Genomic DNA, 72,089 nt, shown 5'->3' on the forward strand with positions numbered 1-72,089 from the left:
TTATGTAAAGAACTTTGATGACTCCTACATCATACTACTATTATATGTTGATGACATGTTGATAGCAGGTGCTTGCAAACAGGAAATAGATAAGTCGAAAAGAGAGTTGTCCAAGAAGTTTGCAATGAAGGATTTGGGTATTGCAAAAAAAAAATCCTTGGGAAGAGGATTACTAGAGATATCGATGTCTTGAAATTGTCACAAGAAGAATATGTGAAAAAGGTGTTGAGCAAGTTCAACGTGAACGATGCAAAACTAGTGAGTACTCCTTTAGCTACTTTAGGCTATCTAAGGAGCATCTACCTTTTACAGAGCAGGAGTGAACCTACATGGCCAATGTGCCTTATGCTTCTGCGATTAGCAGTCCCATGTATGTCATGGTGTGCACTAGACCAGACATAGCTCATGCAGTGGGAGTTGTGAGCAGATATATGAGTAATTTGGGTAAACAACATTGGGAAGCAGTGAAGTAGATTCTTAAGAGGCATTGTAGACTCAACCTTATGTTTCAGAAAGTCAGACTTGGATTACATGGTTATGTAGATCCTGACATGGCCAAAGACATTGATGGCAGGATGAGTACCAGTGGATATGTATACACATTGGGTGGTATAGCAGTTACTTGGGTCTCTAAGTTACAGAAGATAGTTGTTCCTTCCACTACTGAGGCAGAATATGTCGTCGTGACTGAAGCTAGCAAAGAGATGATATTCTTGCAGTCTTTCTAGGAAGAATTAGGTTTGAAGCATGGGAAGAATGTGTTATTGTTACAAGATGGGACCCACCTTGACCACACGAGTTGGCATGATGAGTCACCGTGTGAGGTGGCACGATGAGTCATCACACAAGCTGGAATCCTTATCACATGAGTTGGAAGATTTGGCAATCTTCCTTGATTAATGTAATTGATTTATCTTCCCTTGATTTATGTATATTTGGATAACCATGATAGATGTAATTAGGGATCCTAACTTATCTCTGAAGTTTCCCTAAATATGTAATGGAAATCGTATAAATAGGGGTCTTGGTTGAAGGGTTCAATCAAGCTTTCCACTTCTCAACTCGTGGAAGAATTTCTCTCTAGCCTAAAGTCTTTTTCTCTCTTTTCTCTTCTCTCATCTCTACTTGAGCTCTCTCTCTCTCTCTCTCTCTTGACTCTTTTTTCTCCCTCTCTCATCTTGCTCGAGGTTTCAATCATGGGGTCCTAAATTCAACATGGTATCATAGCATCGAATTTAGGATCTCCACGTCAAAAGAATGCTCTAAGAAGTTATGATCAAAGCTACTCATAGAAGGCTATTTGTGAAGCAAGATTGAAGCTTATGAGATAAAATTTTCATTCTTGTTATTATTACTTCATACTCTTAGTTTTCGGATCTTTAGAAGATGGTTCAGAGATAATCATTTGTTTGTCTTCATCTTATGAAATTATTTAGATTTATGAATCTCGGATTAGAAGAAAAGTTATAATTTAATGGGAACAAAATTTTCCTGATGAAGAAAAATGTTCTTGAGCCTATTATGAGTGGTTTTTTATCCATTGGATTTCAGAAATCTAACTACTTAGCTTCTATGCTAAGGTTCTCAATTAAATGAGTTGTATGAAGAACTCTACTCAGTTTTGTGATTTTTTAGAGAATTTTTTGAGAGCCACGAGTTGGCTGATTGTTTTTGGAAAATCAAGTATATAATATTATGTTTTACATACAAGGAATCAAGCACAAAATATGAAAGAAAGTGGTCCTTTGAAAGTCTAGTTGAGGCCAATCCATTTGAAGAAAGATTACAATATCTTCTTGATTAGGCCTGATTTTGTTTGATTTTTTATCATTCATATCTTGCCTAATTCATGAGGAACTGAATCTAGACAGGTTTATCCCAAGTTGGAGTCAAATATATTTTTGGAATGATCTTGGAAAGATCTAATTCGGAATTGCTACCTTACCTTTCTTGATCTCATGCTTTTTGATTCATTTTTGTTATTCTCTATAAGGAAGACTAGAGAATTAATTATAGAAATTTTTGGCCAGAAAATTGACTGGCCTAAGAGGGTTCCCTCCTTGCCTAAAGACTCGATAAGCTTGGGTTCTCCTCCCATCTACCCGACCAGCCTTGGCTGCTCTTGATTCTCTAAGCCGCTTACTTAGGCTACTTCAAATTTGAGTACATTATTATCCTTGAACTATCTCTTATGGCTGAAGAATACATGGGTAAAAAAAATGATATTCTCAAGATCATTACCATACCCTTGCAAGTGATATCAAATTTCTTGAGCTGGTCCACATCGGTTCGACGGTTCCTTATAACAAGGGACCTACTTGGTCACCTCACCAAACTTGGGCCACACATTGATGAAGAAGATGTTCTAAGTGGTTAAAAAATGACACTTTGGTAATTAGTTGGCTCATCAACAACATGGAAGAACCTATCTCCAATAATGTTATTCATCTCGACACCACCAAACAAATTTGGGAGACATGTGCTAAGTTGTACTCTAGCTCCGAAAACTTACACAGGCCATATGATATTCTCCAAAGAATGTTAAACACTAAACAAAGAGAAAATATCCATGAATATTTGGCTAATTTTAGAGGTCTTCTTCAAGAATGAAAGCTAGCTCAGCCTACCTCCACCGATGTCTTTGTCCAAGACAAGCTGAAGGAAGCCTTGGCCATTGCAATTTTCCTAGAAAACATTAAGCCATATCATGAAGTTGGTAAAAGTCAACTCCTTAGCGCCTCTGCTATTCCCACCTTTGATGATGTATGCTACATTACGCCGCATTCCAGATTCTCCTTCTCCTTCTCCTTCTGAAGTGTCATCCGCTATGTACTCTTGGCATAGGGGAACATCAACCAACCGCGGTCAAGGCCGTGGAAGAAATTATAGAGGAGGACGAGGAAGAGGTGGAAGGAATGGTTTTGGTAGAACAGACAGCAGGGAATGCACCCATTGTGGGAAATATGGCCAGATTATAGATCAATGTTTTAAAATCTATGGCATACTGAATTTGGTTAAGGCTAATCAAGCCTCAGTAAGTGATACAAAGGAGGACTAGTCTACCCCACCAATAGAAAAGAAAACCCTTACCGATATTGAGTATGACTTATTCTAAAAAATGAAAACTCTAACGGTCTCTCCTCCAAGTTCCTCCTCAACTGCTGCCACCACTACTTCAGATATGCTCTCTGCCACTTCCTCTTCTTCATCCTGGATAATTGACTCAGGGGCCTCCGAGCATCTCACAAGTAACAAAAATCTACTCCACTCAGTTTCTCCTTGTCTCTTAAATAAATTTGTTACCGTAGCTAACAGCTCCCAAACTAAAGTTCTTGGGAAAGGATCCACCTCTATTACACCATCACTTTCGCTTACAGATATCCTTTTTGTTACTACCTTTCCCTTGAATCTTTTATCTATTAGTCAGCTAACACAACATTTCAATTGCTCAATTACCTTCTCACCCACTTCATGTGTGCTTCAGAATTTTATAACGAAGCAGGTGATTGGTGGAGGTCGTGAACAAGGGGGTCTCTACTACCTGGGCGTGCCTCAAATAAATGTCATCTCAACCAAGGAAATTGAGACAAGTCTATGGCACAATCGGTTGGGACATCCATCCACACAATCTCTTCATCTTCTTTTTCCTACCTTTAAGGATAGGTCAAATTTAAATTGTGAAGTGTGTCAACTGAGCAAACACCAGAGGACCACATACTCACCTCGTTCATAACTTAAAAGTTTTTCTCTTTTTCATTGATCTACACAGATGTATGGGGACCCTTGAGCATCTCAAACATTTCCTGAGTCAAGTACTTTATTACCTTTATTGATGATTTTACTCGTACCACATGGCTATTTCTTTTTAAAGAGTGATCTGAAATACCATCCATATTTAAATCCTTTCATGCTATGGTTGTCACTCAATTTAGTAAAAAAATCAAAGTACTTAGGTCTGATAATGCCAAAGAATATACTTTCATAGATCTTGTCTATTTTTTTTTTAGAGAATGACATTATCCATCAAACATCTCGGGCCTACACCCCACAACAGAATGGTGTAGCAGAATGGAAGAATCGTCACCTTCTTGAGGTAGCTAGCGGCTTATTGTATACCATAAAAGTCCAATACTTGCATTGGCCTCATGCCATCCTTACTGCATTCTTTCTTATAATAGGTTACCCTCTTTCTTATAGATCCCATATTCCTTATTGTTTCTACATGGTGATCCTTTTTCGCTTCTCTTGAAAGTCTTCGATTGTACATGCTTTGTTCATATTACCTCTCCACAGCATAATAAACTTGATCCAAAATCTATCAAGTGTATCTTCTTAGGATACTCTCGCATGCATAAAGGTTATATTTGCTACTATCTCACTCTGCAAAGGTTACTTGTGTCCAGGGATGCAACGTTTTTAGAAAACTCTTCATACTACTCTAACAATGCTCTTCTACGTCTCTCTTCTGTACTAGCCTCTCCTCGACCGATTATGCCCTGTGCTATAGAAATTGTTCAACCCCCTGAAGCATTGGCTGACACCACACATGTGGAGTTTGCGGATCCCATCAAGGTAAGTTCATCTTCTCCTATTCCTTTTGGACCATAATATGGTACTCGACCCATTTCCTTAATAAAAGAACCCAAAACTTGCACTAGGCCCTCTTCTTCTCACCCCATATCCAATTTTGTATCTCATCATCATTTATCCTCTTCATATTGTCAATTTCTTGTGTTTATCTTCTCCATCTCAATCCCACAGTCCTATCAGGAGGCTCTGAAACATCCAAGGTGGAATGCGGCAATGGACGAAGAAATGCAGGCACTCTATGAGAATCGGACATGAGCTCTAGTTCCTCTTCCATCAGGAAAAAAACTTGTCAACTATAAATGGGTCTTTACAATTAAACACAATCTAGATTGCTCACCTTAAGGCATGCCTCATTGCCAAAGGCTATATGCAATGTTATGGGATCGATTATGAGGAAACATTCTCACCGGTGGCCAAGATGAACTCAATATGTATTTTATTATCTCTTGCTGCTAATTCTTCTTGGCTGATCTATTAGCTTGATGTGAAAAATTCTTTTCTCAATAGGGATATAAAGAAAAAAAATTATATGCAACAACCACCTGGATTTGTGGTTGAAGAAATCCTTTTATGGTCTAAAACAGTCTCCTCGTACATAGTTTGATAAATTTAGCCAATCACTCATACGGGTTGGATTTTACAGATGTTTTGTAGTTCACTCTGTGTTTCCTAAAGACACACCTAAAGGGAAAGTGATGTTAGTTGTATATGTTGATGATATTGTCTTAATCAGCAGTGATCCTAAGGGCATTCAGGAATCCAAAGAAAAGATATGTGAAGAATTTAAGACAAAAGATCTTGGACTACCTGAATACTTTTTAGGTATTGAAGTACTATAGTCCAAACATGGGATTATACTATCTCAAAGGAAGTATGTCTTTGATCTACTGGAGGAGACAAGAATGATGGGGTGTAGACTAGTAGAAACCCCTATGGATTCTAATACAAAATTGTTTGCATGCTCTGAAGAAGATGTGGATATCGAAAAATATCAAAGACTTGTGGGGAAACTTATTTATCTTTGTGTGACAAGGCAGGATATATGATATACAATAAGTATTGTGAGTCAATACATACACAAACCACAACTTACTCACTGGCAAACACTAGAAAGAATATTGCAATATTTGAAAGGAGCTCTAAGAAGAGGGCTTCTCTATAAGAACCATGGTCCCTTCAACATTGAAGGGTTCTCAGATGCAGACTGGGTTGGATCCCCGAATGATAGAAAATCTACTTTGGGATATTGTACAATGGTTGGAGGAAACATGGTAACATAGAGAAGCAAGAAGCAAAATGTAGTTACAAAGTTCAGTGCAAAAGTAGAATACAAGGCCATGACACACACAGTTAATGAGGTTCTATAGACCAGATCCCTTCTAACTGAATTGGGATTCTATAAATAATCCCTTATGGATCTACATTGTGATAATCAGATGGCAATACATATCACCTCAAATTCGGTCTTCCATGAGAGAACAAAACACGTTTAGGTAGACTATCATTTCATACAAGAGAAATTCCAAGTCATCATATTATCTCTCAAACCTATCTCTTCATAAGGGCAAGTTGCAGACATTCTTACCAAATCAGTCACTCATAAGATTTTGTCCACCATCTGCAGTATGTTGCGCATTTATAATATTTTCTCACCCCCAGCTTTAGGGAGGAATGTTTCAAGGTGGGACCCACCATGACCACACGGGTTAGCATGATGAGTCACCATGTGAGGTGGCGTGATGAGTCACCACACGAGCTGGAATCCTTATCACATGAGTTGGAAGATTTGGCAATCTTCCTTGATTAATGTAATTGGTTTATCTTGCCTTGATTTATGTAGATTTGGATAATCATTATTGATGTAATGAGCGATATTAGGAATCTTAACTTATCTCTGAAATTTCTCTAAATATGTAATGAAAATAGTATAAATAGGGGTCTTAGTTGAAGGGTTCATTCAAACTCTCCACTTCTCAACTCGTGGAAGAATCTCTCTCTAGCCTAAAGTTTTTTTTTTTCTCTTTTCTCTTCTCTCCTCTCTCCTCTCTACCAGAGTTCTCTCTCTCTCTCTCTCTCTCTCTTTACTCTTTTTTCTTCCTCTCTCATCTTGCTCAAGGTTTCAATCATGGGGTCCTAAATTCAACAGTTGTATTTTGACAGTCAGAATGTCATTCATTTAGCAAAGAACCTTGTTGAACATGCCTAAACAAAACACATGCTGGTGCATTATCACTTCATAAGGTCGGCATTTGAGGATGGATTATTAGCACTTGAGAAGATTCAAGGGAGTCAAAATTCAACTGATATATTGACAAAGACTGTTACGATTGAGAAACTGAAGTTGTGTGCAACTTCAGTTGGACTTCTCTCTGAGGATTGAAAGTTGTTGCCGCTGTAGAGGAGATATTGATGATGGATTAGTCTCCAAGTGGGAGATTGTTAAGTTGTAGAGCTTAATCAACACCCTATGTTGATTCAATAGTTTGGGGATTTCACATTTGTAATCCGGTTGCCCTAACTTTTTCTTTAAATTTTAGGGCGCCGTTGTTAGGGTTTTATCACCTGGAGTATTATCATCGAAGCAACATCATCACCAGTTGCGGTCGAGAGAGGTTAGAGAAACGGTTTCTCTTGTAAACTATTTCATCTTTATAGTAGATTACTGCAGCGGTGAAAGACAGGACGTAGTCTCACCTTGAGGCGAACTTGTATAAATATTGTTGTGTTTTTTTTCATGCTTGTTTTTTCTTCTTCTGTGATTATTATTATTGTTCTCATTAGTTTGGAATTAGGGTATCTAATTCCTAACAAGGCTGAAAACAGAGCTATGACATATGCAATAAGTGAGTTATTATGTTACTTCACTGTGATAATCAGACAATCGTCCATATTACAACTAACCTAGTGTTTCATGAAAGAACTAAACACATCGAGATAGATTATCACTTGATTCGAGAAAAAATACAAGTTGGTGTTATATCAATGCAATGCCCTCCAAGAACCAACTAGAAGATGTCTTTACAAAGGCTATTACTGCAAAGTCCCTCTCTAATATGTGTTTCAAACTGAGAATATTTGATAGTTTTCACCAACTTGAGGGAGAGTATTAAAAGGGTTCACAAGCTTGAGGGGGAGTGTTAAAAGGGTATTAGTGAAATTCTTTGTAATTAAGTGAAAGAGTGACATAGAGTATAATTATGTTAAGTTTAAGTTATTTTTTATCTTCACATGTATTAGGACTTCAACTCACTTATCTATACATAATGAAGTGAGGGGGAGAACCATGGACCTTACATGGCTCTTTCCCTCATCATCAAGACCTTGTTTCTACCAACAAGAGAAGAACTCTCTTGTTGATGAGTGGAAGGTGGAGTGTGATCAGGGGTGGGCACGAGTCGGGTTTACCAAAAATCAAATTTGAAAAAAACCCCAAGAATACCTGAATCCTCAAACCTGACCCCCAACCCGATCACCATCCTTATGACCCCATCCTTGCCCCATTACCATACACCCAACTTAAACCCAACCTGTCCCTATCCCATCCCTATAAACCAAACCCGTCTCAACCTCGTTGTATATCTCTATCTCATATGTGCGTCAGGTTTTGGAAAATCCGCCCTTGATCTGAAATCCAACAAATTTTTTTCCCACTCCGTTCCCGACCCGTGGGGTGAAATTAGAAACCCAAACCCGGGTTTTTGGGTCAAGTCGGGTCGGGTTCCCTGTAAAACCCGATCCAATGCCCATCCCTAAGTGTGATGAATGTATTTAAATAATAATTTAAATTAATAAGATGTTCTTTTACTAACATATGGAGTAATAAAATGTTAATATAATTTCTATAGTAGGTTAAATAAATTAAAAATATTTTACTTTATTTAAGGTGACACACTTATTTAATTTAATATAATCGAATAATAATAAATTTGAATTTTAGTTTTTTATATTTAATTATTTCGCTTAAATAATCATCTTAATATATTATTACTTTAAATTATTTAAATAATAAAACTTCTTCATAAGTTTAAATAACAATAACTTCTTTATCACTATAAATGATTCAATAATATTAAAATATTAATATGATAAGTGAAAACTACACCAAAAATTATTTATTTTAATAAATAATATTTATATCAATTATTTTAGTAGGTCCAATTAATTATACTAAACTATTTTTATATTGTTTAGAATTGCATATAAGAATTTTAACTCAAATTCTGAAATTCTATATTTTGAAAATATTAATTTTAGAATGTCATATATATTCAACATATTCAAATAAAAATTGTAAACACGGACGTGGCTTATATATTCAACGTGGGCCTTTGATGAGCTGGGCAAATCTTCCGGTCGTTCAATCGTACTGTTGAGATTGAGAATCTTGAGATGATTTGGATGAGGTGGCATAATCCCACGAGCAGGATATAATTATATATGATATATCCAGCTATCCGGGCAGTTTCTGAAGCTCCCGTGAATAGAAAATATAATTATAAATCACCGACGGGGACGTTCACTAGCAAACAAATTACTCCAACTAGATCACACACGCATTCGCCATCGCCGCATACCTAACTCCGTCCTCCATGAATTGCCCTCGGCAAAACCAATCCTCCCAACTCTGAACCACCAAACCGCACCGACTAAAAGATTTTCCCAGGGGCAAAGCCTGTTGCTTTCTTATTTTTACTGCTAATATGGACAAACAAATAATGGATCATAATAATCCGATTGTTTTCCTCGTTTACTTCTGCAAAGCCTCTGGCTCTACTGCTGCCGCTTCTTTCCTCTCAGTCCGTGCTCGGGAACAACGTCCCCGAAAATGGCCGCGATAGGGAAGACGGTCCTCGACTCTGGGTGGCTCGCGGCGCGATCCTCCGAAGTTGGACTCAACGGCGTTCAGCTTACCACCACTCGCCCTCCCCTGGGGCCTTCTGCTCCCTGGATGGAAGCTGTCGTTCCCGGAACGTCAGTGCGCATACAGCCCATTCCTTTGATATGTGTATTAGTCTCTGATTATGAGCGGGTTTTGATTAAATGTTGATAAAGCGATGGCCTTTTTCAAATGTATCAGTGTATTGAGTGTAATCTGTCGTCAATTGGTTGTTGAAAATGCACTTGGGATTAACCTCTTGTAATTTTTTAATTCCAGTGTTTTAGGAACTCTGGTGAAGAATAAGTTAGTTCCGGATCCTTTCTACGGTTTGAATAATGAGGCGATCTTGGACATTGCTGATTCCGGACGGGAGTTTTACACTTTCTGGTTTTTCACGACTTTCCAGTGTAAGCTGGTAGGTCCCTGTGCTTGATGCTTTTCTTGGGTCACGCAAGCTAATGCAAAGGAATTGGCTATTCCTCATTTTAGTGGGTTTTATCTTGGCATAATGAAGTTGTCCCTCCTATCTGGAACCCTTTTCCTTCTATGTATGTCTAATGTTGGTCTCTGGATCCTACTTGGAGTTGGTACCACTTGACATATTTAAGCTGAAAGACTGGAAGTCTAACAGAAAGTGATTCTGCTTGCTCAAAATCATTTTGGAAGTATTTTTGCTATCGGTAAATTCGACCTGGAGAAATTGAATGTGAATCAAGAAGTAAAAAAGGATGTGGCTTGTACTCCGTGGCTACCCTTGTCGTGAAATTTGTGAAACATCATTTGCTGAACTCTGTTATTACCAAATTCAATCTCTTTATGTACAAATACATTCGTTTATTTGTAACCTTTTTTCCCTTTCAGTCTGGAAATCAACATGTTGATCTGAATTTCCGAGCAATCAATTATTCAGGAGAGGTTTATGTAAATGGGCACAAGAAGATTCTGCCCAAGGGAATGTTTCGGAGACATACTTTTGATATCACTGACATTTTGCACCCAGATGGAAAGAACCTGCTGGCTGTCCTGATTTATCCTCCCGATCATCCAGGGAGGATTCCTCCTGAGGGAGGTCAAGGTGGTGATCATGCGGTACACATTTTCTTGCCCAACATTTAGTTGTTATACGTTCTCTGATTCACAGCAGAGAATGACTTTATGCATGATATACAATAGAGGAGATTGTGAACACAAACATGAAGTTTACCACCTTTGCATGTTATAGGTGGCTATGCAGCATTGACATAAAATTTGAGGCATAAAGAGCATATACATTGACATGACAGTTGTCTTTCTAATGCTAGATTGGACAAGATGTTGCTGCTCAGTATGTGGAAGGCTGGGATTGGATGACTCCAATAAGGTTAGCCATTCTGCTATCATCATCGGACACTGGACTGTATTTACTTTCTTTTCCCTCCCTTGCAGTTTTCTGTACTTCTGTCAGTCTTCTTTTAGACATGAAGGCTGAAGGCTGAGGGCTAACAACCATCATCATAAATCTTTTGGAAGAGGACTCAGCCTATGACATATTGATTCATCTAAGATTGTCATCTTCTGATCCTTTGCAAATCCCTTTATAAATCTTATGATTGTCATCAGATTATGTTGTTTTTTAGACAAGGCTTTCACATTAATTCGTTGGGCTGAACGTGATAGAGGAATGTTGAGTGGCAAACATACTGTCATTTCTTGGGACCTTATGGTAGTTCATGTGCCACGATGGGTTCCATAGTATGTGCTTGAAACATGGTTTGGTAAGGTTGTATATATATTTGGCCCACAGCATTAGTGCATCCTATACTGTGGCTTGTATATGTTGCAGCAAACTTGAGAAACTAAAAAGACACGAAAGAAGCAAGAGTAAAAATCAGAAGCTAATGGTCTTGGGTTTATGAAATTCCAACTTTGGTCCTTTATATTTCATTCAACTTCTTTCAGCTGTCAACATCTTTTGCTCCTCTATATTTCATTTACTGCACTTATGTGGGTGGCATATGTTGTTGATATTTGCTAGTCAACCCATCCCTAAAGTGCATGACCTGGTTAGTGTTTTTCATATTTTCCATTCTTTGTTTGATTCAATTTGCTTATGCTGTCAAATTAGACGCTTCTGTCTTTCTTCCTTTTGCCTCTTTTATTCAGTTTAAGTATCAAATGAAAGAAAATAATAATCTGGAATTCCAGTCATTTGAATTTCACTGTATTGCAGGGATAGAAACACTGGGATCTGGGATGAGGTGTCTATTACTGTTACAGGGGTAAGTTTTTGCCAGACATTTCATTTTTGTAGTAGTGGTTGATTTGATTCTTCGTAGATAGTGTTGGTTTGTACAAAGCCTATCCATTTTATGGCTGTACATGTGCTATACGTCTTAAATTAGTTATACATGTGCTATACGTCTTAAATTAGTTATACATGTGCTCTAAGTCTTAAGTTAGTTATCTAAGAGCTAGATGTGAAAGGGGAGAATTGAGAAGAAATAGAAACAAGAAGAGAGAAAAGAGAACACGAGAGAGAGGAAAAGAGCGCAAATTTCAGCTCTCATTGAAATGTCTGCCTCGTTATTAGCCCTCAGTTAAGTTAATGTCCCTTAATAACGACCATAAAAATCAGAACGAAAACAAATGTCAGTCGAGCCACAGTTGAGAAAGTTTCAAAATATCCGCACCATATGTTTGGGTATACCTCTTAGCTACAAGTCTAGCTTTATACCACTCTATGGACTGATTAGCCTTTTATTTCATAATGCAGATCCAATCACAACCCACAATTGTAGTATCTAGGTGGATCACACTATGTCTAGGTATCCTTATCAAGCAATACTTCTATCTCCACATCAATGGCCCGCTTCCATTGGGGAGACGATAGAGCATCATCCATTGAAGAAAGAATAGTACAAGAAGATAAATGCAAGGAAAACATTTTTAATGGACCAGATAAAGAGTTAAAGGACATAAATTTGGATATGAGATGGTGAGTACAAGCAATAGGAATATCTAAATCACTTACCTCAGGAGCTATTGTCGAAGAGGAAATTGGCAAGGATAAAGAAGAGAGAACCTTTGTTGGTGGTTTCCGTCATTGCTAACTTGCAGTGGCTTCGATTGGACAATACTAGGTGTGGTGCTAAGAACATCCTTCACCGAAGTAGGGGCTTCAACATCAAAATCGACATCAAGTGGTATAGAAGTAGTAGAGTCATCAGACTTTTAAAAATATGGAATATTTACCCTTTTTTAGTAGAATCCTGCACTGATGAGCTTTCCAAGCGGTAGAGAACCTTAGTCTGACACCCTGAACCAATTGTCTTCCTTATCTAAAAGTCTTGAAATGCACAATGAGTAGGAAAGAAGGTTATCGAACTATTCAAAGGTTACAAAAAATAAATTATCATGAAATTTAGGAAAAAATAAAACAAATTCTAAAGGTAAGGATATAACCTGAACTTTGCCCACTTCACTAATTGGTGAGAAAGAGCCATCAACAACATGACATGTCTAAACATGGATGACTGACTAAGAGAAGTAAATATGGAAGACATACCTAACATATGTGAAGATGCACGGGAATCAATCATCCATGATGTTGTAGGATATGTGTGGAAAGCAGACATACCTAAACTAGCCATGTTGATTGTGGCTATGGACGTCAAATCACTAAGCTTCATGGATGTGGTGGAAGAGGTCAATTGTGCCATCCTTTGAGCCAATTGCTGAAGTTAATATGGAGCCCCAGGAATAATACCTATCATACGGCTCGTTGAAGTCTCATCACCTTTTGGAACACTATAATTTGCCCAAAATGGTTTTCTAAACTTGTCTACTTATGTAAGAAGTGATTACCTACACCCATAATAAACACATCTCCTATCACTTCTACCATCACTATGGCCTCTACTACAACTAGAACTATTCCAACCTCATCCCCTACTACCTCCTTCACGTCCATGGGGTGCTTCTGAACAATCGGTGTAGACTGAACCTATAGTCAATTTCACTTGCTACCTTGTGAACTCACAACTGTCTCTTCTCGAACTACTCTATTAAAAGCCTTCTTCTAAGCAATTGGGCCTGAATTGTATCACATTTGGGACCTTACCCATCAAGAAACTTGGCCACATGAGTTTGCCCGAGCTTCTGAAGCTCTTTCTCATCTGTTGGAAAAGGATGGTATACACTAATCCGGTAGGAAACTTTGCAATCCACAGATAATCAATTACAGTTTAAGTCCTTTGTTTTAGACTAAAGATCTTCACATAGAGTTCATAAACCCTTGCCAAATTACTTTCTTGATCATGGAGATTCTTTTTTTTTTTTTTTTTTGATAAAGATGTATTTATAAAACAGAAGAAAATTACAAAGTTTGAGGGAGCATTTCCCTTACAACCAGAGATTGTAGGGTAGCTCCCTGCCTAGCAAGTACATCTGCCACTGAATTTGCGGATCTCGGAATGTGGGTCCAACAACAAGAAACAATCGAGGTAATATCTAAAATTTCCTTAAATGTATCCCAATGTCTCCACGGAGGGCAAGACACTCTCTCACACCATCCAATCACCACTTTAGAATCCCCTTCAACTTGGAGGGGCCCACTACATCTTTTTTTGAAAACACGAAGACCGAAGAGGAGAGCCTGTAACTCTGCATTCATAGAATCAGAAATTCCAAGGGGGCCCGCATACGTGAAGAGCTGATTACCGGAGTGATCTGAAATTACTCCACCATAACCGGAAATACCAGGGTTGCCAAGAGTTGAACCATCAAAATTTAGCTTGAGATTCTTAAGAGACATCCAAATCTCCTTTTGCTGCCTCACAGTTCATTACTTGACTTTGTAATCTGGATTCCATGTTATTAACAAGCCATGTCACTTGCGTTAAGATGTATTTGAATAGATATGAACCAACTAAGATAATTGAGTCAATTCAACTTTTCATAATAATTACTATGGTATCCATACCATTAGAATTTCCAAACGCTTGGCAGGAATAACAACTTCACCTGAATCAACCACAATTTACCACAAAAAAGTGCTCAATCCACACAGCAAACAATCTGAAACAGGCTAGCATTCCAACCGACACCAAAAGCATAATAAATTGATTGCATAGGCAAGGTGGGCCCTCAATGGATATGATTAGGACACCCAAACTTCAGACCAAATCGCTAGTAATTCAAACTGCTATATCTAAACATTTGAGTCAGTGTCACTCATGGAGTCAAATGTTCTCATAAAGCTGTTGGTGGGAAGAGAGTCAGTGCCATTCATGGGGTCAAATGTTCTCATGATTGTTTTGTGCTTCTTTTGTTTTCTTGATGGATTAATACACGCTTTAAAACCTTAAAGTAAGTTCTGATTATTCATGATGAATCCAGCCTGTCAAGGTGATTGATCCTCACCTGGTTTCGTCATTCTTCGACAATTTAAAAAGGGTATATCTTCATACCACACTTGACTTAGAAAATAAGAGCTCTTGGATTGCTGAATGTTCCTTGAATCTCCAAGTCTCGACTGAGCTTGAAGGAAGTGTTTGCATGGTTGAGCATCTTCAAACTCAGAAGGTGTTAGTCCCTCCTGGAAAACGTGTGCAGTATACTTTTCTTCCTGTGAGTTTCACTATCTTTCCCTGTTAACTTTATTGTCTTGTCACATATTCTATGCACATCACTATTACAATCTTTTGTCTAGCTGTAATAGAATAAGAGTCCTGCAGGCTTTCTTTTATAAACCCAATTTGTGGTGGCCAAATGGCATGGGTGAGCAATCATTATACAACATTGGGATCACTGTAGATGTTAAAGGATATGGCGAATCTGATTCTTGGACACATCATTTTGGATTCCGGAAGATTGAGAGCACCATTGACAAAGGCACTGGTGGAAGGTACTGCTTTTTGGTCTAAATGCCTGTACAAAATTATCTTTATTATATTGATGATCATAACAGTACCTTGCAGATTGTTCAAGGTGAATGGGGAACCAATTTTCATACGCGGAGGTAACTGGATACTGTCTGATGGTTTATTACGGCTTTCAAAGAAACGCTACGAGACGGATATCAAGTTTCATGCAGATATGAACTTTAACATGATCCGATGTTGGGGTGGAGGATTGGCTGAGAGGCCAGATTTCTACCACTATTGTGACGTATATGGGTTGTTGGTAAGTTCTGGTGCTCTTATTTATGTTGGTGGTAGACAAACAAATGAAACAGTTCTTCTTGATTTCTAAACAGTTATAGTATATCAAACGAGCAATCATTAATAAGTTATCAGCATGTAGAGAAACCACAGAGACCTTTCTTTTATGGGAATTATTTCTTTATTGGACCTCGCTTGAGATGGGGTGCACATGTGTTGCAGGTTTGGCAAGAGTTCTGGATCACAGGTGATTGTGATGGAAGAGGGATACCAGTTTCAAATCCTGATGGGCCTTTGGATCACGATCTTTTTCTGTTTTGTGCCAAGGATACAATTATTCTCCTTAGAAATCATCCCAGTCTTGCTTTATGGGTTGGTGGCAATGAACAAACACCGCCTGATGATATTAATAAAGCTCTTAGAAGTTACCTGAAACTCCATCCACTTTTCCAAAGTTCAAATGGATTAAGTAACTCATCTGAAGATCTAACCCTGGGATCTGATGATCCCAGTCAGTATCTGGATGGGACCCGTGTTTACATTCAAGGGTCTATGTGGGAGGGATTTGCAAATGGGAAGGGGGATTTTACAGACGGTCCCTATGAAATCCAAAATCCTGAAGACTTCTTCAAGGACAATTTCTATAATTATGGATTCAACCCAGAGGTTGGTTCAGTTGGTGTGCCAGTTGCTGCTACCATTAGAGCAACCATGCCTCCTGAAGGGTGGCAGATTCCACTATTTAAGAAGCTATCTAATGGATATATGCAAGAAATTCCAAATCCCATATGGGACTACCATAAATATATTCCATACTCAAAGCCAGGAAAGGTTCATGACCAGATTGAGCTCTATGGCTCTGCAAAGGACCTCAATGACTTCTGTGAAAAGGTAAACCTTGTTTCAGCTAGTGATTGATGGTTCTGTTATTCTGTTACTCTTGAACCTAACTATCATGCGTTCATATATATATATTGCAGGCACAACTTGTTAACTATATTCAGTATAGAGCTCTCTTAGAAGGATGGACTTCACGTATGTGGACTAAATACACAGGTGTTTTAATTTGGAAAACTCAAAATCCTTGGACAGGTCTCCGTGGTCAGTTTTATGATCATCTACATGATCAAACTGGTGGTTTCTATGGATGTCGTTGTGCTGCTGAGCCAGTTCATGTGCAGCTAAATCTTGCAACATATTTTATTGAGGTTGTAATGGCTAATCAGACATTGTAGAAGAGCTTAAGCCTATGTTTTCAAATGGCTAATGGTGCTATTTTCTGTTATCTGCAGGTAGTGAATACCAGTTCGAGTAAACTATCTGATGTTGCAGTGGAAGCATCAGTATGGGACCTAGATGGCCAATGCCCATACTACAAGGTTTTTGAAACATTGTTGCTACTTCCTAAAACGGTTACACAAATAACAGAGATAAAGTATCCAAAGTCCAAGACTGCTAAGCCAGTCTATTTTCTGCTCCTTAAACTCTTCAATAAATCAGACTCGCATGTTATCTCAAGGAACTTTTACTGGTTGCACCTGCCTGGTGGTGACTATGAGCTGTTGGAGTCATATCGCACAAAGAGAGTACCTCTCAAAATAACATCTCAAGTCATGATCAGGGGGTCCACATACAAAGTCCAGATGCATGTCAAGAACATGTCCACTGAACCACAGCCCAAAATCCTTAGCTTAGAGAATCAAGTAGCAGATACATGTGACAGTAAAGACTTCAATAGAAATTTGACAGGTGAAGCTGAAGTGAGTCTGAACAATCAACAGGTTGGTCTGTTCAGAAGGATCTGTAGAGGTTTCTCTAGGGGTGAGAACGGTCTGCAGATTGTGGAAACAAATGGGAATGATCCAGGAGTCGCATTTTTCATGTATTTTTCTGTTCATGCGGCAAAAAAAGACCATGAAGTTGGGGAAGACACTAGAATTCTTCCAGTGCATTACTCTGATAATTTTTTTTCGTTGGTTCCAGGAGAAGCAATGGTTATTGATATCTCTTTCCAAGTGCCTCAGGGAGTAACTCCACGGGTCACCCTTCATGGTTGGAATCACCATGCTGCCCATTCTGTCTTGTAAGGCTGCCAGTTTAGATTTTGTTTCATATGTTTACCTGTATACATTATTAATCTTTTTGAGTAGAATTTTGCGAAACTGGTTGGGGAAGCATCTGCCACATCGTAATTGATGATTCTGTTTTGGTCTTGTTTTCCTATAATCGGAAAAGCCAAAGTGGTGTGTATTGGCACACAGATACTTTTGAATGTATTGGGCCTATTGGCCAATACAGAGAGATAGTCTTGAATGTACTAGCCAATACCAATAGATAATGTTTTGCACCTGTTGATACATAAATCCAATTAAAATAGACGCAATTGTCTCATCCCTGGAAATTTTCGTGGGAGCCAAATATTTTGCAGTAAGGCCGGGTAAAATTGGGCTCCAGTTTCACAAATTATACTGGTTATTCGTTGGTGCTGGTGATATATTTTTCCTTCTCTTTAAACTTTATGCTCAGGATACTAGCATTAATACCTAAGATCATAGTATTGTGATTCAAACTTGTTGATTGTCGAATGTAGAAATGGTTAATAACATCAACAACTGATCAAGTCCACGCACATCTTTCAGTTTGCAGCAACCTGGTGTTGTCTCTTTTGGTATCATTGTGCAATTCAAGTTGTTAACTTGATAGTCTGAAAGGTCGTACCTATTGAAAACTGTTAAGTGGTGGTCTGGAATAGTGCTATATAGATAGTTGTTGTTGAGTCTTAGATTCTATTGATCCACTTTAAGAAATCTTTGGAGGTAGGAGAAGTGGAAAGGAAGAAGAGATGAGTATTAGACTCATGAAAAAAATCAGGTTGGTCTCCAGTATTTTAATGATAACAAAATGAGTAATTTGAAATTGTCTGCTAATGGTGTTAACAGTGTGATTAGACACAAAATCTTCTAAGACCTACATTATGCGGTCTATACCAAATCTCAAGCAAAGAGAGTGATAAATCAGGTCACCAAGTCAAGACCCGAAGCAAAACAACCTTACAGATTGTTGTTGAGAAGAAGAACTTAGAAAAATTGAAGACTTAGAGTCAAGTTCAAATTAGATATCTCAAGAACTCTATTCATGTAAGCTGATAACCATCCAATTTTTTTATATTTAAGCACATATATAGATTGGAGCTTTAAGACACCTCATATTTTCAAAACCATGCTCAAAATCATCACATACAAAGGTTTTGAAATCATAACACAAGCTTTAGCTTTTTTCCAAAACTAAAATATCATTTGAACTCATGAAAGGCTTTAGGATGTACTTTGCATTCATACATGTTTTAAATTATCATACACATCTTTCAAACATGTTAAAATACTTAGATTCAATTATTCCCAAGCTTTAATAGTCAACTTAGTTGAATTAGCACTGGAATGATCGATCAAACTCTGCTAATGATCGATCGTTCAAAAGTGCACAAGCCAAGCTTATAAAGCATAATCGACAAACCCAAGTCGATTGATTGATCATCTAGAAGATAACCATTTTATGCTATAACAAATGATCAATCATCCCATTTGGATTGATTGATCAATGTTATCCAAGCAAGCAAGGATTAGATGGAATGATCTATCATCCCACCCGATCGATCAATCAGACAAAATCTTGCAGGGACATAAAATATGATCGATCATCCCTTGGTAATGATCGATGAACTTAACTTTTTTGGACCAACGGTAACTTATTGATCAATCAATCCATCGATCAATCAGTCGCATTCTAACAAAAAAAAGAATCGTTGTGATTGATTGATCGATGTTGAAGAGCATATATGGAAGAGTCTTACATGAGTCTCATAGTAAGAAGTTTCACTGAGCCAAAATTAATATGGTGAACGCTAAGAACAGTCTCATGGAAAGAGGTCTTACAGAAGAGTCTCAATTAAAGGTGTTTTAGTTATGTTAGTCTTATATTTGTATTTAATTTTTCAATTGTTCTAGGACTTATCTTTTAATGTTTAACTTTGGGTGTAACTCAAACAAGGGTAGTATAATTGTAATTGGATTCTACTTGTTTCATCTATTATAAATAGAGGATTATGTAATCAAATTACAGCAAGTCAGTGAAGTTTTTCTCTTTTCCAGAAATTCAACTTAGTATCAGATCGGGTTCTGTGAGTTGACTTGGTCAACCCAAAGAGATAATGTGATCCTTTTCAGATCTATCATCTCTAGTAGTTTAGGTTCGTATTCAATCTTTTTTCTTTCCTTTTTGTCCCAATACCCATTGGTTTCTTGTTGTTCACACCTCCATAATGAAATTTTAATATTAAAAATTATAAATTGACGAAAATATCTTTGAATGTACTTTCTAACTAAAACATAATTTTGGTAAGCAGAGTTTTTTACAAAGAGAAATCGATATTTAAAGCAACAAAGGTCAGACTGCAAGAGAGGTTCAAGATGCAGCAAAAAGCTTCATTATTCGAGCCATTATAATCCATCAAGAATTAGACTTTATTTGGAGATTTATATGTTAAAATAAATATCTATAATTCTATTTTCTACTTTATCTAATAAATTCTCAATCTGACTTTTCTAGTGGGAGATATCAATTTTGCAAGGGGCAATGCTCATGCTGACCAAAGAAGAAAGAGTACCCAGTTCAACTTGATTATAGAATCCCAAATCTATAAGATTCTTTCTCTCAAAATAAATAAGAAATACATTTTATGAAAAAATATATGTGGATTAAATTTATCGAATTCTGGTTTCAGAAGGAAAAAAATTCATATCAATCTGATCTATATTTAAGAAGATATTTGCATTGGAGTCGGCAAGGGTCAAGCTACAAAATGAAGAAATGAAAACGTCATAAAATATTCGATAACTAATATATTTATGTCAAATTAGATATAAATTTAAATATATTTAAGTCTAGTTTCTTTAGAAACAAATCATTTGTGATTCTAAGCTATATTTTTTAAGATATCAATATCAGAAGTACCAAAGGTTCGTTTTGTCAAAAATCTCTTATTTTCCCTATTTTCTCTCCTATTATCAGTTAGTTGAGTACCATTCTTTCTCTAGTTATTTGAAAGATAATGAATATAAACTTGGACACTACCAATCAGAGTGGCCTTTAATACTAGTTTTCCTGAGCATGTTCACTATTCACAATGAGACTTTAAACGTTTGGACGCACTTGATTGGATTTTTATTTTCCTATCTTTGACGATATACACTGCTATGAAGATTCTGAAGGTTGTGGATCTCCAATCTCTGCAACATTTGAAAGATGTGCTAAAGAGAGCTGATCTACATAAGACCCAATCAGAAATCTTAACTTTCCTTCCTTCTATGCCCAATATGTTCTAATTTGTAGCGAATACAAAATGAGCTATGAACAACTTTGCCTTCAATGGAAGGCATGCATCCATCATTGTCTAGTTGGCATCTATTGGAGCTTCTCACAAATTATTTGCCAGGGAAATTCTTCCAGACTAGTTGAGAGATATATTTACCAAGCCTTTGGGAAGACGTGAACATGTATCCTTTAGTGACAAACTGGGATTGTTTGATATCTACACTCCACCTTAAGGGCGAGTTAAAATACAAGTTCAGAGGTATTTTGGTCATTTCTCATATTTTTCACATTACATTTTTCTCTTATAGTATTACTATTAGACAAATAATGTCTTATTTTATCTATTGTTAAATGTTTATTCTATTTAGACATATATTTTAAGAGATATGGTAATTTTGAGTATTGAGGGACATTTTGTCCTTCTGTAACTTTTCACTTAAGCCCTAATTAAAAAGAAGCTGGACGGGCCTTTTTGTCTCGGATTTCAAGGTAACAAAGTTGCTCTTCTTCCTAAACTCTTTTTCCTCTTCTATTTTCTCCCCAAAACACATATTTTTATTTTTCCTATTTTCTCTTCTATTATCTCTCCATGCAATGGAGTGAATTGAATTTCTTTTTCCCCTAGAATCCTAGATTTTTAGCAAAATTTCTCTTCTATTTAGTGAGTTTTGGTCATACTTAATCACTCCATGATGAGCTCATTCAAAGTATGCATTATCTTGATTTGGTGATACTTTCAAGGTTTGTGTCTTTGTTACTTGATTGTGTATCTTCCGCATAGTTAATTTCAAAAAATTGTGGTCACCCAAAAAAATTATACTTGGTCAAATTGATTAAGTTTTACCATTATAGTCTCCCTTAGTTTTTTTTTTTTTTAGAAAAAAAGAGGTCTCTTTGGAACTATGAATGTTGCATAGCCGCCTCCTTCTAGTTAAAGTTGTTTTCCTCTAGTATTTATTCAATTTATCATGTTGTGGTTTTATCACTTCAGATCAATGCCTAGAACCACTACCTAATAGTATAGGCCTAACATCCAACTTGATTCAAGTATTTTCTTCTTCACCCAAGAGGTGATTTGTGATTGAGTTACCTATAAAAAGTGAGTAATTTCTTTGTTAAGCCCTAAAGTTGGGTTGTTTTTTTGCCATTAAAATTGAGCGGAGTGTGTTTCAGCTATGATGGTTTTGACTGGTGTATGGTGTTAGGAATTAGATGCCCCAATTCCAAACTAATGAGAGAAATAATAATAATTTGGAAGGAAGGAAAAACAAACACAAAAATACAGCAAGATTTATACAGGTTTGCCTCAAGGTGAGACAACGTTCTATCTTCCACCGTTGTAGTAATCCACTATGAAGATAAAATAGTTTACAAGACAAATCGCATACACTTACAGGTGGTTTTTCTCTAGTATTTCTTTAATTTATCATATTATGGTTTTATCACTTCAGAGCAATGCCTAGACCCACTACCTAAAAGTATAGACCCAACATCCAACTTGATTCAAGTCTTTTCTTCTCCACCCAAGAGGTGATTTGTGATTGAGCTACCCTTAAAAAGTGAGTAATTTCTTTGTTAAGCCCTAAAGTTGGGTTATTTTTTTGCCATTAAAATTGAGCGGAGTGTGTTTCAGCTACGATGGTTTTGACTGGTGTATAGTGTTACGAATTAGACGCCCTAATAAATGCTCTAATAAATGGAAATTACTAGGAGTTTTTGGCACTCTTAAGCTAGGTGTAATCCCAATTACATGATTTGTAATCTCCCAAGAGATTCAATACAAAGGACTAGATTTTGACTCTAGTCAAGCACTCCCCGTCTAGATTCCTGGTTTTAGAAACTAATTTCTCTAGCTTTCTATGCACTAGGGAATCTAGAAGAAATGAAAATACAAAAGTAGAATAAAAACTTACAATTTCTTCTTAATATGGGAAACAACTCTTCTCAAAATGAAAACCAAGCTTCCAAATGTTTAAGCACGAATGATTGAAGTGAATGAGCTTGATGGAACTAAGCATGCTTTGAAATTTTTGAGAGATGAAGGAAAATTTAAAAAAATGAAGGTTTTTTCTCTCAAAGAGGGTAAAATTGGAACTTTGATGCTCAAATTAATTTTATAGAGTGTGGGTATGCAAGAAAATGCTCAAATCATTGTCCTCAAGATGTTTGGAGGGGTATTTATAAGTTTCCCAAGCCAAACTAGCCATTTTTTTCTATTTGCAAAAATCATTACGATCGATCAATTGTTAAATTTCTAGAAAAGAGAAAAACTTCACTAACTTGTTGTAGTTTGATTACATAAGCCTCTATTTATAACAGAATAAACAAGTAGAATCTAATTACAATTAAACTACCTTGTCCTAGTTACACCCAAAGTTAAACACTAAAAGATAAGTCTTAGAACAGTTGAACAACTAAACATAAACAAAAGAAGAACATAACTAAAATACCTTTAACTGGGACTCTTTTGTGAGACCCCCTTCTATGACACTTTTCTTAGAGTCCACCATATTAATTTGGCTCTATGAGAGGTGATTTGTGATTGAGCTACCCTTAAAAAGTGAGTAATTTCTTTGTTAAGCCCTAAAGTTGGGTTATTTTTCTGCCATTAAAATACACTCTACCATTGATGACCACTTCCTTGTTATCAAGCGTATTCTTCGGTATGTCAAGGGCACTCTCTATTTTGGTCTTTCCTTCCGTCCATCTGCTATGTTGGATCTTTAATTGTTTATTCTGATGTCGACTAGGCCAGATGTCTTGACACTTGTCGTTCTACCTCTGGTTACTGTATTTACCTTAGTGATAACTTAGTCTCCTGGAGTGCCAAAAAGCAACCTACCGTTTCTCGTTCAAGTTGTGAGTCTGAATATCGTGCTCTTGCTCTCACAGCCACCAAACTTCTCTGGCTCACGCATCTTCTTCGTGATCTTAAAGTTTCTCTTCCAGAGCGGCCTCTTCTCATATGCGATAACAAAAGTGCTATTTTTTTTAGCTCCAATCCTGTTGCTCACAAGCGGGCCAAGCACGTTGAGTTAGACATCCACTTTCTTCATGAACTTGTTGTTGCTAGAAAACTTCGCACTCAATATGTGCCCCCTCACTTACAGGTTGCAGATATATTCACCAAAAGTGTGTCTCGGCCTCTCTTTCAATTTTTTCTATTCAAGCTACACGTCTGTTCTAATCCGACGCTTAGCTTGAGGGGGTTGTTGAAGATCCTGCCTTAATTGACCCTGATTGAAAATAATTGCCCTGTTTAGGGTCTTCCTTACAAAGGATCTTGATCCTCAATTACAGGAGCTCATCAAGCTCCATTCTTCCTTTTTCTGTACAATCAAATCAATTGTAAATCCCTCTAATTGTGATGTAACAATTATAAATACTAATGGAAGAACCTCACCCCGATCAGTGTGGTAAATTTTGAAAAACACTTTCAAATCTGCTGGTCCCCAACAATATTGTTCACCTTGAGTCTGCAAAATAAATTTTGGACACTTGTGTTAAGTTGTACTCTAGCACGGAAATTTTACAAAAGTTATATGATGTGCTCCAAAACATATTTAATACAAAGCAAATGGACAATCTACATGAATATTTGGCTTGATTTAGAGGACTAATTCAAGAGTGGAAGATTGCTTAGCCCTACACCACTGAGATCTCAGTTCAAGAAAAGCAGCAGAAGGCCTTAGTAGTTGTTATTTGTTTATCAAATATCAAGCTATATTTTGAAGTGGCCAAAACCTCAACTCCTCACCTCCTCCACACTTCCATCATTCAATGACATAAGTACATTACTTGAGGCAAAGCAAGAAGTTGCTCTATACTCAGCAAGTCTTATAATCTCTCAGCAATTATATGCATATCATACCAATAAAAACCTCAGCAATCATAGATATACCAAACTTAGATAATCTCTTGGCAAGCAATCGGTAACAGCATAGCAAGAAATACGTAGGCAACAATAGAGAGACACCGTAGAGAATCAGCCAATCAATCAATATCATGCTGGAAATACCAAGCAGTCGTCGAGCAAAGCAAGAAATATCTCACAACACTGGAAATACCAAGTTGACGAAACCAGGCTGGAAATTCTACTCTGTTAATCAGAGAAAAACCTAGAAAGGAATGATCTCACGACGCTGGTATTAGCAAGTAAGCCTGATCTGGATGGTCAAATTGATCTCACGGGATCAACTAGAGATCTCGTGAATAGTAGATGGATACTAGAGTAATCGTTCCAAACAAAAAATATAAGATGCCGAGTTTGGCAAGATGATAGCAGCAGATATTGGACAGCACAGCAAAAAAACTCCATGTGATAAGATATCGTTTGTTATGATACGATGTACCACGCTGATTTTTCAGCCAGAAATAAAACCGAAATCCCCCCAACTGGCAATGTTTTAGCTTCTGTGTATAAGTGAACCATGCTTTCTGCGTATCAACGGGTATTGCAGAAATTACTCAACGTAGGGTGGTGCAGGGTAGTGCCGAGAAAAAGGTTTTTGGAGGCCGGAAGCTTCCTGGTCGTGAGCGAATATAAGACTTTGTTTTGCTGCACTTTATTTTACTTGTAGAGAAGAAGAGATGGATGATACCAGAGGTTCTGCTTATCACGTCTTAATGAAAGTAGCATGTAAGTATCATCAAGCTTAGACCCCAGCATAGCAGATCCGAATTTGACCTTCCCTTCCTTAATATCAGTAATCTTCACAAATCCGAGATCAATGTCCACCTTACCAGTAGTCTAGTACAGTATGCTGCATATAATTGTAACAATACTGAGAGGAGAGGTGCAAAGAAAAAACAACAATAGCTTGGGCAAGATTATGCCAGGATTATGGCAGCAATGTATAACAACAATATAAGCATACTAATGCAGATTAGAATGTAATCCAATGTATGAACAAACAACGGTTTAGCGGAAATGAGCAGGTATAAACTGAAGGGAAGCATGGAGTATCGACTACTTCAGATTCAAGAACAAGAAGAAATAAACTTATCTTTGTCATGTAGTTCCTCCATGTTGAATGAATCATGATCCGAGTAAAAATCTGGAATCCTGAAATCACTGCTATGATACCATATTGATTTCAGGATTCCGTAATATTGAGATCAACAACATAGAGTGTAAGAGAGACAAAGTGAGGAGAAGAAGAGAAGTGGTGATGTGAGGTGAATGAAGAGAGAGAGTAAGAGAGGGAGGAGAGAGAGACATACGTGAGGAAGAGGGGAGAAGAATGGTTGTAGTGGAATACTCAACCCTCCCCTTTAACCTTTATATATAGATAAAAAGGTACATAAATTATAAGAATACCATTCACCCTAGAGAGAGTGAAGGAGAGACAAAAGTTTAAGATTATTACAATAATACCACTCAAACTTGTTTATGTCTTTCAACAGACAGAAAGTCCACTTTTGGGGTATTATACCTTAGTTGGAGGTAACTTGGTTATATTGAGAAGCAAAAAGCATAATATTGTTGTGAGATCTAGTGCAGAAGCAAAATACAGAGTTATGGCCCACATAATCATTGAGCTTTTATGGATCAAATCCCTTACTGAATTGGGTTTATATAAAAGAGCCTCTATGGAATTATATTGTGACAACCAAGAGGTTATTCATATCACTTCAAATCCGGTCTTTCACGAGAAGACAAAACATATTGAGGTAGATGACCACTTTATATGGGAGAAATTTCAGGTTGGTATCTTATCTCTCAGACATGTTTCATCACAAGGGCAGGTGGCAAACATTCTTATGAAACCAGTAACATTCAAAATTTTAATCACTATATGGGGCAAGTTGAGTACCTACGATGTGTTTTCGGCCCCACTTTGAGGGGGAGTGTTGGAAGACATCTCGAAGTGACATCAATGTAAATACATCTCCCATGTCAAAAATATGGTAAAGGAGGTAATTAAAAGATAATCTCATAAGGATGACTCAATGGTGTAATTAAGGAAGATGATGTATATCTATTTATATCTTTTTTTCAAAGCATGTAGCCCTAAGGGTATTGTAGTCATTGTGAAACTCCTTATACAACTATAAATAGAGGCTCAAGGCATGGGGTAGATAATTAAGTCTCACCCTTCTCTCAAATTCATCAATAGCTCTCTCTTCTCCCCAAGCTCTCTCTCTCTCCATCTCTCTAGTCATCTCTTCCTTTTACCTCTCTTCTTCGTTCTTCCTCTTCCTTGTTTCTCCTCTTCTTCTTCCTCTCCTCTCTCCCCACCTTGATCGAGGACCTTGTCATGTGATCCCAAATCCAACAAGTTGCAGATCATATAAGTGACCTACAAAAAATTTTGGTGGCACAAGTAAAAATTAAAAAGTATTTTTCATAATTTTTGGAAACATGCTTAAATTGGTGTAATGAATAGTTTTTTGGATTGGGATGTTGTCCTATAAACACACAAGTCCTCTCTACCCTAATTGTCAATTGCCTACATGAATTTTCTAAGCTTCCTAGTCCATTATCAATGCCTCTCAATTCTTTTGATTTTAAAATTCCAAGAAAGAGGTATCATCTCACGTTTTTCCTCAATGAGCTAAATATTCCTTTTTTGTATTTTCATTCATACTCAAAATATGTTTTTCATTTGAAATAAGTTTTGATCCTTAGTATTCAAACTTTTATTGTGAATTTTAAAACTTCTCTTCAGCTAGCATTGTCAATTTAATTTTGAAATCTATATTAGTTTTGTTGACATCTGTTGGCCCAAGTGGCTTCTCAAAAGAGGGGTGAATTGAGATATTGCAAAATAAAATTTTAGTGATTAAATGGAAAATAAAGCAAGAATAAAATAAGCATGGATACAACACAATATTCAAACACTAATACCTTCTTATCGATGTTCCTCTATTAGTATTGACTTCCCAAGAACCCTTGCTCAAAAAATTCTACTATTTACATGAAAGAGATTTTGACTCTCTATTAAGCCATGTGTATGCCAAAATGCATGAATTTACAAATCTCCCTAGAGATGGAATGGCTCGATTCTAGATCTAGCAAATTTTTCTATCTAGATTGTAGGTTCTAAATAATAAAAAGTGAAAATACAAAAGAAAAAAAAGTTTACACCCTTTCATATATTGGAGAGACAACCTTCTCCTTGAGATATCCAAGCTTCCAACCTTTGATGCACAAGACAAATGATTTTTTATGCTTGAACTAATGTGATGCAAGGAGAAATTTTGAGGGAGATGGGAATTTTGCAAACTTTTAGTTATTTTCTCTCAAAAGTGGGCTTGTGAGGAATTTCAATTGGAAATAGCTTTGAATGCACTTGGTTTATAAATAAATTCTTAATGAATGCTCTAAGGCACATTTAGTGGGGTATTTAAATAGTTCCCAGCGAAACTAGCCGTTATGTAGCCATTTGCACAAAGCCCGTATACCCATTGAACAATCAATGAAAAAGTATGATTGATCAATTGTGTGTAATGGCTATATTTTTCTGAGTCTTTAGACTTATTGATCAATCACATGATTGATCAATGCATACCTACAATATTGATTGATCAACACTGTGGGTATAATGGATCATACTTTATGTCCCTTACAGGCATGATTCTATTTGATCAATCAATGTTGTAGATGATTGATCAATGCATACCTACAATATTGATTGATCAACACTGTGGGTATGATGGATCATACTTTATGTCCCTTACAGGCATGATTCTATCTGATCAATCAATGTTGTAGGTATAATCGATCATGCCTTATATTTCTGAATGTGTAGACAAGAATGTTCCATCAATTGGGGATGACTGATCATACTTTATAACTCATTATGACATAGTTTCTCTCTAATCGATAAATCCACTTAATTGATTGATCATGTTTTATACATCTTACCATACTACACTCGGATGATCAAATCATTACTAAATAATTATTGATCATGCCAATTGCCAGTTTTCTAAATTAAGCTTCTAAACATGATAAAAGTGATCTTAAGGGTTTCTACCAAGTTTGAAACATTGATATACATTGGAAAAACATATTTTGAAAATTATTTTTCATAAAGCTCCACATACTCTTGTGTACATCAAAATCAGAGTTTTGGTGTTGTTCTCTGTCATGATTACAATTTTTGAGACTCTTCTATACACCTTAGACTCTAATCCTCAAATTGTCATTTCGTCGCTTCATGATTTTATTTCTTGACACATGATTTGAGCTTGAGATCCTGAGATGCATTTGTCGATTCATTTTTAAAGACCTTGATTTTTGTCTCTTGATGGAATTGCATCTGAAATGATAAATTTATAATTATCAATACTACTACGTTTTTTTATCATAAAAATATGGATATAAGTCAACACTAAGTCAAAAATATCTTGGAAACTTGACAAAGGACTAAGGTGTAACGGAGTTGTATTATATTTGATATTGCCTTCCAAGAGTCTATTGTGCTTTAAATTGCAAAGCAAGTAACCCTTGTAGTTGTAATTTAAAAATCCCTTTTGGGTCTAGGTGTTTATACCTAGAGTTGTTGGCCATAAGTCCCAAGGTGTTTGGGTAGAGTCATTATGCCACCTCATGTGATCATGGTGGGTCCCACCTTATAACACCCCCACTCAAGCTGGGGGTGAGAAAACATTGTAAATGTCTAACTAGCTGCAGATGGTAGACAAGATCTTATGAGTGACTGGTTTACTGAGAATGTCTGCAACTTGCCCTTGTGAGGAGATATTGTTAAGCACCTAGCCAATACTACCCAAAAGACCGGCCTGTTAGGAGCGGAAGGCATAGGTAGTTAACCCCAGGACCATAACAGTACACCCCGCCCTCCTGAGCCTTAACCCCAGGACCATAATAGTACACCCCGCCCTCCTGAGCCGACGACCACGACGGCCTTAACATTGCAACGGGGACCAGTTCAGGAGCCCATACTCCCTTACGGCACCCCGCCAGGGGCGTGCGGTCCACCTGCGCATGCGGGGACTCGAAGTCGGGACGTAGTGCTTGCTTTGATACCAAATGTTAAGCACCTAGCCAATACTACCCAAAAGATAGGCTTGTTAGGAGCGGAAGGCATAGGTAGTTAACCCCAGGACCATAACAGATATGTTTGAGAGATAATATGCCGACTTGGAATTTCTCTTGTATGAAATGGTAGTCTACCTCATTGTACTTTGTTCTCTCATGGAAGACCGGGTTGGAGATGATATGTATTGCCGCCAGATTATCACAATGTAGGTCCATAAGGGTTTCTTTATAGAATCCCAGTTCAGTGAGAAGGGATCTAATCCATAGAAGCTCACTAATTGTGTGTCCATGGACCTGTATTCTACTTCTGCGCTAAACCTTACAACTATATCCTGATTCGTGCTTCTCCATGCAACCAAATTTCATCCAACCATTGTACAATATCCCAAAGTAGATTTTCTATCATTCAGGAATCCAGCCCAGTTTGCATCTGAGAACCCTTCTATGTTGAAGTGATCATGGTTCTTATAGAGAAACCCTCTTCTTGAAGCTCCTTTCAAATATAACAATATTCATTCTAGTACTTACCAGTGATTAAGTTGTGGTTTGTGCATGTATTGACTTACCACACTTAGTGCATATGACATATCTGGCCTTGTTGTACAGAGATAAATGAGTTTCCCCACAAGTCTTTGATATTTTTCAATATTCACATATTCTCCAATGTCTACAAATAATTTGGTATTGGAATCCATAGGGGTTTCTGCTAGTTTACATCCTATCATTCATGTCTCCTCCAGTAGATCAAGGACATACTTCATTTGAGATAGTATAATCTCATGTTTGGACTGTAGTACTTCAATACCTAGAAAGTATATAAGTAGTCCAAGATTTTTTGTCTTGAATTCTTCACATATATTTTCCTTGGTTTCCTGAATGCCCTCGGGAACACTACCGATTAAGACAAGGCCAAAATCACCTTGCACCTTGCCTTTAGGCGTGTCTTTAAGAAATACAAATTGATCTACAAAATATGTGAAATCCGGACCATATGAGTGTTTAGGTCAATTTATCATACCATGCACGAGGAGATTGTTTCAAACTATAAAGGGATTTCTTCAATCGACATACCGACTTCTCCTCAACCACAAATCCAAGTGGTTGTTGCATATAAATTTCTTCCTTTATATCCCCATTGAGAAAAATATTTTTCACATCAAACTGATAGACTTTTCAAGAAGAATTAGTATCAAAAGATAATAAAATATGTACCAAGTTCATTTTGGTCAACGGAGAGAATGTTTCCTTGTAATTGATCCCATAACACTGCATATAGCCTTTAGCAACGAGGTGGTCCTTAAGGCGAGCAACTAACCCATCCGGATTGTGTTTATCATTAAAAACCCACTTACAACCAACAAGTTTTTTATCTGATGGAAGAGGAACTAGAACCCATGTCTGACTCTCATGGAGTGCTTGCATTTCTTCGTCCAGTGCCTCCTTCCACCCTGGATGTTTCAGAGCCTCCTGGTAGGACTGTGGGATTGAGATGGAAGAGATAGATGTAAGAAATTGACAACAGGAAGAGGATCAACGATGGTGAGAAGTAAAGGGCCTAGTGCTAGTTTTGGGTTATTTTCTTAAGGCAATAAGTCGTGTATCATATTGTGGTCCAAAAGAACAGGAGAAGATGGACTTACCTCGATGAGATCCACAAACTCCATAGGTGTGGTGTCAGCTAGCGCTTCAGGGGGTTGAACTATTTCTGTAGCACGTGGCACAACTGGTCGAGGAGAGGCTGGAACAATAGAGAGACTTGGAGGAGCATTGTCAGACTAATATGTAGAGTCTTCAAAAAAAAGTTACATCTCTGGACACAAGTAACCTTTGGAGAGTGATATTGTAGCAAAAAAAACCCTTTTGCGTGCAAGAGTATCCTAAGAAGATACTTGACATATTTTGGATCAAATTTACTATATTGTGGGGAGGTAATATGAACAAACATGTACAACTGAAAACTTTCAAAGGAAGCGAAAAGGGATCACCATGTGGAAACAATAAGGAATATAGGGATTTATGACCGAGAACAAAAGAGGGTAGCCTATTTATAAGAAAGCATGCAATAAGGATGGCATGCAGCCAATAAAAGTATGAGATTTTCATGGTATACAATAAGTTGCAAGCTACCTCAAGAAGGTGATGATTCTTCCGCTCTACTACAACATTTTGCTGGGGATTGTAGGCACAAGATGCTTGATGGATAATGTCATACTCTTGACAAAAATAGTCAAGATCTCTGTAAATATATTCTTTGGCATTATCAGACCTAAGTACTTTGATTTTCTGACCAAATTGAGTGACAACCATAGCACGAAAGGATTTAAAAATGGATGGTATTTCAGATCACTCGTTAAAAACAAATAGTCATGTAGTACGAGTAAAATCATCAATAAATGTAATAAAGTACTTGACTTGGGAAATGTTTGAGACATTCAAGGGTCCCCAAACATATGTGTGGATCAACGAAAAAAGAGCAACACTTTTAAGTTCCAAACGAGGTGAGTATGTGGTCCTCTGGTGTTTGCTTAGTTGACACACTTCACAATTTAACTTTGACATATATTTAAAGGTAGGAAAAAAAATGAAGAGATTGTCCGGATGGATGTCCCAATTGATTGTGCCATATACTTGTCTCGGTTTTCTTGGTTGAGACAACATTTATTTGAGGCACGTCCAGGTTGTAAAACTTCCCTTGTTGTGATCAGAGTACATGAACCCCTATTTATAATAAAGGAAAGTGGTAGAGTCCAATTACAATTAAACTACCCTTGTCCCAATTACACCCAAGTTCTAATACTTAAAATAAGTCCTAACATAATGAAATAACTCAACATAAATAGAAGACTAACATAACTAAAACACCTTTAAATTAAAATTCTTCTGTGAGACTTGTTTCCATAATAATTTTGGCTCTGTAAAACTTCTTATTGTGAGAATCATCATACCACCTCACTTCTTATTGTGAGAATAATCATACCACCTCACGTGATCATGGTAGGTCCCACCAACTCGTGTGATCATAGTGGGTCCCACCTTGTAACGGAACCTGTGTTTCTATACTAGAGATGTTGTTTGACAAATTATAGTGGAACTTTTAACTCTAGGGAAGGCCCCATGAGAGTAGAGTAGGAATCTAAAATAGTAATTATAACCCACTATAAAAATATGTGTAGTGATTGTTCCATTTGAGCAAAAAAAAAAAAAAAGTTAAATAGCCATAGAGCCTAGATAAACCTCTTCAACCCCCTCTAGGTTTATCCTTATAAAACTTTTTGTAGTGTTATTTGAGCAAGGCTTCTCTGGAAGTTTGGTTTATGCGTTGATTATCAAAGATCCAATTATGGCTACTAAAATCACAATCGATGTACACTTCATTTCGGTCAGGTTACGGAATTGACAATACCTCTACTACAATCAAAGAACCCCCGGAAGCTCAGTATGCGTAAGCAGCATGCAAAAGCCGAGAGACAAGAAATGGAAATGAACCGCAAATTTTTACTAATGAACCCACATCCAATTTTTTTAGCTATCTTCCTTAGTCTGTCTGCTTCCAGCGCCATACACCTTCAAACATCATCTCTCATTACTTAAAAGGGCTTCTGGTCTGCCCAACTAATTACTCTCTTTATAAATTTCACTCAATTAAATTGTCGAAAGCAGTGAAATTTCTGCAATTTTAATTAATTTATGACTTCCACATTTTACCTTTATATGCATTCCCTAAGATTTTATCTAACACGGTAAGATTTCCCTAGATTTAATCGATCCACAATCTCCCTATCATATTCTGGCTGATTTAGACTATTTCCTCCCGAGAACAGATAAACTGTGTCCAGCTCAAGAGCGCTTTCGCAATTTGCTACATCATAACTCCATAACAAAGAATAAGGTTGTATCTAATTTCCTAAAATTTCAGCTCATTTGTCTCACTTTAGCTGCAAACTCCAATGGTGGAAGCAAGAATAAGAAATTATAATAGATGGTGTTCATGGGATGAAATTCTGAAAATTCACCAAAGACAACGACGTTGGTGAGGAAAAGCCGTACAAGAATCCCAACCTTTGCTCGTCTTCCTGGCGCTTCAAAGGTTGTAAACAGGGAAAGGGTTTATGCTTCTACAACAAGTTTCATGACTTCCAATTTTTTTTGGATCGAGTTGAGAAATAATGTAAGCCACACACATTTTTGTTTGTGCGTTCCTGTTGTTGGATTCCGCATGTGCTTTTGTATCGTGTATTTTGCCCAAAATCGAATCATAATATTAACCTGAACCTTTTTAGCTTGTTCTTCTCAGCCATATACTCACAATTCTATACAGGGAATGAAAATCATTCTGTCTAAAAGAGCTCCATCAACTGCTGGACAACGTCTGCAACACAAAAATAGCAACATGTTTATAGGTTGTTTAAAGTCAGTGTAAACAATCTTGCATAAAACATAAACAATCACTCAAGCATGCTCAAACGCATAAGAAAAAGAAAAAAAACACAAATGCACCTTGCAGGATTGCTGGTGTAGTTTGGAACTCTTCCCACAGGCTCTGATACAATGAAATATCAAAATTAAGAAATCTGGCAGCAAGAAAAGTGGCTCCGGCTGCTATGTGTTGAGGTTTGAACTGTAGCCAAAGAGAACTCCGGAGTCTGCAGTAGAGTGCATTTGCTTCCATAAAATTGCTTACAGAAATAGTGAGAGAGATAAATAGCAGATAGTGCCAGTCAATTCAATTATACAACCCAAAAAACAATAAAGTCTAACCAATCATCCCCAGCTTGAAAATGCGAGTCTTTTGAACATGATAGTTCACATCACTAATAAGGACATGACATGAGTTTCAAGTAAATCCACTGTTGAGTTTCAAATGGCAAATCAATGCAAGTTCTTAAAAGCATTCATTCCTTACCAACTAAAGCAGCCACCCAGGCAGAACATTTACCAAGAATGATCTCCAGGAATACACAGCTAACGCACTAAGACCACAGTAGTAAGTTGGGCCAACTGGAAGGCGCAATATGGGTCAACAACAAGTAACGCAGACAGAAGGTTGAATCAACATCAGACAGATGGCTAGCAAACCACAAACTACCCATCTGCAATTACACGAGGTAGTTTCTAGCAACATGCATAACATAGAGATGAATGGAAAAGAAAACATTAAATACTAGATAATAAAAAATCAAACTTTGACTTTAAAACCATTACATTCTTCTTACCAACTAGCAAAAGCAGTCACCACCTAGAATTTTTGAATAATCATCCGGAGAAATGCTGATAATGCTGCTTAAACAACAGTAGTATGTTGATCTTTTCTGAATAATACATCAATTTGCAGACCGAGTACTGGTCCCAAGAGCAATCCATAGTCCACATGGAGGAAAAAGTAGCAAGCAAACAAAAGCACAAGTTTTCGTTGTATGTGCCTGTATCTTCAGCTCAGTTTTGTCCCAAACATGAAATACACTTACTAGGCCTGCATCATGCATATTGCATACCATTTTGCCTTTTGGAAAAGTTGTTAATTTGTATAACTCAGGAGATCCATATGCAGCATGAGAGGATTAAAATGCTCTGATAGCCCTAGACATCTCCAAAAAGAATCAGCCAAGCTTCATAAACATGTACCAATTTACAAAAAATAGAAGAAAAACTGTTAAGTTCTAACCAAAGCCAAAATGATGAAAAACAGCTCCAATCTACAGAAGGCTTCATTGACCAACAATATGTCAGCTTCATAGTCAGCTGACTGCAATATATATGCATGTATGTCACACACATGGTACATGTTTATACAGACTTTTAGATACATGGTGACATTTTTTACCAAATAAAAGAATACATGATTACAGTAAAAAGTATGATGGAGGATGCTTTTACCAAAATGCAATAAACATAAAAGGAAAATCTGAAAGTGTTTTTTAGACAAGGAAAAGTAGGTACCAGGACTGAATAAATATACTTCAAATATCCCAGGACCAAAGTGTCAAAAAAAATTATAAACATGGTCCTAACAGATCAATGAAGTAGTGAGGAGCATCAAAAGCAGCACTACTAAGTGTTGTTGCTAGTAAATGCCTTTTCGAAAAAAAAAAAACTAACAATACAAATAGGATAAACAAAGAAAACACTAAAACAGCAAACCGCCCCCCCCCCCAACCCCCAAAACAAGGAGAGGAAATGGGAGGTTTGCTATAGATGTTTCAGCCGAAGAACTCTTGAAAGGAGTTCTTGAAGTAAAATAAAAAAGCAGACAAATGCTTGTTGCTGATTCCAGCAACCAACATAGTATGGATGAAACTTAAAAACGTGCAAACACATCTTCCTAGCTGTTGCTTCATCTTGGTAACTAAAACAGAAGTAGACAAACTTTTGAAAACCTCTATGTACTAGAAGCCTTTTGCTGAGAAATGAACATACATAGTCAGAGACTCAACATAACCATCCAACATTTAGCTAAGTCCAACATGCCATTTGCTTCTTGACCTTTATGTGATAACTAAGACTGACTATTACGAAATGATATAGTACAGCTCAAGAATATTACATGAGACCACAGAGTAGCATAAATGGACAACAGGAAATAACAAAAGAGTTGTGCAAGAACCTATAGCATGATAACTCAGGAGTTTAATGTTCTCTAATGTTTTTTTCCTTTTTTTTCCACAGTCTGAGGGCAAGGGCTTTCTTTCTCAAGTATTGGTGTTTTAATTAGAAACTGGAGCTGATAATTAACATTTGGTGCATTTTCTTATCCAACAAGGCAGAATTCAAATCGACTCACAATCTAAACCAAAACATATATTTTGTCAGACCAAATTGCTAATGACTATCGAAAAAGGCTGTGATAGGACAATCAATCAGAACCTTATTTAGAAAGAGAAATTGGAATGACAATGGAAAGTTGGTGGAAGGAATAAGATAATCCAACATAATGGAATGAACAAAATATTCGTTCTTTGCAGAAGGATTAGAAAATTGAGGATAGAGAGAGAGCTTGTAACTAGAAAAAAAAAAGTATAGTGGTGTAAGAGAAATGTACTTAATTGAGGTTCTGACATACTCCATGTTTTTTCAATAATTTTCACAAGTCAGGAGAAGAGATCATAGACTTCAAGAGGAAAAGCTAAAATCCTGGTTCAAAAATCAGATTGGAAATCAGCTACTGCCAACTGGAGGAAAGATCCCAAATCAGACAAATCTACTAGGTGAAAGGTGTATAAACTAGCTCAGACAACATTTTTTTTTTTCAGATTTCTTTTTTTAATGTTGAACTTCTTACTCAAGAGAGACTCAATCCCAAGACCTGAAACCCCCCATTTGACAATTGAGCCAAGGCCCCAAACAGTAAATGACAGCAACAAAAGTACATAAGACCACCAAATTGGCTCAGGTTGCGGTATTCAGGACCTCACCAGCTCTCCAGTATCCGGATGAGTAATAGGGTTCAAAATTACATGAAAAGTAGAAAAGTATCTTTTTTCTTTTTCTTTTCTGCCTTGATGGGTTGATTTCAAGGCAAACAAGCCATAACAACCTAATTTTTCAACTTCATAGGTAAACAACACTGCATGAATAGTGAATCAATCCGCCAAGTAAGAAAACCACATAGGTGAGCACGCTATTCTTGAAGACCCTGCAATATATATGCCAGACCAAAAGATCAATATTCACACCAGGAAAAGAAAAACCATGTTGAGCAATCAGTCTCGTGGGAAATTTTGCAAAAAGTAATAACTACGGCATAAATGCTACTTAAGATAGATGTGGATGGATTTAGACCACCTCATTTTGTGGTTACAATTTTTGAGACAAAGTTGCTCAAGACATCAGACATCATACAAACCAAAATAAAGACTAATATCCATTGGATTCTGTACCTCTGTTTTAAAAATTATAAAGTGTTGCCAATTTCTCCATATCAACACATTTTTCTAACACAAAACTGACTCTGTATATTTAAATCTTTTCCCAGTACAAGCTACGCTTCCAGCAAAAGAAAAAGTAAGACAACAACAACAAAAAACATATTTCCTTATCCTTTAAATGGAACACCAAACTACTCTATAATGTTTCCAAGCTAGAGAAATTTTGAAAAGAAACATTATCCCAGTACCCATAAAAAGCTTCATCAAATATGTGCACATGGACGACCACAACAAAGAAATGAGGCCTTTCCATTACAAAAATATCACAGACATTGAGAATTATAACCAATGAACTTACCCTTCACTAACCAAGTTCCATGCAAGATTCACTAGTGCACTTTGTGAAAATCCTTGTTTGTTAAGAACAAAAGTAAGAGGATTGTATGGATGCTGCACATTGAGCTCAAAGTCTAGAGTTGTCAATATCATATGCTCTGCCTCAAGGATCCTCTCTCGATATTGCTCAAACCAGTCCTACAAAAACAAGCACAGAGAGAACGTAAGTGAAATGCATTCTCAGAACAGAGTATGCCTGCCAAGATGAACAAAAAAAGAAGATTCAATGTCACTAGATTAGAACATATTTTGTAAGTTAATTACTAAATTGCTAATATGCTATTTCAATAAAATACCTTGAGATATACGAGCCATGCTGTAAACACATGTTTACTAAAAGAAAATACAATTACAAGGAGAAAGTGCAGAAGAAAAGGGATATTGCAAGAGGCAAGCTTTAGAGAATGGCCTGATCAGTATATCCTAGTTGGAGTTAAAGTAACAAATAATAAAACAATATCATGTCAACTTTACTTACAGCGGGAAGCAAATATGGAAAGAAAGCAAGATCTTGCTTATGGCAGATTTCATAGGAAAGTCTAAGTACTGCATTCAAAGGTCGCGGTGTCTCCTCAGATTTTGCCACAAGGAACAAAGCTGCCGTCGCAATTAACTGCATTAGGAAAATCATTTATTTATTAGAGTATTCTTCATTAAGAGACGAATTTCACCCAAATAAAACAAGCATACAAGGAGAACATGAGAAAGGTAGGGAAAACTCACAAATCTGTCGTGGCAAGCATGTGATCTGTGAACAAAAAAACGATGACAAAGAACCATCGCAGTTCCAATAGTAGTTTGTGGCCTGCAAAGTTATAAATAAAGCAACCTGTCATCAAATTTATCCCAAAGAAACCAGACCACGTGTCATAAGGATTTCATTATAGCAAAATGAAAATATAGAACAAACAAATACAACCAGCTGATGGTATCTAACCAAGCTATTCCGAACAAAAAGAAGTCCCAGTCCAGAAACAGACACAAAGTCAAATATCATGCTCAACAAAAAAACTCCAGAAAAATGAATCAGAAATGTGTCCACATAATCTATTACACAAAAAAAAAAAAAAAAAAAGATACCACTGAGCAATCAGGCCCCAAAATTGGAAATGCCAAACAATTTACAGTTCAGAGGAGTTTCTTCTGTACTCTCATTTGGTAAGTGTAGGTTGTCTAAGAAAAAATATTGTTTAGCCAGAAAGCTGAGAATGTCGCAAATATCCTTGAAAAACTCCTGTACTACATTCTATCATGAGTTCCAATGACATGAATTTTCTTAATTTCACTGTTCCCATATTAGAGATAACTGAACAGAGATTGCTGCAAAGTTGATCAAGAAGCCACGAATGTCACTGAATCATCTCCCACTGCTATCAGCTCCATGAAACTCAAATTTAATGGGGGTTAGGGTGGTGGCATTTTTCTTGACCATATCAGAACTACATATGATATGCCGGTTCATTAGGTTTTTCAAGATTGGCTGAATCTCACACTCTCCTGAATGGTATTAAACTTGCTCGGTCTCATTTTCAGATCCAGGTTGAGGTGGAGGGGAATTCTGCATTTGTTATTAAGCCAGTGTTGCAAAAAATGCTGATCCTCCTTGGCACCTTTTACCCCTCTTTGAGGAAATATAGAAGACTACAAGAACCCTCCCTATCTCTTGGCAGAACGTTCCTAGACCACAGAATCCTGTTACAGATAAGCTTGGCTGGGAAGGAACGTCTTGTGGATTTACTGGCTTCTATCCAGAGATGTAATTTATTTGCTCTTTTTTTGTTGTCTGGCTTGTAGTTTCAGATGTATTGAAAACTCCAGGATTCTAGGAGGTTCTGCTTCTTTGTAATCTCCCTCAAATCTAATAGTCTTTCATAATTCAAAAAGACAAAGCCTTGCGAATCGGACTATAGACATGAATTTCATTAAGATGCGTCTTTCAAATCAAAACTACCTGAAAAATGAAAAAGAAACAAAAGAGAAACAAGAGAATGTACAGTTGAAATAAATATACTTACAATTCCAGACGGACTCCAAGATTCTGGAGAAAAGTACAATAAGAGTATCGCAGGTGAGTTTCACGTAGCGAATCTATACCATCCTTCCTAGAAGGAGAAAATCTGTCAATCTCCTCCCTCGACATAAAGACAGTCGCATCCTCTGACTTGGGCAGTTCAACTTTGTGGCTTAAGGACCTACTGAAGTCTGTATCAGGTCTTCGAAAGCCGAGGTGGTAAGAGTTGCTCGTTGATGGCTCATTGCTGACCATTGTCAACTGCTGAACCTGATTGTCAAGGTAAGGTCTGCTACTACCTTCCCAGTTAGAAGTTTTGAACTTTCTTCTCTTAAGAGAAGGAGCAGTATCAACGTCAAGGCGATATTGATGATCGCGATTTTTTCTCGAAATTTCATTAGGATGGAACCCCCTGTCGTAGTGGTTGCTAACGTTATTGTTTCTGTTGAAGGAAGATCTAACACCATTTTGGACATGGAATCCTTGTTGAGGATGTCTACGAGTCCGAGACAGAGACATGATTATAATGAAATTAAGGTTGATGAAGTAACAGCTATTCTGACACCTTCAGGGAACCAACGTCAACGAGAAGCTGACCAAATCAAATTCTGAGATCTGACAGAAAAGAATAGCCCGAACGAAAAAAGGATCGATCTCAGAATACACCAGTTGCGATCAAAACCTAGAGTTGGGATACTATAGGAAACGAAGATTAATTCAAATAAACAGCAGCGAGTGGATAGACAAAAGAGAAAGATGATCAAGTCTCGAACCTAGCCAGGACGGCCCAGGAGTGAAATTCTCAAAATTGGAAGACTAACCCGATAAACGCTGAGCGTAATAGGAGATACCTTTAACGTTTAATCCGATCAAATAGAAAAGATCTCCTCTCGCAGATGTCGAAATCTGTGAGAGCAGTCAAAGAGACGAGTAACCCTGGAAAGGAAAAAGAACGGAGACGGTGTAAAAATTTAGGGTTTTTAGTTTGTAGTTTGGGGGCTCCGTGAAGTTGTAGCTATGTGAAAAAGAGGGCTCAGAAATACACCCGTAAACAACGGAATCGACAACCTTTTGAACGAGAAACGTGAAGAATTTTTTACTTTGATATTGTTATGCAATTATTTTATTTTGAAACTTAAAAGCAAAAAATAAGGTTATTTTAGTAATTTACCTTTATATTTACTTATTATAAAACTTAAGGTATAAATTATGGTAATTATGTTTGAAATAACAAACAATATTTAAATTGTTTAGTAATGAAGTCAAATTTAATATTAAAATAGAATTTTAATATTTTAAAATACTATATGATAAAGAAGCAAAAGCAGCCCCCCACCCCGTCTATCCACCCATACACCGGATATCAACGAAACCAAGTTCAAATATATATATTCATAAAAAGACTTTTGGTAGATTTTTTCTTAAGGGTTCCTAGATTATCCACTAGGGCCATATATTTTGTTGTTAATGATGCTTTCTTGTGCATGGAGGCAACCTTGCTCTTACTTGTTTGTTACACAATCAACTTCTTAAATTTCAATTACTTTAAGATAAAAATAAAATATCAATAAGAAAAATATTTGAGAAACCTTTCCCCGCTTCTAGGGTGGTACCAAGCTAAATCGGCAAGCAAAACATTCGAGCTTGGCTAAATAAAAGCTCGACTCAAATCAGTTTTTACTTGAGCTCAGTTCAAGCTCAAACTTGAAATAAGGTCTGTTAAGTATAAAAAGCCAAACTTGAGTTTTTTCAAGCTCGGCTTATTAGCTCGTTAGCATAGATTATTTTTTACGAAAAATACCATTTACTCTAATCGCTCTCATCAATTCCCTCTTTAGTTGGTTGATAGTTGCTCTTATTTACTTCAAACCTCAAAGACAATCGATCGTTCAACCCTTTTGGGTCCCTCAACATCTAATGTTGTTATTTAACAATGGAATAAATACTATTTGATGGAGGTGTTTGCTCTTTCTTTTAGGTTTATTAAGCTGGTTATTATAAATTAATATGCTCCATTGTAAAGTTTTGGATTCCTCTATGATAGCTAACAATTCAATGGTACTAAATTCATCACAGTATTCTCTTTAATTATTTTTATAACTTTTTATTTTTGTAGTTTTAAATATATTTTAAGCTCGAACCTAATTGAACTTGATTTTGAGCTCAAAAATTAAAAATTGGCTCGAGCTTAAAATACATTTAAAACTACAAAAATAAAAAATTACAAATCAAGCTTGAACTTAAACTCATTTATAATTTTTGAGCTCAAAATCAAGTTCAATTTAAGGCTCAATGCTAAGCTCAAGCTAGAAGTTTTAAGGTCCAACCAAGCTCAAACCTACATAGATTCAAGCTTGGCTCGACTCGATGCCACCCCTACCCACTTCTTTATGTACTAAAAAAATCTATTAACCAACTTCATTTTCATTGCCCTTATCAAAGTCACATTCTTTCTCTTACTTATTTTAGTCAAACACTACTTTTTCTTGATCATGTGAATCACATGGTCTCCTACCATCATGTGTCTTCCAATAGTAATTTCAATTTTGTAAATTTGAGGTCGATAAACTTGCAAAGTGTAGATGATAAAGACAAATATATTTTCTCAAGTAGTTACACCGATTGGATTGGTTAAGAATATTGTTAACATGGCTTTTTACTCGACGGGATGACCCATGTCTCTGCCAATTCAACCTGGATTTTCATATAGTTAGTACTAGTTGGGGATCAGAGGTCAAACTCGCCCTTTCAATTTTGAGTATGTCCCCAACGACTTCCTTTGAATTCACATTTGGACTTGGGTTGAGTGAACCTAACTCTGCCATCCCAACCCAGGTTGGGGCTCAATCCTGAGTTAAAAATCGTTGATTCATAGTGGATAGACATCCAATGGGAAGCCTTGAAGTCAAGGATCCTATTGAAAAATCATTTAGGGGCTTGAATTCAAGGCTCATTGCTTACAACTTAGAAACCAATTTTTTTTTTCAAAGTATGCTAACACAAAGGATGTTGATTTATTGGTTTTAAGATCTTTATTTAGATAGTTTTGATGATAATAAATACTTAAGTTACTAATGATATGTATTAAGTTTATATTACAACTCAAAAAACCCTAAATATCCATTTGATTGATATTTGAATGACCCATACAAAAAGGGAAGCTAGTAACTCATGCCAGAAAGTATACCACCAAAACTGCCTAACAATACCTTTTGATTGAATAAGAGAACTCAACACAATAAGCAAGGCAAAGTTGTCCTTACTAGACTTCCCTTGTCTAACTAGATATAGAAGGGGAAAAATTTTGTTAGAGCCAATTTACCCAAGTGATTTATTGCAAGCCCAACAAAGGTAGAAAAAAGGAAAAAAAGAAAACAAGGTCATGCAAATAAGGTTATCTTACCAAAGTGCCCCTATCTGATAGGATATGGGAGAGAAGATGTATTGTAAGTATTAGTTCACCTAGCAGTTTGATTGAGTTGAATACAAGAAGCAATGGTTTAAGGTCCTCCAACTAGACTAAGACTGTTTAACAAAGATGAAAAAAAAAGCCACTAAAAGCACTCATATGGTGATTCGTCCAATTGACCAGTGCAAATAAGAAGACGCCCAAAAGAAAATAAAAAGGTATCCAATGAAAATTGCTCAACCAGACAATGGCCATCCAAAAGGCATATTACAGAAGAGTTGCAAAATAAGATTGAAGAATGAAATTTGAAAAAAAATTGGGATGCAATGACATATTGGATTATCTAAGTGACCTATGTATGTGCTTAACAACTCATTACAAAACTTTTATATAATTTCTCAAGAATTTTAGTAGAGATTTGGTCGATATCTCTAAAAAGATAGAATGTTTGTTTTCCATTTGATTGGTCAATTCTTGAATGTTAAAAGCGGTTTAATTAAGTCAATTTCACCCCAAGATCGGTCTCTCTCGACTCTGAAAGCTTCCACAACCTCTCCAAGCACTCTAATACTTTGAAATTATTTTGGAAGTTAAATTTGGGCTTTTAAAAAAGGCTAAACCCTACTAAGTTGAACACTTGTGCTTTTGAAATCGAGTTACATAGCTTTGTTATTGCTAGAACTTGTGTGTTGTTACTATGAAATCATATCATTCATCTCGCAAGAAAATTTATCATGACATTTGCATTACTTTAAATTATTTGGGGTTGTAGAAGACTTTTAAAAAAATTTAAGTATTTATGTGTCTTTTAATTTGAAATCAACAAAATCCACTTGGTCAAAAATAAATAAATTTAGATCTAAGAATGAACTTTAGATCTTGTACTTTGAAATATGTAAAGTTGTTCAAAATATTACTTTAGGACTTAGATTGTAGAAGCATCATTCACGTGAGCTATTTTTAAATGTTCCTTGTTGGTCCAGGTGACTACTCAAGAGGGGAGTGAATTGAGAATATGAACTAAAATTTAAATGTTTAAATTACAAAGTCAAAATTGTTACAATGTGGGACCCACCAGGGTGCTCGAGCTGGTGGAACCCACCATGAGGACGTGGGACACCAAGAAGAGTCCTCGCCCAAGCAAGCACAAGTTAAGGAATGAAGATGCACAAGCTAAAATGAGTTAGAAGACTTGAAGATCAAGTGGGATCCACAAATATCTCACGAGCTGGCAACCTTATCAAGATGAGCTAGAAGATCATGAGGGACCCACAAGGATAGGGCCACAAGCTGGCCTCCTCCCTTATTTTCACGTGAATGAAGAAAGAGTTCTAGTTCAGCTCATATTAGTTTTCTAGTAGATTGGTTTGAATAGATTTATCTTAGAGAGTTAGAGTTGGACTGTAATTAGGATTGAAAGGCTAATTGTATAAGGACTCTACCTCTTCCTCTACTATAAATAGAGGTGTTGTAATTCGGAATTAATCAAGTTACACATCTCATTCTTGAGTTAATCTCTCTCTCTCTCTTTGCTTGGCGCCACCTCTCTTTTATTTTTTTTTCTCTCTACCCGAGAGCACTTCTTCCCTTTCCTTCTTTTTTCTTACTTCTTTCTCTTACTCGGAACTATGGAAAAGGGATTCAACATGGTATCAGAGCATTATATTTAGGATCCCTCCTCAAAGGAATACTCTAAAGAAGTGATGATCAACACCACTCAAAGAAGACTATTTTATGAAGAAAGAATACAAGCCGAGATATAAGTGTTTAAATTTTTTTCTTTTTATGTTATTGGTTTCCAAATTTAGAAGATGATTTAAATATGAGTATGTTAATGCTTTCATCTTATTATATTATGGATATGCATGCCTCTCTATCTAGAAGGAGTTATCAAAACAGTTTTGTCGGTTTGGAAATTCTGTTTACAGAGACCAATCCATGATCAGATTGTTGGAATTTTTTTCTTCATGGGATAAGAGTTCCCTGATATAGAAGATTTTTATTGAGTCTCTTATGAGTGGTGTTAGAGAAAAAAATCAGAATAATAATTTAGCATCAATGCTAAAATTCCCCATACATCGAGTTGTTTGAAGAGTACTACTTGGTGTTATTATTAGAATTTTTTTTGAAGATGGACCTATCATGGCTGAAGAGAATATGAATATCAAAGGTGATATACTGAAAATTACCACCATACCCTTACATGGGGTATCAAATTTTATGAGTTGGTCCACATCGGTTTGGAGGTTCCTTATAACAAAAGACCTACTTGGTCACCTCACCACCCGAGGACCACCTATTGATGAAGATGATATTTTTTATAACAAATGGTTAAAAATGATACTTTGGTGATTGGTTGGCTAATCAATAGCATGGAAGAACATGTCTCAACAATGTTATTCATCTTGACACTTCTAAACAATTTTGTGAGACATGTGCTAAATTGTACTCTTGCCCGGATACTCTATATAGACCATATGATATTCTCCAAAGAATGTTGAATACTAAACAAGGAGAAAATATCCATGAGTACTTGGCTCGCTTTAGAGGTTTTCTTCAAGAGTGGAAGTTAGCTCAACCTTCAACAACAGATATTTCTATCCAAGACAAACAGAAGGAAGCCTTAATTACTGCTATTTGTCTTGCAAATGTTAACACCCATCTTGAGATTGCCAAGAGTTAACTTTTGAGTGCTTATGTTGTCCCCAAGTTTGATGATGTATGTGCAACACTACTTTGTATTCCAGACACTTCTTTCTCCACTACTGAAGTATCATCCGTTATGTATTGCGATCATAGAGGATCATCATCTGATCGCGGCCGAGGCCGAGGTAGTGGTTATAGAGGAGGCAGAGGAAGAGGTGGAAGGACTGGTGCTGGTAGAGTAGATGGGAAAGAATTTCCTCATTGTAAAAAAATTGGCCACACTATAGATCATTGCTATTATAGGGCATGCACTTACTGTGGACAATATGGCCATTATAAAGAAGTATGCTATAAAGCCAATGGACAGTCAGAATTGACAAGGGCTAATCAAGCCTTTATAAGTGATACAAAAGAAGAAGAACCCACAAAATCAACAACATAAAAATTTTTTACTGATGAAGAGTATGAGCTATTTCAGAAAATGAAGACAATGCTGGGTTCTTCTCCTTGTTCCTCCGCAACTACTGCTGCCACTACCGCTTTAGGTATGCTATCTGCCTCATCTTCATCCTGGATAATTGACTCAGGAGCCTCCAAGCATCTTATAGGTAACAAAAATTTATTATATTCTCTATCTCCGAGTCTTTCACACAAGTTTGTTACCATAACTGACGGTTCGCAAACCAAAGTCCAAGGGAAAAGTTCTAGTTCTATCACACCATCACTTTCGCTCACTGATATTCTTTTTGTTCCTACTTTCCCTTTGAATCTATTATCTGTTAGTCAATTAATAAAATATTTTAATTGCTTTGTTACCATCTCACCCACTTCATGTGTCTTTTAGGATCTTATAACAAACCAGGTGATTGGTGGAGGCCATGAACAAGGGGGGCTTTACTACTTGGCATTCCAAAAATAAATATGGTTTCTACTACTGAAAATAAGAGATGGTTATGGCACAATCGGTTGGGACATCCATCTGCACAATTTCTTCATTATATGTTTCATTCTCTTAAAGTAAGGTCATAATTTCATTGTGAGGTTTGTCAATTAAGTAAACATCAAAGGAGTACATACTCTCCTCGCCCAGAAGTCGAAAATGTCACTCCATTTTCTTTAATTCATACTAATGTTTGGGGCCCTTGAGTGTCTCCAACATTTCTCAAGCAAAATATTTTATTACATTTATTGATGATTTCACTCACACAATTTGGTTGTTTATATTTAAGGAGCGTTCTGAGATACCATTCATTTTTAAGTCATGTCTTGCTATAGTACTCACACAATTTGGTCAGAAAATAAAAATTCTCTGGTCTGATAATGCCAAAGAATATGTTTCCAAAAACCTTGACTCTTTTTGTCAAGAAAATGACATTGTCCATCAAACATCATGCACCTACACTCCTCAACAAAATGGTGTAGCCGAATGGAAAAATTGTCATTTTCTTGAGGTAGCTCTAGGATTATTATATGCCATGAAAGTTCCATACTTTTATTGGCCTCATGCAGTCCTTACGACTTGTTTTCTTATAAATCGTCTACCATCTACCATTCTTGGTAATAAATTTCCTTACGCTCGATTATTACCAAATGATGATCCTTTTTCACTACCTTTGAAAGTCTTCGGATGTCAATGTATTGTTCATAATTCATTACCTAGACACAGCAAACTTGATCCAAAATCTATCAAGTGTATCTTTTTAGGATACTCTCGCACACAAAAGGGTTATGTTTGTTATAGTCCTATTGTTCAACGTTTATTTGTGTCCAGGGATATAATTTTTTTTGAAGGCTCCTCATTTTATTCTGATTGTGCTCCTCCTGGTTTGTCCTTAGTACCAGATTCCCCTCGACCGGTTGTGCCTCGTGATACAAATATTATTAAACCCCCAGAGCAAGTGGCTGACACCACACCTGCCGAGTTAACAGATCCAATAGAGGTAAGTCCTTCATCACCAATTATTTTTGGCCCTCAATATGATACTCGTCCTATTGCTATAAGGAAAAAACCTAGATCATGCACTAGACCTTCTACTTCTCATTCCATTTCAAAATTTGTGTCTCATCATCGCCTCTCACCTTTATGTTGTCAGTTTCTTTCTTCTATTTACTTCATTTCTATTCCACAGTCTTATCAAGAGGCTCTACAACATCCAAGGTGGAAGGCAGCAATGGATGAAGAAATGAAGACCCTTAATGACAATCCTACATGGTCACTGGTTTCTCCTCCCATAGATAAAAAACCAGTTGGTTGTAAGTGGGTTTATACTGTCAAACATTATCCAGATGGGTCAATTGCACAATTGAAGGCTTGACTGGTTGCCAAAGGTTATACTCAGTGCTATGGAATTGATTATGAAGAAAACTTCTCTCCAGTGGCAAAAATGAACTCGGTACGTATATTATTATCTCTGGAGGCCAATTTCGTCATGGTCGATATATCAACTTGATGTGAAAAATGCATTTCTTAATGGTGATATTAAAGAAGAAATTTACATGTAACAACCACTGGGGTATGTGGTTGAGGGGACTCAGTATCCCGCCTAAAAAAATCTTTATATGGTCTAAAGCAGTCCCCTAGGGCATGTTCTGAGAAATTTAGTCAAGCCATCCTAAGGGTCGGCTTTCACAGATGCTCTGGAGATCACTCAGTATTTATTGAAAATACAGCGAGAGGTAAGGTGATTCTAGTTGTATATGTTGATGATATTATTTTAAATAGGAGTGATTCCAAGGGCATCCAAAAAACAGAGGAAATATGTGCTGAATTCAAGACGAAGGATCTTGGACTAATCAAATATTTTTTGGGTATTGAAGTTTTACAATCCAGACATAGGATTGTGCTATCCCAAAGGAAGTATGCCCTTGATCTACTAGAGGAGACATGAATGATGGGATGCAAACAAGTAGACACTCCTATGGACTCAAATACAAAATTATGTGGAGGAACCGGAGAAGATGTAGATATTGGGAAATATCAAAGACTAGTGGGACAACTTTTTTACCTGTGTGTAACAAGGCTGGATATTTCATATGTAGTAAGTGTGGTAAGTCAATACATGCACAAGCCACAACTTAGTCATTAGCATGCACTTGAAAGAATACTACGATATCTGAAAGGAGCTCCAGGAAGGGGGCTTCTCTATAAAAACCATGGTCACTTCAACATCGAAGGATTCTTAGATGCAGACTAGGTCGGATCCCCGGATGACAGAAAATCTACTTCGGGATTTTGTACGATGGTTGGAGGGAATTTGGTTACATGGAAAAGCAAGAAGAAAAATATAGTAGCACGGTCTAGTGCAGAAGCAGAATAAAGGGCCATGGCTTACACTGTTAGTGAACTCATATGGATAAGATCTCTTCTCACTAAGTTGGGATTCTAAAAAGAAGCTCCAAGAGATGTATATATTGTGACAATCAAGTAGAAATACACATTACATTGAATCCAGTCTTCCATAAAAGAACAAAAGATAGTGAAGTGGATTGCCATTTTATACGAGAAAAGTTCCAAGCTGGTTTCTTATCTCTGAAGCATATATCATCATAAAGTCAAGTTGCAGATATTCTCACCAAGTCGGTCACTCACAAGATTATGTCTACCATATGCAGCAATCTGGGCATTTATGATGTCTTCTCACCCCTAGCTTGAGGGGGAGTGTTACAATGTGGGACCCACCATGGTGCTCGAGTTGGTGGGACCCACCATGAGGACGTGGGACACCAAGAAGAGTCCTCACCCAAGCAAGCACGAGTTAAAGAATGAAGAAGCACAAGCTGAAATGAGTTAGAAGACTTGAAGATCAAGTGGGACCCACAAATATCTCACGAGCTGGAAACCTTATCAAGATGAGATGGAAGATCATGAGGGACCCACAAGGATAAGGCCACGAGCTGGCCTCCTCCCTTATATTCACGTGAATGAAGAAAGAGTTCTAGTTAAACTCATATTAGTCTTCTAGTAGATTGGTTTGAATAGACTTATCTTAGAGAGTTAGAGTTGGAATGTAATTAGGATTGAAAGGCTAATTGTATAAGGATTCTACCTCTTCCTCTACTATAAATAGAGGTATTGTAATTCAGAATTAATCAAGTTACACATCTCATTCTTGAGTTAATCTCTCTTTCTCTTTGCTTGGCGCCACCTCTCTTTTCTCTTTTATTTTTTATTCTCTCGACCCAAGAGCTCTTCTTCCCTTTCCTTCTTTTTTTTTCTTCTTTTTCTTGCTCGAAATTATGGAGAAGGGATCCTAAATTCAACAAATGTAAAAGTTTTAATAGAAATGCACACATCACGAAGAGATCAAGATTTTTTGTTTTCAATGTTGTCCTAATGGTAATCACTGCCCAAGAACCATTGCACAGAATAATTCCACTAATATGCTTTATTTGCTAAAATATACATGCAAAGAAATTTTGGCACTTTTTAAGCCAAGTGTAATATCCAATTACACAAAAAGTCACTTTAAAGAGATCTTCTTACAATTAGATTCTAGCTCTAGTGGGCACTTCCCTTCTCAATTTTGGTTCTATAAAACCTATTTGAAAAATAAAAGTGAGAATACAAAAGAGAGAGACTTTCACTTTTTTATAGGAGGGACATCCTTCTCTTAGATATCTATTAAAAAAGATAGTGGCATTGTATGTAATTGAGTCAAGGAGTGGTTGGGGATGTAATTATGTAATAACTTAAGTTCCTTTTCTTTACTCATGTATTAGGTTTTTACCCTCACAAACAAAAAATAAGAGGTGATGGTGTGAGCTCAAAATCGGACTCTCATTATTCCCCTCTTGAAACCCTAGTTCTCTCACACTCATCCCCTCTCCTTGGTTTCTTCTCTCTTCTCTCTCTTCTCCTCTCTACTGCTTCTTAAACCTAGACATTCTTGTGATGGGACCCTAGAATTTAACATGGCATTAGAGCATAAATTCAAGGGTTCTTAATACAAAGTTTGTCTAAGGTGTTGAAGCATGCAAAGGAGATCAAATTCCAGTCATTAGAGGAAGTAAATGTGTTTTTTTTTCAATTTTTAGCAAGGCTCTACATTAAATATGTGCGTTAAATCCATTGTTCATTGCCTAAACTCATTTAGTGTCATGTTAGAATCCATCTCCATCTATTTTTAGAATCAATTCTTCAATCTATGCAAAATCAAGTGCAATTTGGCCAAAATCATGGCTGAAATCGATTTTTTTGAAAATCCTTACTGTGGCCTTGTTTTGATTGGTTTTGCATTTCATAAATTCACTTTGATAAATTTTAAAATTCCTCTAAAATTATTGATTAAATTTCCACTTGTTTCTCAAGTTATTTGTTCTCTAGTTTCATGAAAGCCTAAGTTGGGGTTTGAAGTTTTTTAGAAAGGTTACTTATTTTTGGTAAATTTGGAATTACCTTCAAAATCAGAAAATTTTCCCTAAATATTTAGCCTAATTATCAGTGTTCTAAGGCTATTTAGAGTGTTGGTTTAATGGTATAAATTTTTTTAAGTCAAGTCATACTTGTGCTATTAGATAGATAAGCCTTGCACACGTATGGTTTTGTGTTAGTTCATGAATTCAATCTACAAGTTGTGTACTAGTTTCGTTGATTGAGAAAGACTGATCCTTTATCTTAAGGGATAGTCCAAAGTGTGTTTGTATGTCTTCTTTAAGGGGAAGTTCTTGTAGTTTTGTTTTCAATGGCTGAAATTTCAAATAATTCATCATATTCCTCGAGTAATGCTGATTTTAGCAAATATGATCCCTTAAGAATTACTACTATTCCTCTCAAGGGTTTCTTGGCCTTAATCAATTAAACATTTTCTGATAACAAGTGACTTTGCTGAACACTTGGACCAGCTACCTACCCGTGCTGATGATGCTTCCTATCATAAGTGGTTGAAGGAAGACAATTGATTATAAGTTGGTTGATTAATAGAATGGAAGAAGTTGTTGTTCAAAAATTTATTCACAATACATGTTTTCAATTATATTCTACACCTGATAGCCTTTAAAAATTTTATGACATATTTTAGGTGATGTGTAAGACAAAGCTAGAAGGAAATCTTCACGAATATTTTGCTAGGTCCTGAGGTCTACTTCAATAATGGATAACTGCTTAGTCATATCCAATTGACATGAGAACTCAAGCAAAATAGATGGAAAATTTTATATCTGCTATATGCCTTGCCAATTTACAATCTTACTTGGATGTTGCAAAAAAATCAGGTACTCAACTCCTCAACCAGACCTTCCTTTAATAATATGTGTGCAACAGGGCTTAGACTACTAGTTAAGGTATCTACTTCTCCAACTAATCATGTTGAAAATTCAGCACCGTTCTCCCAAGGGAGAGGGAGCAACAATTCTAGTAGAGGAAAAGGAAGAGGTGACAGAGGAAGAAGTGGCAAGTCATATGGTGAAGGCAAAGGAAGAGGAGGTAGTGCAGCTAGTCCTAATTCCTCTACCATTGGCCAACAAAGAAAATGTACTTTTTGTGTTATGAATAATCACTGAGTTAAAAGGTGTTGGAGTATACATGGAAAACCTGATTATTGTTAAGGCCAATTAGGCTTCTACCACATCAGCTCCTAGTGAAGTGTCCAATGAATCATCAAATGGGAAGACACTGTTAGAGGAAGACTTTGCTTTATTTCAAAAGTTCAAGAATATGATGCAAACACTCAAAATGCTACTACAACCATTATTGCCACTACATATGTGTTCTCATTGGACTCAAATTCTAGTGGTAACTCTTCATCTTGGATTATTGACTCCAAAGCCTCTTAACACCTCACATACATAAGTTGTCAAATGTGCCACCATGTACTATGAATCAGTTTGTATCCATTGTAGATGGTTCCCAAACCAAAATTCAAGGCACTACTACATCAACTTTGTCTCCATTTATCTCACTTACTGATGTTTTATTTGCACCTCAATTTTCACTTAGTCTTATGATTGTTAGTCAATTAGTGAAACAACTAAATTGCTTTGTTACCTTTTTCCATCTCATTGTGTTTTTCAAGACACCAAGATGAAACTGGTGATTAGTGGAGGCTGTGAGAAAAGAGGTCTTTATTTTATGGATCATCCAAGCTTGATAGTTGTAGCAGCTACAAATATAGAGGCAACCAAATGGCACAATAGGTTGGGCTATCCTTCTTTACCAAAATTTAAGTTATTAGTTCCTTCCCTTTGTTCTCTTTCAACATTGTCATGTGACTTTTCTGAGCTTGGAAAACATCACATGACTACGTTTTAGCCCAAGCAAAACAATGCTATTTCTAGCCCATTTGCTTTAATTCATTATGATGTGTGGGGACCAGTCAATCTTCCAAATATTTCTCAAACTAAGTATTTCGTGATTTTTGTTGAAGACCATACAAGAATTATGTGGTTATACTTGATGAAAGATAGGTTTGAAGTATTCACAATATTTGATTTGTTTTATACTATGGTGGAGGCTCAGTTTCATACAAAGGTTTAGACATTTAGGTCTGATAATCGAAAGGAATATTGCTCCTCTCAGTTCCAATCCTTTTGTCATAAAAGGGAAATTATCTACGAGTCCTCATGTGTTTACACCTCATAGCACAATGGTGTATCTAAAAGAAATAATAGACATCTGGTTGAAGTTGGCCAGACAATCATGTTCTCTATGAATGTCCCACAATTTTATTGGCCTTATGATTTTCTTATGGCATGTTTTTTAATTAACTGGATGCCATCTATTGTCCTACATGGTTAGACACCTTTCTCTAAATTATTTCATGATGTACCTCCTTTGTTCAAAATATGGAGCCTCACCAGAATAAATTTTCTTCTAGAACTTTTAAGTGTATTTTCTTAGGGCACTCAAAACTAAAAAATGGTATGTATGTTACTCACCAGTCCTAAAGAATTATCTCCTTTGTAGTGGCAACAACTTCTCAATCCTCAGAGTGAAGTTCAACTGAAGTTGAACACAACTTCAGTTTCTCGATCGTAAGAGTCTTTCTCAACATATCTGTCGGATTCTGACTTCCTTGAATCTTCTCAAGAGGTAAGACTCCATCCTCCAGAGCCGATCTGATGAAGTGATAACACACCTATATGTGCTTTGTTCTGGCATAGTAAAAAAGATTCTGTTATGGACTCCATTGCAGGTCGAGTGATTAATAGATGTCGTGGGTAAATCATGTAATTTTTTGGTTTTAGCATTTTAGTGGTTTAGATGTAATTTTCTTTCTTTTTATGGCCTTGTTACTTGCCTTTGCCTTGTACTCGAACCCTAGTCCTCTCTTATAAGGGGGACATATGCTTCAATGGAATTAAGCTTGATCATTAGTTTTAATTCAGAGATCAGATACTCTCTCTTCCAAGGAGGTCCAAGGTGCAAGCTTCCTTTGAAAGCTTGAATCTTCTCAACCATTGGGTGTTCTAAAAATCCCAAACCTCACTCAAGGAAGAATTCCAATATGGAATCAATAGGAGATCGCCGAGTGACTCGATCCATGGCGAGGGACCTTAACAACGTGGTATCAGACAGGCCCACCATCAGTGATTCTTCTTCTCCCATTGATTTACGAAATGTTGTTGAAGAAGTTCGTATTGAAGGACAAACCCAAATAGCAGAACTGAAGATAGAGACTGCAGCCCTCCAAACTGATCTTCTAGGGCTCTGGGATACCGTTCTTCAACTCAATCTTCAAATTGGAGAGTGGCTAGCTAGGGATCCTGCTCTTCCGGGTAGTTCCAACTGGCCATCCGACTAGCAGCCCCTTCACCCACCACCTCCTCAACCTCCTATGTGTCCAGCTTATCAAACAGCAGGGGGTCTCCACGACACAAACCACACCACCGTTCCTAGGTACACAACTCGATTTCCCCACTTATGATGGGTCCTTCGACCCTTAATATGGTTACATTGCTATGAAAAATTTTTCTAGAATCAACGAACACAAGCAGATGACCGAGTCCCTTTAGCTGCCTTCCACATGCTCGATGAAGCACAACTATGGTACCACCAGTTTGAATCTGAACACCACATCAACGATTGGAACACTTTTAAGGAGTATTGCATGCTAAGGTTAGTCCCCCAACCAGAAGTAACCCTTTGGGTGATTTGGTGAACTTAAAACAAACTGGTTCAATAGCAACTTATCAGAAACAATTTCAGGAACGCCTGGCACGAGCAAGCAGGTATGTTCATCCAGATTAGTATGTTAATTTATTTACCACTGGACTAGGGGAAGCACTTCGGTTGGAAGTGGAATTATATGACCCACCAGAATTAGCACATGCTATGAATCTGGCCCGTGCCCTTGACGCCAAATAGCGGGTCTTGAAAGAATCTATGGTGTGTCGTTCCCCACGGCAAGCCCGTGTGGCCACTGGTGCACCAAACCCCCGTAGCTTCCCTATGTGGCAAGGCCAGAACAGCTCTCAACCATCAGAGACACACAAGTTAACGCCGCCCACCCCCTTCATTCGCCACCTTTCACGAGTAGAGATGGATTAGAGGAGGGCCAAAGGGCTCTGTTACAATTGTGATGAGCAATACATTCAGGGGCACCAATTTAAATGTTTGTTTTGGTTAGAGGTGGAAGATCTAGAGGACACCACACCATTTGAGGAAGCAAAAGAGCCAGTGGGGTTCGAACCAGCTGTGAAAGAGCTAGTGGTGGTCGAACCAGCCATTTCCCTACATGCTATGACAAGGTTGCACAGTACTAACACTATGCAGGTCCGCGCCATCCTCCAACATCTCATGTTGCTGGCCTTAGTTGATTCCGGAAGCGCCCACAACTTCATCAGTCAACCTGCGACACAACAACTGGGCTTGCATATTCAGCAGAATTCTGGGACTTCGATTTCTGTAGCCAATGGTGACAATATTTCCAGTGTTGGAGTGTGTTCATCAATCCCCTTGTCATTGAAGGACAAAAATTCGTGGTAGACTTCTTTGTCATTCCTCTCACCGGGTTTGATTTAGTATTGGGTATCAAGTGACTGCAACAGTTGTGTCTAATTTTATGGGATTTCAAGTCCCTCACGATGAGCTTTACTTCTGCCCAGCAACCCATTATCCTTCATGGGACTCATGCACCATCATCCCCTTGCACTCTCCAGTATTTACAAGTTCAGGACTCCGACCGCTGTAAGGTTGTATTCAGTCCTAACATAATTTACAGATTTATTTCAGGAGCCCACAACTCTCCCACCTATTCGATCATGTGACCATCGGATTCACTTAAAATTGGAAATCGAGCCAATAGTAGTGCAAGGCATTGTTCAGCCCAACCGGTCACCATTCTCTTCTCCTGTCTTATTGGTCAAAAAACAAGACAACACCTGGAGTTTTTGTGTGGACTAAAGACAGCTGAATGCCAAAACCATCGGGGATAAATTTCCTATTCCAGTGGTGGATGAACTGTTAGATGAATTACATGGAGCACACTTCTTTACTAAACTGGATTTGAGATCCTATTACCACCAAATTCAGGTACAAACTTCCGATGTGGAGAAGACTGCCTTCTGTACACATCATGGCCACTTTGAATTCCTGGTGATGTCCTTTGGGCTTTACAACGCCCCATCCACATTTCAAGCCCTTATGAATGAGATATTTCACCCTTTCTTAAGAAAGTACGTTCTGGTTTTCTTTGATGACATTTTGATCTATAACAAGTAGTGGGACGACCACCTTTTTCATTTGCACCATGTCTTCCAATTGCTGCATTCACATCATTTATCTCTTAAGCAATCAAGGTGCTCCTTTGGCACCATCGTGGCTTATCTCGGTCATGTCATATCGGCCTCTGGGGTTCTAGCAGACAGCAACAAGATCCAGGTGGTTTTCAACTGGCCTCCTCCACATTCAGCCACCGCCTTATGCGGTTTCCTAGGTCTGGCGGGGTACTATTGGAAATTCATTCGAGACTATGGCCAGCTGGCTGCTCCTCTCAACAATTAACTCAAGCATAACTGCTTCTCTTGGTCGGAAACCGCTACATCCTCCTTTGCCCAGTTGAAGCACGCCTTAGCCACAACCCCTGTTCTCCAACTTCCAAATTTTGAAGAGAAGTTTACTGTAGAATGTGATGCGTCAGGAGGCGGCATTGGTGCGGTCTTACAACAGCAGGGCCATCCTATTACCTATTTTAGCAGGCACTTGGCCACGCGACACCACAAGTTGGCCACCTATGAACGTAAGCTTATCGGCCTCGCTAAAGCAATTTAGCATTGGCAGCCCTATCTTTGGGGCTGCCACTTCATTATCCACATAGACGACTACAACTTGAAGTATTTATTGGAGCAATGCCTAACGACTTCCCCCAACAACATTGGCTTAGTAAATTGATGATCTTCGATTTTAAGGTTGAATAAAAACCGGGGCAACTCAACAAGGCCGCTGATGCCTTATCTCGCAGGGAGGCATCCAAGCCACAACTCCATGCCATCAGTCAACCAAGGTTCCTTTTGCTGGATTCCCTCCGGGATGAAATTTAGTAAACTCCTGAGTTCACTTACTTGTAAGGTCGAATTGAACAACAGGCCATGGACAACGAGTGGACCATCCAGGACCGCCTCATCCTCTACAAGAATCATATTTATTTATAGCCCACCTCCGCATTGCTCAATACCATCACATCCACATATCACGATAGCATTCATGAGGGCCAGCAAAAGACATACTTCAGGCTTAGTCGAGACTTCTACTGGTCAGGTATGAATTGCATCGTGTCAGATTATGTGTCAGCTTGTCAGGTATGCCAAAGGAATAACACTTTGACTGTCACAATACCACACATTCTTCCCATGCTTGACTCCTAATTCTTCCCAAAAAGACTACCACCATATGATCTCTTTGCTGGCTTCGGCCACGACAACATATTCTGCCTCAGTAGTGGAAAGAACAACTATCTTCTACAATTTAGATACCCAACTAACTGCTATACCACCCAACGTGTATACATATCTAGTGGTACTCTTCCCACCATCAATGTCTCCAGCCATGTCAGCATCTACATAACCTTGTAATCCCAAGTCTAACTTCTAAAAAATAAGGTCGAGTCTGTAGCGCTTCTCAAATACCTAAGGATCTACTTCACTGCATCCTAATGTTGCTTGCCCGGATTACTCATATATCTGCTCACAACTCCCACTGTATGAGCTATGTCTGATCTAATACACACCATGGCATACATGAGACTGCCAATAGCAGAAGCATAAGGCACGTTGGCCATGTTGGCTCTCTCCTGCTCTATAGAAGGTTAGTCGCTCCTTAGATATCCTAAAGTGAGTATCCAAAGGAGTACTCACTGGTTTTGCATCATTCATGTTGAATTTGCTCAGTCCCTTCAACATATTCTTCTTGTGACAGTTTCAAGACATCAGTATCTCTAGTAGTCTTCATCCCAATGTTTGTTTTGAAGCACCCAAATCCTTCCTTACAAACTTCTTCGACAACTCCCTTTTCAAATTATCTATTTCCTATTTGCAAGCACCTGCTATCAACATGTCATCAACAAGTCATCAACATATAGCAGTAGAATGATGTAGGAGTCATTAAACTTCTTCACATCATAGCAATGATTTGCTTGGCACCTCAAGAAACCATTACTACTCATAAAAGTGTCAAACTTCTTATACCACTGTCTTGAAGCTTGTTTATGACAATACAATCTCTTTTGAAGTTTGCACACCATTTCTCCTTTCCTTGTGCTTTGAAACTCTGTAGTTGCATCATGTAAATTTCTTCCTCCAAATCACCAAGAAGAAAGGTTGTCTTTACATCCAACTGCTCTAAGTGCAAGTCCTCATTTGCCACTAGTCAACCACTCACTCTCTCTATACACTTGAAGAGCAAAGAATGCTAAGAATCCGAATCCTTTACAATGGGAGAGGCCCCTCCTATTTATAGCCTCATCCCCTAGCCTTTAGAAGGCTCAGAAACTGTCATTGGCCCTTAGAAATTTCTAAAGACGCCCAGAAATCCGCCAGATCCTGAAAATTTGAATTCTGGCATCAGAGGCGCCTTGGTTGCGCAGGCGCCTGGAGTCCTGGTCTCATGGGTGCCTTTGAAACCCCACTTCACGTGCTTCAGGATGCTCTTGGGCGCAACCCCACTTCGTGTGCTTGCCGTTGCGCTTGGAGTCCTGGTCGCGTGCGCGCCTGTGGATGCGCCTGGAGTCCTGACCGTGTGCAACCCCATTTTGATCCACTTGGAGTCCTAGTCGCGCACAACCCCATTTTGATCCGCCTACGGGCCTGTTGACTGTAACCCCATTTCAACCCGCTTACGCGTGTCTGTTGGCGTGCTCCCTTGTGTCTCGGCCAACTGTTGGGGCTGTTGCATGCCTTGCTGCTTGGCCATCCATTTGGCAAGTGCAAGTATGTCTTCTTCCGTTGCAGCTGATGTCGGGCCGGCCATATGCGTGTGCCCCTCTAGTCCGTGCTATTGCACTTGGCCTTGGCCGTCACTGCTATTGTTGTGCACTAGACTTTGCACAGTCTTCAGCCTTAGTGTCTGGCCACACCATGGCTTCATCCCCCATCTCATACTCCCACCACCAGAAGGCAGATGCCCTCGTTTGCATTCCCTAGCGATAGTGGGCCACCTCCTTCTCGAACTGCTACAACTCAGCAGCGTTTTGCCATGTTGACTCACTTTTCGGTTGACCCTAGCACTTTGCCAAGTATTGCGTCCTCCGGGGCTTGCCCCTTTGGCGCTCCTCTTGGTCTTTATATGCTGCGTTTAGCCATCAGTCTGAGGATGAAAACTAGTGGAAAAATTTAGAGTAGATCCCAATAGTTTAAATAACTCGGTCCAGAATTTTCCTGTGAATCTGGGGTCACGATCGCTGATGATCGTTGTGGGTATGCCTCAGTGCTTCACCACCTGTGCCATGAATGCTCGAGCAACCTCCTCTATTGTACAATCACTTGGCACTGTTACGAATGTTCCTGTGATTGACTCTAGCCCATCTTTCTTGAGCAAACCAGAAATGAAGTCCATTGAAATAGACTCCCACGGTCATTTTGGAATGGGCAAAGGCTGTAACAAGACTCTGGGCTTTCTTTGTTCAATCTTATCCTGTTGACAAATAAGACATGTGCGCACAAATTCCTCCACATCGCTCTCCATGTCTGACCAATAATACTGGCCAGAGAGCAAGGCCAACGTCCTTCTTTGACCTGGATGTCCTGCCCACAAGGTATCATGGCATTCCCTCAAGAGGTAACAGTATAGGTTATCGTACTTAGGCACATAAAGTCGATTACATTTGGTCTTGATCAATCCGTCATCAAGCTAGAATATTCTCGTCTCATACTCCCACCGCCATAATGCAGACATCCTCGTCTGTGCTCCATCAACTTACACCATCCACTCATGGTTGGCTTGCAGCTTTGACACATCCATCCAAATGTGACCTCCTTGCTGCCTCTGCTAGCAGTTCCTGGAAAGCAGCACCGAATCTGGCGCCTCTTTGTTGTCTCTTCCAATAGCACTGGAACTGGTGTCTCCCTGCTGCTTCTCCCAGCAGCGCCGTACCTGGAGCCTCTCTGCTGCCTCAATTAGGAGCACCAGAACTGATGCCTCCATGTTGTCACTCCCTGTAGTACCGGAACTGGCGCCTCTGTGTTGTCTCTCCCAGCAGCACTAGAACTGGTGCCCTTCTGCTACCTCTCTCAACAGCACCGGAGCTGGCGCATCTCTGCTGTCTCTCCCAGTAGTACCGGAGCTGGCGCCTCTCTGCTACCTCTCCTAGTAGCTCTAGACCTGGCGCCTTTCTGCTGCCTCTACTAGCAGCATCGCATCTTCCGCAAGGAACATCGATGTAGTACTGACTTTGGCTTCTTCACTGGTCAACTTAGAGGCAATGAAATACTGCTCTATTTGCCAAAGGAAGTTGTCTATTACCTTTGGTTTACGTTTTCCAGTGAAGGGTTTTGGCTCCGGGATCCTGATCTTGGCACCTCCTTGTGAATCTCCTCCATTCGCAAGGGCTCTCTCGCATAGGGTGAGTCTTGCTCCAACTTCTTCTACGATAGTCTTAACATCTCCATGCACTCTTTGGATTTCAGCTCGCATCATGGCCATGGCACTATGTACGTCGTCCTCAAACCCTTGGAACCAGTCTGGGATAGGTTGTTGGCCATGCGCAATGTGACTTACGAACTCCTCTAGTCTTGAAAAATGATTCTCCATGCTAACAAGCCTGAACTCGAAATCACCAAAACGTAAATTTTTTTCAGAGAGTGACTCCTTACCTCTTGTTGCTACATCACCACTTGTGGACGCCATAGATGGAATGCTGCTCTGATACCAGTTTTCACTCGGTTAGATTTGGGCTAAGTCCGTCTAGCCCAGCGGAATATCTACCCCATGCGGCCTAGCTCTTCCCAAGAACTAGTCAACATCCTTGTCTCACGGATCTTCCACCCAACCTCCACACTCGATGTTGCAAGCCAAAAGAATGAAGGAGAGACCAAAGATATGGAAGAAGAATGCTAACTTTGTATTGAGAAAACAAAGATACAAAGGGTGGCCAAACACTCTTGAAGGCCAACCACTCTCTCTCTATACACTTGAAGATCAAAGAATGCTAAGAATCTGAATCCTTTACAATGGGAGAGACCCCTCCTATTTATAGCCTCCTCCCTTGGCCTTTAGAAGGCTCAAAAACTATCCCTGGCCCTTAGAAATCTCTAAAGACGCCCAGAAATTTGCCAGATCCTGAAAATTCGAATTTTGGCATTAGAGGTGCCCTGGTCGCACGAGCGCCTTTGAAACCCCACTTCGCACGCCTCAGGATGGGCTTGGACGCAACCCCGCTTCGTGCGCTTGACGATGCCCTTGGAGTCCTGGTCGTGCGCGCTCCTGGAGTCTTGGCCCCGCGCGCGCTTGGAGTCCTGGCCACGCGCGCTTGGAGTCCTGGCCATTTCGATCCACCAGGAGTCCTAGTCACGCGTAACCCCATTTCGATCCGCCTGGAGTCTTGGTCACGCGCAACCCCATTTCGATTCACCTGTACGCCTGTTGGCTGCAACCCCATTTCGACCCGCCTCCGCGTGTCTGTTGGCATGTTGCCCTGTGTCTCGGCAAGTTGCTGGGGTTGTTGCGTGCCTTGTTGCTTGGCCATCCGTTTGGCAAGTGCAAGTATGTGTTCTTCTGCTGCAGCTGATGCCGGGCCGGCCATATGCGTGCGCCCCTCTAGGCAAGTGCCATTGTACTTGGCCTTGGCTATCGCTGCTATTGTTGTGCACTGGACTTGCACAGTCTTCGTCCTTGGTGTCTAGCCACACCATGGCTTCATCCCCCGTCTCATACTCCCACGGTCGTGCATAGTTCTCATACTTCAAGCACTGTTCTAATAGTAGTCAATTTCACTACTGGAGAGAAAATCTCAGTGTAGTCAATTCCTTCTTTTTGTTGAAAACCCTTTACCACCAGTCTTGCCTTGTACAGGTTGCTGCCATCATGTTTGTCTTTTATTCGGTACACCCACTTATTCTGCAAGGCCTTCATTCCTTTGGTAGCTCGGTCAACTGCCATGTCTGATTGGATGACAATGAATCCATCTCATCCTGCATGCCCAACTCCCACTAGGTTGATTCATCAACTTTCACGTCTTCCTCATAATTCTCTAGTTCACCTTTATCAATCGACAAAATATAATTAAGTGCAGGGGAGTACCTCTGTGGTGGTCTACTAGTTCTGGAAGATCCTCTGAGTTCAGTTACAAGAATGTTCTGATTTACTTCTTGGGGTATGTTCTCCTGGTCTTTCTGAACAATATTCTCCATCTCAATAGCTGGAAGATCTCTCAATTGAACCACTTCAGACTTCTTGACTTCATCACTTGTGCTCTTAGACTCTGTTCTCAACCTGTCTTTATACAAGGCACCTTCATTGAAGATCATGTCCTTGCTCCTGATAACCTTACGACTTTGGTCATCCTAGAAGCGATAACCAAACTCGGTACCACCATAGCCAATAAAGAAACATAATTGAGATTTGGCATCAACTTTACTTCTACATTAGAATCAATATGAATGTAAGAAACACAACCAAAAACTTTCAATAAAGAAAGGTTTACCTCTTTGCTTCTCTAGACGTCTTCTGGTATTTTGCAATCCAATGGTGTTGAGGGATCTCTGTTGATCAAATAGGTAGCAGTGCTAATAGCCTCAGACCTGAATATCTTTGGCAATTCTGCATGTAATCTTATGCTCCTAGCATGCTCGTTCAAAGTTCTATTCATCCTCTCAGCCACACCATTTTGTTGAGGTTTTCCAGGAATGGTCTTCTTCATCTAGATTCCATTATCGACATAGTACCACTTGAAATCATCATCTGCGAATTCTCCCCCATTATCTGACTACAAGCACTCCACCTTCAAATTTGTCTCATTCTCAACCATTGTTCTCCATCTCTTGAAAGTATCAAAGACATGAAATTTATTTTTCAGGAAAGAAACCCATACCTTTCTACTTACATTATTAATAAATGTCACATAGTAGTTAGAACCACCAAAGGAAGTAACAGTTGAAGGCCCCCCCACATCTGTGTGAACTAACTCTAATTTTGTTGTCTTGTGCTCCTTTCTAGCCTTAGAAAAGCTAACCTTTTCTACTTGCAGAAAATACAACCTTCACACGAACTGTTATTTACAATTTTCAACCCTGGTAGCTTCCCTTTGGACTGAAGTACTTTCATTTCCTTCTCACTCATGTGACCGAACCTATAATGCCACAAGTCAGAATCGATAATAGCATCAATAACTGCAACTGTGTTTCTGTAACTGAAAGTGATGTAAAGAGTTCCAATTTTAACTCCTTGTGCAATAACCATGGATCCCTTTGTGACTTTCCAAGCATCACCATTAAAAGTCACATTTTGACCTTCATCATCAAGTTACCCTACTGAGATTAGATTTCACATCAGTTTTGGTATATGTCTCACCTAGTGAATTTTCCACACTGTCCCATTTGACATCCTCAAACTGACATTACCAATACCGAAAAATATCCAAAGGTTCTCCATTAGCAAGATACACCTACCCATGATCTCCAATAACATAATTCTCCATGATCTCATGATGTGCGGTGGTGTGAAAAGAAGCCCCTGAATCCAACACCCAAGAGTCAATAGGGCTATCAACTAACAAGAGTAAAGCATCTTGTACCTCTTCAGTCACTGCATTTGCAACATCACTTTTCTTTTCATCCTTCTTCGGTGCTCTACAGTTCTTCTTTATATGACCAAACTTGACACAGTTCCAGCATTCCACATTCCCTCCGAATTTGGACTCGCTTCTATCATTCCTTGACTTTCCTCTACCATTGCCCTTGTTGGAATTCCTTTCAAAGTTCCTACCTCTAATATCGACACTTAGGGCATAATTAGATGTCGACGATTCTTCGAAGTCCTTTCTACAAACTTCCTCCATGAGAATGGTATCCCGAACATCAATAAAGATCAACTTCTCATTGCCTACAAAGTTGTTGACCACAACCCTCATAGGCTCCCAAAAATTTTGTAGACACGTCAAAAGAATTAAAGCATGAACCTCATCATCAAATTTAATTTGAACGAATGTCAATTGATTGACAATCGTGCTAAACTCATTCAAATGCGATGCAACTGATGTATTTTCTGCCATGATGGATGAGTTTATTACAACATATCATTTTACTTCCCCCCATTAATATCATTTATTACTCCTACCACTTGAGAGACGTTGTCCTGTTGAGGGACATAGTGATGGAGGAGTTTTTTTATTACCCTTTAGTGTATAAACCCACTACCTACATTAATAGGAGTGGCACTACCTATAGAAGATAGGAGTGTGTTGAACATCCAGCATGAGTTATTTGACTGGATTATGGAGCAATGTCATACGACTTGAAGTGATGCTACTCTCACTTATCTTATGCTAGTTGGGCCTCATGAACGAGAGCAGTAGCATGAGGGGAAGTGTTGGAAGATATGGAGGACTACCATTTTATATAAAAAGATTTTAAACACCATTTGCAACAAGTTGGGAGTTCATGATGTTCTCTCACCCCAACTTGAGGGGGAGTGTTGGAAGATAGGGCCCAAGCCCACACAACCAAGGAAGGCCCACATATCCAAGTGTGTTAGAAGATGGGTCCAAGCTCATAAGACCAAGGAAGGCACATACATCCAAAAGATGTAGAAGATGGGCTCAAGGCCCACAAATCAAGGAGAAGGCCCATAGGCCCACATACAATTATGGTAGGATGATAAATAAAGAGTTATCTCATAGAGATGGCATTGATGTAATTAGGTTAAAGTTCCCAGGTTAAAACTCTAAACCCTAAATCCAAAGTTCAGGGTATTATTGTAATTCAATAGTTTCATAAATCTATAAATTGAGCTTCAGGGGAAGGGTTAAAAGATAAATTCCATAACCTCTTCTTCTTCTGGTTTTCTCCCAATGAGTCTCTCTCCCTTTTTCTCCATGAGCTAAATTCATAGAGTCCGTAAAATCAACAGAGCTTAAAGGATACCTCCCATACTACTAGTGCCATAAGAGAGAAGTGAAAATCAAAAGATTATATTTTAGTCACTCTACATAGGGCATTGATCGACCAACTTAATTGATTGATCGATCAATTGAGACAGAATGATCGATCCTTCACGGTACAAAATGATAAGTTGAAGAGTTTTAAACAACCATTCACCTCATTTCTCATTTCAAAACATTCCCAACTTCAAGCCCTAGCCATTCTCAGCACTCCAAGGCCTTCACCCTCATTCCCTTTAGGGATATTGCACTCCTAAATCCGTGGAAAACCCCTCTTTTCTTCACCTCCTCCTCTAAAACCGAAAATTTCAAGATGGTTCGCACAAAGGTCATGGCAAAGAAGAAGATTCTATCCAAGGAACCATATGTGTGCAAGGAAATGCCAAATTGGAGAGCATTTCCGTACTTGGCAACAAAGAAGTATTTTCAAAATTTTGCTAATAAGAGCATTGTGGAGCTGAGTAAGGTTGATTTGGAGTTTTGGCAGAGGGAGATAGAGGAGTTTGAAAATATGTTCCTCCCCTACATGGGCATATTGGACGAAAGGAGGCTGTTTACCCCTTGTTAGTAATGGTTTTCTACTCGAATTTGGAGGTAGAGGAGCTTTCCCCAATCAATTTGAGGATTACATCATATTTATAGAAGACTAGGGTGTCCATTCAACCTATTAGAAGATGGGCTCAAGCCCACATGGTTAAGGAAGAAAACCCACAAGTCCAAGAGGTGGCATCTTGGAAAATAAGAAGACTTCTCATATGAAAACCAACTTTTTTTTATGTAATCCAAAGATCAAAGGTTCGACATATAGCAAAGAAAAAGTGTAAATAATAACCAGAAATAACTTATCTCTTCATGGTTGGATTCCTCCCTTCACGAGTAACTTGTATGAGATCTTCATAATCTTTTTTAATTATCTTTAAATGGGGGATCCTAAACCCTATGCTTTGATGCCATGTAAAATTTAGGATCCCATGATCATAACCTCAACCAAAGCAAGAAGAAGAGAGAGAAGTGAAGAGAGAGGAGAGCCTAAAGGAGAGCTCTACTACCAATGAGAGAGGGAGAGAGCTTGGATAAATTTGAGAAGAGTGGATATAACTTGATGCTCTACCACTTAGCCAAGGGCCTCTATTTATAGTTTTAGAGATTGTGTTATAATGGCTATAATGCCTTTAGGGCTACAAGCTTTACAAAAGAAAAGACATCTCTTTAACTAATTACACTTCCATGCTATCTTGAATCAAACAAATAAGAAGAGGATATGATACTAAAGTACACTCACAATCCAATTATATAATTTCCAAATTTAAGAGTGAGTAAAACCAAGGTGGGAAGTCACTTTAAGTCAAGCATAGGCTGCCAAATAGGTCAATCTGAATTTCCAAAATAGGCCAAATAGGGGAAGATACCATTTCCCATGCATTCCAAATTTGAATAAGAATTCGAATGCTTAAATTCAAATTTGGAATTTCAATAATCTAAAATCTACTTTCAAAATACTTCAAGATTTCAAAATTGAAAAAGATATCCTAGCCTAAAATGAGGAGATAATCTTGTACCAAATAAACTAAAAAATTATCCACTAATTTAAACTTGAAGAAATCTTGTACCAATCAGCCATTTTCAAATTGAGATAGAGTATCTTATCCACAAAATTAGGCACTAAATCAGCCAAAAAATCATGCCTATGTCAAGTGGAATCACTATCCATTAATAAATCAAATCCTCTTATACCTTCATGGCAAAAACTCAAGAGGATAGAGTGAAAACTCGTGCTTTTACTCAAAAATCCAAAATCGTAGTTAATTACTTAAAAACCAAAACTTTTGGACTTTCTTTGTGATCCTTTTTAGTAAATAAGGTCTCTTAAAAATCTCAACTCGTAGGAGGAAATCCCAATGTTGGAAGATGGGCTCAAGCCCACAAGCTCAAGGCTAGAAGCCCACACGTCAAAACTTTTGGACTTTCTTTGTGATCTTTTTAGTAAATAAGGTCTCTTAAAAATCTCAACTCATAGGAGGAAATCCCAATGTTGGAAGATCGGCTCAAGCCCACAAGCTCAAGGCTAGAAGCCCACACGTCAAAGGAGTGGCAAAGAGGTTATTTATGGTATGCTACATAAGGATGGCATGAAGATGTAAATAAATTGTCTTAGTATGTCTTTTAATCTATTGAGTTGTAACCATAAGGGCTTTGTAACATTATAAATAAGAGCATTGGCTAAGAGGTAAGGCATTCAAGCCTTCTCCTCTCTTTTAGAAAACGACCAGCCACCCTCTCTTCTCCCTTAATGCATTCTCTCATTCCCTTAATCCAAACTCTCGTCTCCAACGTCTTTCTCCTTTCTCTCTCTTCTCTTTCTTCTCTCTTTCTTCTTCCACGTTAACCTAGAGTCATTCTCATGGGGTCCTAACTTCTACATGGTATCAGAGCTTGGAGGCTAGGATCCCTATTCAAGTAGTTATGTCATCCCTTCAAGAAGTTGTGCATAGAAGGAGTTTTGCCATGAACAAATAGGTTAAATCCTTTTTTTTTTTTTTTCATATTCTCTCTTTTCAGTTTCAATTTTTTTTCACTCTTCTTGAATTCTTGATGCACGTCAAGGCAAGATAATCTTCATAAACATTGTGAATATCTATCTTGTATGACTAAAAGGATGTTGTTGTCTTGATCATCTTGTAGCAAAATTACATGATTGATCAAAGGATATTTTTTTCTGTTTGTTATTTGAATTCAGTTACCTTTATGTAACGGGAATCAAACATTGTTGATATGGGATTCCAGCATATGTTGTTGTCAATTCTATAATCTAACGTTACTCATGGGAGTGTGTTATGTTTTTGGATGACCATTATATGTTTGATGAAATTCTGGCACTCACTTATCCCTATTATTTTTGCGTTTGAACTTCGGTAATTGAATCTTTTTTTGTGTTGAAATATTCCCATGAGTTGGAATTTATTTTGCCTAGAAATTGCTCTCGGTTTGCCAAGAAAGGCCTTATCTAAAGTTGCTCTCTATTTTTTTGATAAATCGAAGAGAAGTTGAGTAGAGGCTGGTTCTTGTTATTACTTGAAAAAATCACCAATTTTTCCAGGATTTGGTGCTTATTCTTGTGAAAATATTCTCTACTTATTTTTTGGTGGCTAATTTGGTCTACGGGTGCTTCAAATTTCGTTGTGTAATTGTTATTTGAGCCCCTTTGACAATGACCTCACTAGTTGATTTGCTTCAACTTGGAGAGTGGACATAAGAGTAATAAGAGTGACATACTCCAAATTATTACAATTTCACTAAGAGGTCTTTCCAATTACCTCAGTTGGTCACAATCGGTATGAAGGGTTCTCATTACTCCTGACCTTCTTAGTCATGTTATCAAAATCCCTCTTTCGATTGATGAAGAAGATGAAGTCTATCGTAAATGGGTAAAAAAAAATAACATGGTTATCAGTTGGCTTATTAACAACATGGAAGAGCATGTCGCTAACAATGTGGTCCACTTGGAAACTTCCAAGGATATTTGGGACATATGTGCTAAGCTCTATTCTAGCACCGCCTCCTTGCAAAGAGTATATGATGTTTTCCAAAATATGCTGGCTACCAAACAAGGACATAATATTCATGAGTTTTGTTGATTTTCAGCACTCCATGAATTTAGCTCCTGGAGAAAAAGGGAAAGAAACCCATTGGGAGAAAATTGGAGAAAGAAGGGTTATGGAATTGATTCTTCCTTACCCTCCCCCAGAAGCTCTATTTATAGATTTATGAAACCAAAATATTACAATAATACTACTAAACTTAGGGTTTAGGGTTTAAACCCTGGAAATTTAACATAATTACATCAAATGCCATCTCTATGAGATGACCCTTTATTTACCATCCCGCCTTCAATGTATATGGGTCTATGGGCCTTCTCCTTGATATATGGTCCTTGTGCTTGTCTTCAATCTCTCTTGGATTCATTGGTCTTCCTTGGTCTTATGGGCCTGGGCCCATCTTCTTATACACTTTTATATGTGAGTCTTCCTTGGTCGTGTGGGCTTGGGCCCTGTCTTCCAACACTCCCTCTCAAGCTGAGGGTGAGAGAACAGCATGAACTCCCAACTTGTTGTAAATGATGTATAAAATCTTTCTTGTATAATATGCCTTCATCTTCCAACATTCCCCCTCACGCTGGTGCTCTCGTTCATGAGGCCCAGTTGGTATAATATCAGTGAGAGAAAAATCACTCCTAGCCGCTAAGACATTGCTTTGAAGTGTCCACCTCCACCACCGTGTCCCTCCGCAGGACAACGACTCTCAAGCGGTAGAGTAATATATGATATTAATGGGGGGGGGGGGGGGGGGGGGGGGGGGGGGTAACATAAATATAACAATAAGTTCCTCCGTCATGGATTTCCAACCAAAAAAAATTTATAGTTTTTACGAGGATGAAGTTCCTCCATCATGTACTTCCAACCACAAAAAATTGATATTTTTTACAAGGATGAAGTTCCTCCGTCATGGACTCCCAACCACAAAAATTTGATACTTTTTACGGGGATGAAGTTCCTCTGTCATGTACTTCCAACCACAAAAATTTGATTTTTTTTTCGAGGTTGACAATAAATATAATAATAAGTTCCTCCGCCATGGACTCCCAACAAAAAAAAATTGATATTTTATGGGTATGACAATAAATATAAAAATAAGTTTCTCCGTCATTGACTCCCAACCACAAATAAATTTAATATTTTTTACGAGGATGAAGTTTCGTCGTCATGGACACCCAACCAAAACAAAATAGATATTTTTTATGGGGTTGACAATAAATAATGGTATGAGGCTGCCTCTTCTTCAATAATATTGTCTCATTAAAAGAGACACAATAGCAGCAACTTCAATGGGCTAGGCTTGGGCCGACTTAACATGACCCAAAATAATTCTTGTAAAATAACCCATGAAATAATCCAATACACATATCGAAACTAAATAATATGCTGACCAAGGAATAATCTATCGATTCTTTAAAAATAATAATCCAACCAAAAAACAATTTTACCAAGTCGCACCAAAATCTTCAACACGTATCCTGAGGTAGAAATTAAGTGGCCCGAGTCAGGTTGATTCAGTCTGCTGGTGATGAAACAGTGCCCTCGAGTTGCTAGTCTGAGTTGACTCGGGCAAGTCCGGGTCTTGACTGGCACTGAATTGACTCGGGCAAGTCTATGTTGTGCCAGAATAGGGCGGGTCATACTTTAATAAATTATGTTTCCTAAGTTTGGAAGCATATTATTTCGTATCTTCTTCTTCCTCTCCAACTCTCGGCCAGCGAAAACCAGAGGGAAACTTTCCTTTCCGAATAATAGCAACGTTTGGTCGGAGGTTCCCGCAGAGAAATCTCAACAACGAAATCGAAACAGAACCTTTCCAAAATAAGAGACATCACCGAGACTTAAGCAGAACATCGACAATGGCAACTTCCAAAAGCAACAACGCATAGCTGGAGCTCGGGAAGCTCGGCGGCAACAGAGCTTGGCTCGGGAGGAAACTTTTCGACAACAATTCTGGACAGAGAGGTCTTTCTGGAAAAAAACAACTTCACTCCAGAATAGACCTTCCAAAAATATCATCTTCCCCGTAGTACGCTCCCGAATAGCACGGGATCACAGTGATAGCAAAGACGACTTGGAAAATCCAATAGAGACTCTTCCGCTGTAATGTTTTCGAATAGCAGACTCAGACAATGAATCGGGGGGACAGAATAGCAGCAACGCTAATAGCGAGTTCTTGCCGAGGGAGCAGGATAGGTTGCTTCAGATCGCTAACAGGAGTCGGATCATAAAGAAGGCACTGTCGGCAAACTTGAAGATATCCAAGGATGCCAAGGAGACGGTGCAGGAGTGCATCTCATATATCCCCCAGCGTTTCTTCTAATAGTACGTCGATGCCAAACTCTCTGGACAAAAGCAGAAGCAGAGAGAACACACAAATGAAAATGGCCGAAGGAGAAGAAAAAGAAGATGGCGGACGACCTCAACTCTAGCGACGACTTCTTCCGAGACATCGTTACTGGGCCATTCGAGAAATTTATGAGAGTGACAATGATCTTGCCTCTTACTGATCAATAGTACTACGAAAAAGTCATAGAGAATTGTGTGGCGTACTAGAAAGTTGCGGGCATCTACACCAAAGCAGAAGCCATGGCCGTAGAGCAATTCAAACAAGTTTTCAAGGGTGAAAGACAACAATAATAACGAGCAGGAAGGAAAAAAAA

General features: G+C 38.1%; 3 protein-coding genes across 7 annotated transcripts; 2 read left to right on the forward strand and 1 right to left on the reverse strand.

Moving 5' to 3' along the window:
* Positions 1-329: 329 nt before the first annotated feature.
* On the forward strand, positions 330-728 carry LOC137955023 (secreted RxLR effector protein 161-like). Its single transcript, XM_068801902.1, has 2 exons — positions 330-444; positions 544-728. Exons 1-2 carry the CDS (start codon positions 330-332, stop codon positions 726-728), a joined length of 300 nt encoding a protein of 99 aa, XP_068658003.1.
* Positions 729-9,327: 8,599 nt separating this feature from the next.
* LOC137955646 (mannosylglycoprotein endo-beta-mannosidase) lies at positions 9,328-17,786 on the forward strand. The gene is made up of 11 exons (XM_068802678.1): positions 9,328-9,561; positions 9,746-9,884; positions 10,331-10,558; positions 10,771-10,829; positions 11,679-11,727; positions 14,846-15,076; positions 15,184-15,353; positions 15,427-15,631; positions 15,832-16,500; positions 16,590-16,817; positions 16,902-17,786. Exons 1-11 carry the CDS (start codon positions 9,416-9,418, stop codon positions 17,694-17,696), a joined length of 2,919 nt encoding a protein of 972 aa, XP_068658779.1. The 5' UTR covers positions 9,328-9,415; the 3' UTR covers positions 17,697-17,786.
* A 16,099-nt stretch (positions 17,787-33,885) lies between these two features.
* On the reverse strand, positions 33,886-41,266 carry LOC137956043 (cyclin-T1-3-like). 5 transcript variants are annotated; one of them, XR_011113204.1, is made up of 7 exons: positions 40,260-41,266; positions 38,968-39,049; positions 38,723-38,857; positions 38,207-38,382; positions 35,200-35,563; positions 34,890-35,076; positions 34,542-34,629 (listed from the first exon to the last, which is right to left on the reverse strand). XR_011113204.1 is itself a non-coding variant. In XM_068803344.1 (6 exons), exons 1-6 carry the CDS (start codon positions 40,772-40,774, stop codon positions 34,324-34,326), a joined length of 1,086 nt encoding a protein of 361 aa, XP_068659445.1. In that variant the 5' UTR covers positions 40,775-41,266; the 3' UTR covers positions 33,886-34,323. The 5 variants fall into 5 exon arrangements, 2 of the variants coding, with proteins under 2 accessions (XP_068659445.1, XP_068659446.1); XR_011113203.1 differs by having other exon boundaries at positions 34,923-35,076; positions 35,200-37,616; XR_011113202.1 differs by having other exon boundaries at positions 35,200-37,616.
* Between the last annotated feature and the right edge of the window lie 30,823 nt (positions 41,267-72,089).

Source organism: Aristolochia californica, unplaced genomic scaffold (genome assembly GCF_029961685.1).
Source record: "Aristolochia californica isolate CCGP_79_NKW_82.1479 unplaced genomic scaffold, dmAriCali1.0.hap1 SCAF_2, whole genome shotgun sequence".
Lineage (NCBI taxonomy): Eukaryota > Viridiplantae > Streptophyta > Magnoliopsida > Piperales > Aristolochiaceae > Aristolochia > Aristolochia californica.

Coding starts and splice junctions, on each gene's coding strand:
- LOC137955023 (XM_068801902.1), top strand. CDS start 330: ATGGCCAATGTGCCTTATGCTTCTGCGATTAGCAGTCCCATGTATGTC. Junction 445..543: donor CAGATATATGAGTAATTTGG/GTAAACAACATT, acceptor ATGGTTATGTAG/ATCCTGACATGGCCAAAGAC.
- LOC137956043 (XM_068803344.1), bottom strand. CDS start 40,774: ATGTCTCTGTCTCGGACTCGTAGACATCCTCAACAAGGATTCCATGTC. Junction 34,630..38,206: donor TGGAACTTGGTTAGTGAAGG/GTAAGTTCATTG, acceptor ACTCTACTGCAG/ACTCCGGAGTTCTCTTTGGC. Junction 34,356..34,483: donor TACACCAGCAATCCTGCAAG/GTGCATTTGTGT, acceptor TTTGTGTTGCAG/ACGTTGTCCAGCAGTTGATG.
- LOC137955646 (XM_068802678.1), top strand. CDS start 9,416: ATGGCCGCGATAGGGAAGACGGTCCTCGACTCTGGGTGGCTCGCGGCG. Junction 9,885..10,330: donor CGACTTTCCAGTGTAAGCTG/GTAGGTCCCTGT, acceptor TTTCCCTTTCAG/TCTGGAAATCAACATGTTGA. Junction 16,501..16,589: donor TCAATGACTTCTGTGAAAAG/GTAAACCTTGTT, acceptor TATATATTGCAG/GCACAACTTGTTAACTATAT.